Source organism: Aedes albopictus, chromosome 2, assembly GCF_035046485.1.
Source record: "Aedes albopictus strain Foshan chromosome 2, AalbF5, whole genome shotgun sequence".
NCBI lineage: Eukaryota > Metazoa > Arthropoda > Insecta > Diptera > Culicidae > Aedes > Aedes albopictus.
In genome coordinates this window covers 330839605-330900552 of record NC_085137.1, presented here as the reverse complement: position 1 = coordinate 330900552, position 60948 = coordinate 330839605, and the positions used below count along the sequence as shown (strand labels likewise).

Below are 60948 nucleotides of genomic sequence, written 5' to 3'. Positions count from 1 at the left end.
TCATCTCCGATTTTTCGACGACAATGGCACCTGCCACGTCAGCTTGCAGGTCAATGTGGGGAAGAGGAAGGAAGAGATGATGGCGATCGTTTGTATCCACAGCAGACCGAATATGCATCTGCGTCTGCGCAAATTCATGTGGATGTCGGAATGTTGGTGGTTGGCAGACGCGGTTCACATATTGGCGCGTGGGTGTCTGAGCCTGGCGTAAGGTGGAAGATTAGTTTGTTTCTATAGCTAAATACTCTGAAGATAATAATGCGCAACAGTTCGTTTGATTGCATAACTCGTAGGTGTTATCTGATAGGGTATGTGTGCCATCAGTAATCTCATGCTCCCATTTTCATCCTATTCGAAAACAAGCGATTACGGCACCGATTGACTCCGTTCTTTTTGTTTTCATGGGTGCTCACTTCTAACAAAAAATACAAAAATAAGAAACAAAACAAACAGCGCTTCAATCCTTTGTTTTTCGTGGGATGAAAATGGGAGCCACATGCTTAATAAGGGAACCAATACCCTAGATTGACCCTGTGCTATTAGAGTTGGAAGGAAGGGACACGGTTTTTTTTTTAAACCGAGCGATAGATATGCATATGACCATGTGAAAATACATGAGATATATATATGTAGAGAGGAGGGAGGAAGGGGGGAAGTGGTGTTCATTGATTACGAAAAAGATTTCGACCTTCTCAATCACGGAAACATGTGAGAAGCCCTCATGAGCAAGGGTGTCCCTGAGAAAATCATCGGCCTCATTGAAGCACAGTACAGAGCATTTTCGTACAGAGTACTGCACAACGGTGTTTTGCCCGATCCCATCCGAGTCGTTGCTGGAGTGAGGCATAGATGTATACTATCACCGCTACTGTTCCTCATCGTAATCGACGAGATCCTGGTTGGTGCGATTGACCGTGAGCCAAATCGTGGATTGCTGTGGTAACCCATTACCATGGAGCACCTAAATGACTTCAAACTGGCTGATGACGTTGCTCTCCTAGCTCAACGGCGCTCTGATATGCAGAGCAAGCTCGATGATCTTGCCAATCGCTCCTCAACGGCAGGTCTTACTATCAACGTCAACAAGACCAAATCGTTGAATGTAAACGCGGTCAATCCTTCCAGCTTTTCGGTAGCTGAGCAATCAGTGGAGAATGTTCAAAGCTTTCAATATATTGGTAGCCAAATAGCGGCACCAAGATCGACATAGGTGCACGGATCAAGTAGGCGAGGGCTGCTTTTGCGAGTTTAAAAAATGTATGGAAAAACAACCAGATCAGTCAACGCACCAAAATCCGAACTTTTAACTCGAACGTGAAATCTGAACTGCTATACGCCAGTGAAACCTGGTGTGTATCAGCGGAGAACACGCAACGACTGCAGGTCTTCATCAATGGATTCCTGCGGTATATAATTCGTGCATGGTGGCCTCACAATTGGATCTCCAACGTGGAGCTATCCATCGTCGATGCCATCAAAAGCCGATAGCGACAGAAATTCGGGAGCGAAAGTGGAGGTGGGTCGGCCACACTCTACGCAGGGGTGGAAACGAAATCTGCAAACAAGCGTTAGATTGGAACCTAGCAGGACATGGCAACAAAGGCAGACCCAGACGCTCATGGCGGCGCAGCCTCAATAACGAAATCAAGCAAGTCGACAGAAGTCGACACAGGAAAAGGCGATGGCTGGCAATCAGTAAGTAAGTAGGGAGGAAGTATAAAGAAAGGTACATAGTTCAAAGGAAAGGGGATGGGTCAGAGATTGAACCCAGAACCTTCCGCAAACGAATCAGAAGCGATAGCTACTAGACCACCAAGCCCGTCGTTTAAACTCTCGAAAGAAGTCTCGAACTCTTGATGAACTTCCGGAGGGATTTTCTGTAATATTTCCCAAAGAGACTGCTAGAGGAGTTCGAGAAGATATGTGCATGAGAAATAACTGCCAAAAGAACTGCTGGAAGAATTTCGAGTGTATAATTAGCAAACGTTAAAATACACGTAAATACATGTAAATAAAATTTTAAACTGGAAGCCCTATGGAAGTCTCAAACGTACTCCAGAAAGATTTCCTAAGAGATTTTCGACTAGGACTCCTTTAAGCATTTACTAAGAAACTCACAGAGGAATGCCTATAGAATTCTGGAGGAATTCTTAAAGGATAACCTGGATGAATTCTCGCAGGAACTTCTTCAATAATTCCAGATTAATCTTTCGAATGAATTTCTGAAAGAATTTTCGAAGGAACTCCCGAAACAATCCCTACCAAAACCCTGGGATAAGCAAATCCTGAAGGAATTCGCGAAGGAATTCTTGGAAAAATAAATTAAAAAAAAAAAATCGTGAATATAATTCCTTATTGGAGTATCCCACCGGAAACTTGCATGATTTCCAATAGGATGTTTATTCAACATAAATCAGAAAATATTATCAAACCTATATGTTTTCTCGTTAATTATAAACATTTTGAACATTTGTAAACAATATTTTTTTTGAATACCATCGTTGGGGGTAACAATTGGTTAGCGGAGCGATATTGGATCAAAACATTGTCTGAAATATCTCATCAAATATTGCGAATATCGAATCAAAAAAAATATGGTGTCATCCTCGTAGTTCAATTTCAATATTTACACCGTAGCTGAGTTTTGACTGTTTTTGCTTAGATTACTTACTTCCGTGTGCAATTATTCAAATTGCTGCGGTCCTAGATGAACTACATATGGCTATGATGGGAATTTAGTTTCAAGTGCTCCGTCTGATTGGCCATGTCTTTCGTGACTAAAAACAAACACGGTAGGTATGTGCTTCAATAATTTATTAACACTCTATTGAACAATCCAACATCATCTCAACTACCTCTAAGTAAGAGACACTTCAACTGGAAACGAAGGCTCTCTCGGAACGGAACCCATAAGTGTTTTATCAACAAATGCCGGGCTTTCGGACTTGAACTCCTGAAAGTGCAAAAAACAGAACAGAGAAAACACAACATCAGAACGATAAGCCTCGCACCATCAACCGCGGCAAGGTTTCTTCCTGCACTTACTGGGTCTTGCACCGCACCGGTTCGAGCATTCCAGCTTGTACACGTTGTGGTAGGTGGTGTGGTCCGTTCCGCAGACCGGATTGTAGTGGCTCAGCGTCAGGCAGTTGGTCATGCAGATATAAAACTCTCGTGACCTGGATGGCTTCTTGGGTTCCAGTGGTGGACGCGTCGCCCGGATCGTCGTGGGCAGGTCGTTGAAAAAGTCGGTTGTTAGAAAGGTATTCCGCACCGGTTGGATAGTGCTGCTGATAAGTGGTGGCCGGTTCCGGACTGCAAAGAGGTGAAGTTTTGGTCATACGGGTATCGGCGAAAAAGAGTTTTCTGAGATTTTTTTTACCAAATTTCTGACTCGGAGGGAAGTAGGTAGTGAAGGGATTTCGATTCGCTTGCTGTCGTTTCACACGCCGAGCTTCGGCTAAGCTGGTTGATAGCATAAGTGCTGTGAGGGAAAGAAAAAAGGGGTAATTTATTCATTCGAAATTGATAAGATTATTAGATGGGGATATTAATTAGCATAGATTTCGCATTGGTACAATTAATTATTGACTTTCTTTGGGAGACCTTTGAAGGAAAATTACCATAATGTTGGATGACCTTGTTCCGTGTGAGAAGATTTGCGAGACTTATTAATAGACAAACTATGATTTGGAAATTGTTTACCAATGATCGAACGACAGTATACCTCCAAGGTGGTCCGGACATTCGCACGACCCAAAATGAATGAAATGGTGATTCGCCGCGAAGTCATATGGGAAAGAAAAGTGGTCGTATCAATCATCAGAGATATGTTTCAAATACCCAACTGCCTCAACGACACCGGTGGCCACTTTCTTTAGTAAGAGGTTCTTAAGTAAATAATTAGGTCTCCTCAGTTTCATTGGATTGCAGTGGGCGTAATTTGGTTTGAAATTACTTTTTTATATTTGATAAATAATATTTCAAATAAATTTTAAAAGGTGCACTTTGTCGTATGTAGAAATTTCTACGAATAAACGGTTTGAGAGTTATTTATAAAGCTCACGTTATCGGAAAAATAAAAAATAAATGTGCTCTGCGTGGATCTTTGCTCGTTAAGGACAGACTTGTTAGAATCCAAAAATGGCCGCCACAATGGCCGGATTTGGCATCTACTCGCGATTTTGAGCGCACAAATCTCTTCGTGAACAAAACCAACGCACCTGATTTGTGCGTCCGAAGTTCTGATGCACTGTTCAAGCGGGATTTCAAGACGTTTTTCCTTAATCTCGATTTAGAAATGTTTCATGCTTATATTTTCTGTTAGTCATTCCATTCCTGAGATATAAATAGATCTGTCCGTAATGGGATTCTTGGTAAAGAATGCCTCATGTATATGCATAATTTAGTTGCGTAACTCTATTAATAATGTTACCCAACATCAATTTGAGCTAAAGACGATGAATACTTGAGGAGATGTTCAGTGCCATTGAGAGTACGAGTATTCGATCAAGCAGTTCATGATGACCTTGGTTCAATCCACGGGCAAATGGTTGCGCCCGCTATACTGCCGTTCTACGCCCGATTGTCCCATGTTATATGGGAATCCCATATAACATGGGACAATTATGCGTATAACGGCAGTATAACAAGAGTCAAACAAAACAACCGGCTTGAAATTATGAATGAATCAAATGCCACGCCGCCACACCGTTGTCGGTTGCATGCGATCTGGTAGTTTAAACCAAGCGTGACGGCATAGGAATTTCAGCACGCGAGCATTATTAGCAAGTCATCCAAAACCATCTTGTAAAAATGTGTAGGATACGTCATGGCGAGAAGGAACTTGATTGTAAACAATGCTTGATCATCTGAAGGTACACCGTTTTTTCGTCCTCTATCTGATGAAGTTACAAGAGATAACTTTTAAGCTGAGCGTTCTTTGAATTTCTACTTTTAAGAGTGTATAGGCTGAAGCGTAGGTTCCATTGGTGAATCTAATTATGCTCTTCTGAGTATAATTCTCTTGGTTAGATTATATCAGATTAGGTTGTCTAGAGATTAAAGTACGTTTCAAGGATGGAGACTTATACCTACCACAATAAGCTTATAACTTCCTTGTCATTTGATTAATTTTCTTTATTATACCGTGAGACAATCACGAAGATGTTTTATGCCCTAGGAAGTTGTGAAAATGTACAACCCGAAAAGATCTTCGAAAGGAACGATAGATGCGAACCCAGCAATGGTCACGCCGAATAGTTGTGCATTTTTTCCTTTTATATTCTTGATATGCAGTTCGCATGGAGAACCTGATGAGCCTGATAAGCTTCGAGAAGTTAGAACGAGGATTTCCAAAGTGAAAGATTTGAGTCTATTAACACTCAAACGCCGATGCCTCAAAAAAGTTGGAACGCTAATTTCAACCTTCTATATCTCGGCCGTTACAAGTCCGATTTCAAAAATTTTTTTAGCAATGAATTTTTTAGGATCTCTGGATGAGTATACATGTTTTGAAAATTTTCTCTGATCAAAATTCTAATTTCTAGTACTAAAAAACCCGGAGCAAGTCGTTATAAATTTCCTAAGATTTTTATGTTCGAGCAGAACTTTAAATTTATCGCGATGACCACATGATTTTTTGATGGTGAATAGCCCACACGAGTGTAATAAAGCTATCAATGTGATTATAGTGATTATTTATCACTCAAAGCACTGCAATACATTCACAAAACTACGTATAATACAGAGAAAACCATATTATCTTTTGTAACTTTAAATTTGTCGCGATGACCAATGTATTTTTTTATTTTAAAATGTGCGCATATACTTGAGGAAGAAATTCTCAGAACATTGTTGATATTTTTCTCTTCAAAGAACTACAAAAAAATCAGAAAACTACGAATTTTTCAGGAAAAATATACAATTTCGTTATAACTTTAAACTAATCTCGAATTCCCATACATTTTATGATTTTAAAATATTTGCGTATTTATCCAGAACAAGTTTGCAGAACATTATTGATACAAATTTGGCCAAAAAACTACAAAAAATTCAAAAATCTACGATTTTTTTCAGGAAAAATATACAATTTCGTTATAACATCAAACTAATCTCGAATTCCCATACATTTTATGATTTTAAAATATTTGCGTATTTATCCAGAACAAGTATGCAGAACATTATTGATGTAAATCTGGCAAAAGAACTACAAAAATTCAGAAATTTGCGATTTTTTCAGGAAAAATATACAATTTCGTTATAACTTCTAACTAATCTTGAATTCCCATACGTTTTATGATTTTAAAATATTTGCGTATTTATCCAGAACAAGTTTGCAGAACATTATTGATGTAAATCTGACCAAAAAACTACAAAAATTCAGAAAACTACGAATTTTTCAGGAAAAAATACAATTTTGTTATTATTTCAAACTAATCTCGAATTCCCATATATTTTATGATTTTAAAATGTTTGCATATTTATCCAAAACAAGTTTGCAGAACATTATTGATGTAAATCTAGCAGAAAAACTACAAAAATTCAGAAAACTACGAATTTTTCAGGAAAAATATACAATTTCGTTATAACTTCAAACTAATCTCGAATTCCCATACATTTTATGATTTTAAAATATTTGTGTATTTATCCAAAACAAGTTTGCAGAACATTATTGATATAAATTTGGCCAAAGAACTACAAAAAATTCCGAAATTTACGATTTTCTCAGGAAAAATATACAATTTTGTTATAACTTCAAACTAATCTTGAATTCCCATACATTTTATGATTTTAAAATATTTGCGTATTTATCCAGAACAAGTTTGCATAACATTATTGATGTAAATCTGGCAAAAGGAACTACAAAAATTCAGAAATTTGCGATTTTTTCAGGAAAAATATACAATTTTGTTATAACTTCAAACTAATCTTGAATTCCCATACATTTTATGATTTTAAAATATTTGCGTATTTATCCAGAACAAGTTTGCAGAATATTGTTGATGTAAATCTAGCAGAAGAACTACAAAAATTCAGAAAACTACGAATTTTTCAGGAAAAAATACAATTTTGTTATTATTTCAAACTAATCTCGAATTCCCATACATTTTATGATTTTAAAATGTTTGCATATTTATCCAAAACAAGTTTGCAGAACATTATTGATGTAAATCTAGCAGAAGAACTACAAAAATTCAGAAAACTACGAATTTTTCAGGAAAAATATACAATTTCGTTATAACTTCAAACTAATCTCGAATTCCCATACATTTTATGATTTTAAAATATTTGTGTATTTATCCAAAACAAGTTTGCAGAACATTATTGATATAAATTTGGCCAAAGAACTACAAAAAATTCCGAAATTTACGATTTTCTCAGGAAAAATATACAATTTTGTTATAACTTCAAACTAATCTTGAATTCCCATACATTTTATGATTTTAAAATATTTGCGTATTTATCCAGAACAAGTTTGCATAACATTATTGATGTAAATCTGGCAAAAGGAACTACAAAAATTCAGAAATTTGCGATTTTTTCAGGAAAAATATACAATTTTGTTATAACTTCAAACTAATCTTGAATTCCCATACATTTTATGATTTTAAAATATTTGCGTATTTATCCAGAACAAGTTTGCAGAATATTGTTGATGTAAATCTAGCAGAAGAACTACAAAAATTCAGAAAACTACGAATTTTTCAGGAAAAATATACAATTTCGTTATAACTTCAAACTAATCTCGAATTCCCATACATTTTATGATTTTAAAATATTTGCGTATTTATCCAGAACAAGTTTGCATAAGATTATTGATGTAAATCTGGCAAAAGGAACTACAAAAATTCAGAAATTTGCGATTTTTTCAGGAAAAATATTCAATTTTGTTATAACTTCAAACTAATCTTGAATTCCCATACATTTTATGATTTTAAAATATTTGTGTATTTATCCAAACAAGTTTGCAGAACATTATTGATATAAATTTGGCCAAAGAACTACAAAAAATCAGAAATTTACGATTTTTTCAGGAAAAATATACAATTTTGTTATAACTTCAAACTAATCTTGAATTCCCATACATTTTATGATTTTAAAATATTTGCGTATTTATCCAGAACAAGTTTGCAGAACATTAATGATGTAAATCTGGCAAAATAACTACAAAAAATCAGAAATTTGCGAATTTTTCAGGAAAAATATACAATTTTGTTATAACTACAAACTAATCTTGAATTCCCATACATTTTATAGTTTAAAATATTTGCTAATTTATCCAGAACAAGTTTGCAGAACATAATTGATGAAAATCAGGCAGAAGAACTACAAAAATTCAGAAAACTACGAATTTTTCAGGAAAAATATACAATTTTGTTATAACTTTAAACTAATCTTGAATTCCCATACATTTTATGATTTTAAAATATTTGCGTATTTATCCATAACAAGTTTTCAGAAAATTAATGATGTAAATCTGGCAAAAAAAACTACAAAAAATCAGAAATTTGCGATTTTTTTCAGGAAAAATATACAATTTTGTTAAACCTTCAAACTAATCTTGAATTCCCATACATTTTATGGTTTAAAATATTTGCTTATTTATCCAGAACAAGTTTGCAGAACATAATTGATGAAAATCAGGCAGAAGAACTACAAAAATTCAGAAAACTACGAATTTTTCAGGAAAAATATACAATTTTGTTATAATTTCAAACTAATCTCGAATTTCCATACATTTTATGATTTTAAAATATTTGCGTATTTATCCAGAAAAGTTTTCAAGGCATTATTGATGTAAATCTAGCAAAAGAACTACAAAAATTCAGAAAACTACGAATTTTTCAGGAAAAATATACAATTTTGTTATAACTTCAAACTAATCTCGAATTTCCATACATTTTATTATTTTAAAATATTTGCGTATTCATCCAGAACCATGCTGATATAAATCTGGCCAAAAAACTACACAAAATTCAGAAAACTACGATTTTTTTTCACGAAAAATATACAATTTTGTAATAATTTCAAATTAATCTCGAAATCCCATAAATTTTATGATTTTACAATTTTTGCGTATTTATCCAGAACAAGTTTGCAGAACATTATTGATGTAAATCTGACAGAAGAATTTCAAAAATTCAGAAAACTACGATTTTTTTCCAGGAAAAATCTACAATTCAAACTAAATTCAAACTAATCTCGAATTCCCATACATTTTATAATTTTAAAATTTTGTGTTTTTATCCAGAATAAGTTTGCAGAACATTATTGATGTAAATCTGGCAGAAGAACTACGAACATTAAGAAAACTACGAATTTTTCAGGAAAAATATACAATTTCGTTATAAATTCAGAAAACTACTATTTTTATTAGCAGAAATATACATTTTTGATATAACCTCAAATTGATTTCAATTTCTCATATATTTTATGATTTCGAAATATTTTCGTATTTATCCAAAACAAGTTTGAAGAACATTATTGATGTAAATCTGGCAGAAAAACTACAGAAAATTCAGAAAACTACGAATTTTTCAGGAAAAATATTCAATTTTGTTATTACTTCAAATTGTTGTCAAAATCCCATACGTTTTATGATTTTTAAGTAATTGCGTATTTAGGCATAACAAGTTGCACAACATTGCTGATATAATTCTACCCAACAAACTGCAAAAAATTAGAACACTACGATTTTTTCAGGAAAATATACATTTTCGTTATACTTTCAAATTGTTTTCAATATTTCATATATATTTTATTTTAAAATCATAAAATATACAGTAAATCGAGATCAATTTTAAGTTATAACGAAATTTTATATTTTTCCTGAAAAATTCGTAGATTTTTGAATTTTTCGTAGTTCTTAGCAGCTTAACTATCAACAATGTTCTGCAAACTTGTTTTGAATAAATACGCAAAAAATCTAAAATCATAAAATGTATAATAACTTACTTGATACTTGATGGGTTACAACTCGTAGCGGAGATTCTACTCCGAATGAAGTATCCGCCTCCACTGGCCTCGGTCCTGGGCCAATCGCTTCCAGTCGCCCTGAACGTTTAGAGTCCTTAGGTCCTCCTCAACTGCAAAAAGCCAACGTGTGCGCGGCCTCCCATGAAGCCGACGACCCCTTCCTGGTTGTATAATAATTCGAGATCAATTTGAAGTCACAATAAAATTATATATTTTTCCCGAAAAACTCGACGTTTTCTGATTTTGTTGAAGTTTTTTAGTCATATTTATATCAACAATGTTCTGCAAACTTGTTCTGGATACAAACGAAAATATTTAAAATCATTAAATGTCCAAGATTTTGTAATCAAGAAGATGTTATGAAATTCGTAGTTTTCTGATTTTTTGTAGTTCTTTGGCAAGATTTATATCAATGATGATCTGCAAACTTGCTCTGGATAAATTCGCAAACATTTTAAAATAATAAAATGTATGAGAATTTGATATTGATTTGAAGTTATATCAAAATTGTATATTTTTTCTGAAAAAAACATAGTTTTCTGAATTTTCTGTAGTTCTTTGGCCACATTCATATCAATAATATTCTGCAAACTTGTTCTGAATATAAACAAAAATATTTTAAAATCATAAAATGTCTAAGATTTTGAGACCAATAAGATGTTGTAACAAAATTGTATATATTTCCTGATAAAATCGTAAATTTCTGAATTTTTTGTAGTTCCTTGGCCAAATTTATATCAATAATGTTCTGGAAATTTGTTCTGGATAAAAACACAAATATTTTAAAATCATAAAATCTATGAGAATTTGAGATTAGTTTGAAGTTATAACAAAATTGTATATTTTTCCTGAAAAATTCGTAGTTTTCTAATTTTTTGTAGCTCTTTAGCCAGATTTACATCAATAATATTCTGCAAACTTGTTCTGGATAAATACGCAAATATTTAAAAATCATAAAATGTATGGGAATTCGAGATTAGTTTAAAGTTATAACAAAATTGCATATTTTTCCTGATAAAATCGTAAATTTCTGAATTTTTGTAGTTCTTTGGCCAAATTCATATCAATAATGTTGTGCAAATTAATTCTGGATAAATACACAAACATATTTTAAAATCATAAAATGTATGAGAATTCAAGATTAGATTGAAGTTATTACCAAATTAAATATTTTTCCTGAAAAAATCGTAGTTTTCTGAATTTTTGTAGTTCTTTTGCCAGATTTACATCAATAATGTTCTGCAAACTTGTTCTGGATAAATACGCAAACATTTTAAAATCATAAAATGTATGGGAATTCAAGATTAGTTTTGAAGTTATAACAAAAATGTATATTTTAACTGAAAAAATCGTAAATTTATGATTTTTTTGTAGTTCTTTAACCAAATTTATATCAATAATGTTCTGCAAACTTGTTCTGGATAAATACGCAAATATTTTAAAATCATAAAATGTATAAGAATTCGAGATTAGTTTGAAGTTATAACAAAATTGTATATTTTTTCTGAAAAAATCGTAGTTTTCTGAATTTTTTGTAGTTGTTTAGCCAGATTTGTATCAATAATGTTCTGCAAACTTGTTCTGGATTAATACGCAAATATTTTAAAATCATAAAATGTATGGGAATTCGAGATTAGTTTGAAGTTATAACGAAATTGTATATTTTTCCTGAAAAATTCGTAGTTTTCTGAATTTTTTGTAGTTTATTGAAAAGAAAAATATCAACAATGTTCTGAGAATTTCTTCCTCAAGTATATGCGCACATTTTAAAATAAAAAAATACATTGGTCATCGCGACAAATTTAAAGTTACAGAAGATAATATGGTTTTCTCTGTATTATACGTAGTTTTGTGAATATATTGCAGTGCTTTGAGTGATAAATAATCACTATAATCACATTGATAGCTTTATTACACTCGTGTGGGCTATTCACCATCAAAAAATCATGTGGTCATCGCGATAAATTTAAAGTTCTGCTCGAACATAAAAATCTAAGGAAATTTATAACGACTTGCTCCGGGTTTTTTAGTACTAGAAATTAGAATTTTGATCAGAGAAAATTTTCAAAACATGTATACTCATCCGGAGATCCTAAAAAATTCATTGCTAAAAAAATTTTTGAAATCGGACTTGTAACGGCCGAGATATAGAAGGTTGAAATTAGCGTTCCAACTTTTTTCGAGGCATAGACGTTCGTGTAAGTGAAAAATAGCATCGACGCAGGAGTGTTAATAATCGATGAGCTAAAATGCCATTAAGGGGGCGTCCATAAATGACGTAGCTTTTTTTGAGCGATTTTTAATACCCCCCTCCCCCCTCGTAGCATTTCGTCACAAATTCAGACACCCCCCTCTATAAATGACGTAGCTTGTTAAACACCCCCCCCCCCCCCCCACAACAACATTTTCATGTAAAAAAAAAACTCGAACTTAGCTCTGATTTCAATTTTAACTTGTATGCTAACAGAATATTATGAAAAAACAACAATAGCAAGAAACATTGCCGACTGCCAGGTTCAGATCGCCGACATCACGACCATAGGTGCAACCAGTGGAGATTATCATCAAAGCTAATTACTCAATAAACCACCCATCATTCTGCTACCATATTAGCCTAGAAGCTCTTCTGAAGATATTAGTTTGTTCACTAATAAATCTATTAAGAATATCAAATTGATTTCATTTGAATAAAATTCACCACGACATTCGAAGGACCTTGCAGGAGTTTCTTCTAAAATTACAGTAGTTCATTTTGGAATTCCTAGAGAAGTTTATTTTGGGATTCCCATTTTTGAAAATGTCTCCCTTTTTAATTCCTCCAGCACTTCCTTCTGGGATTTCAGCACTTCCTTCTTTTTGGTATTCCGATAGAAAATTCCTCCTTATTGTATTCCTTCAGGGGTTCCTTCAAAGATCCCTCCAGTAATCCATTCCGGAGTTCCTTCTTAGATTCCTCCAAAAGCTCCTTCTGAGATTTCACCAGGAGTTTTTTTTTTCAAAGGGTTTTCTAAAAGTTTATTCATGGTTTCCTTCAGGAAGTCTTTCAAGGTTTTTTCTCCTCTCTTCCACCAGCAGTTTCTTTAGACATCTGTACAGGGATTTTAACCAGAATTTCTTTTGAGATTACATCCTAGGGGCAAGACAGATACAGCGAGAGTAACTCTGTTATCGAAGTGTTGCTCAGAATTCCTCTGGATTGCTCTGGATCACTCTGGTTTTCCAGAAGTGTTGTCTGATACCAGTGAAAAGCAGTCTTGCCTGATTTCCCGCTTCGTAGAGACGTTTCTGAATGGATTCGATCAAAAAGAGTTACTCAGGATTGCTCAGAGTTGCTCCGGATTTCACAGTGTCTTGCCCCTAGATTCCATCAGAACTTCTTTCTGTGTTTCCAAAAAAAAGTTCCTTTCGGGATTCCTCCAGGAGTTCCTTCTTGGCTTCCTTCAGGAATTCACTCAGATATACATTCCAAGATCTCGGTAGGTAACCCCTCCGGTATTCTTTCAAAACCCTCCCAGGATTTACTTCTGTGATTCTTCCAGGTGTTCCTTTTTGGATTCCTTCAGGAATTCTTTCCCGGATTCTTCTGGGATTCCTCGAAGACTTCCTTCTAGGATTTATCCAGGATTTTTTTCACGGGACTCCTTCAGTAACTTTTTCCAGCATCCCTCCATCCACTCCATCCAGGATATTTTAGAATTCTGCGTGGAATCCCTTTACGGATTCCTCCCATAGTTGCTTCTGGAAATCCTCCAGGATATTTTTTCTTAGATTTTACCAGGAGTTATATCCAAATAATTTACCGTGATTCCCCAAAAGTTATTTTCGGGATTGCTTCAGAAATTCCTTACGGGATTCTTTCAATTATTTCTTCCGTGCTTTCTTCGGAAATTAAACCAGGAGTTCCTTCTGACAATCTACAAATATCTCCATCTAAGATTCTTCCAGAAGTTTATTCAAGGTTTCTCCGAAAGCTTCATCTAAATTGCTCCAGGTACTCCTCACGGAATTTCTTTTGAAATTTCTCTATTTTCTTTCATGATTGTTCCAGGAGTTCCTTCTGAAATTCTTCTGGAAGTTCCTTTAAGGATTCCTCCTGAAATTCCTCTAGATCCTTTTGAAATGTTTTCAGAAGTTTTTTTTTTCTGAGATTCCCAGTAGGAATTCCTGTGGAAATGTTATCCTTCTCCTGTTTGGGAAACCTATGAAGAACACAATGAGAAATTCCTTACAAAGTTGCTAGAGGAGTTCCTTAAGAAATTGTTGGATAAATTCTTCGAAAAAGTCCTGTAGAAACTATATAAGGAACCCTTGGAATCTTGCCGTAATGCCTAAAGCTTAGAAAAATTTTCCTTTGTAACCTTAGCGGCGTGCAGTGCCCTCTATATCAAGCAGCAAACTATTGGTCTTGAGATGCATTTCAGCGAAATTGATTTTTTGTCTGCAAACACAATAGGGTATCGCGCCACTTGGGCGGTGGCTTCTATATTCGTCTGTTTTCCACTATAACTCAGTCAATTTTGAATCAATTGACTTGAAATGTTGTACACGGGTAGATACTATACCTATCTCACCACATTCCAAAAGTTGTGTCAAATGGTTTAAATTTGACTGAGTTATAGTGGAAAACAGACGAATATATAAGCCACCGCCCAAGTGGCGCGATTCCCTATATTATTCTTTACGCAGGATTTCAAAACCACTTTCTCAGATACAGTTGTTGCGTCCGATAGCTGCATGTCTTATGAAATGAAGCCGGCATTTATTTCCATTATTTGTTATTTACAATAATGTGAATGGAAAAAAACGTGATTTTTTTTATTTACTGGATAATAATACTTAATGCAAGTAGAAAGTTTATTAATTATGAAAAAAATTTCTATAGGGCTAGTAGAAGCTACGTAGCATATCACAAACCCCTACCCCCCTATCGTCACACTTCGTCACAAAATCACAAACACCCCCCTCCCCCAAAAAAAGCTACGTCATTTATGGACGACCCCTAAGATGACGAGGAAACCAGGATGAATTGGGCAGACAACTGATATGAAGCAGTTAAACAATGGTGCGTCTGAACGTTGACCAAGCGTATCCTTTGGAGTTTACCCTTCCACTAACAACACCCAAATTCCCGTGACACCTAGGCCTGAGAGATCGTAGAGTTGTCTACATTTTTCATAGGTGTCCAAAACTAACCATCGTTTCCCATCCCTCAGCAGTCGCAAGGACGTGGCCAGGATAGTGCTCGACCATTGGAGGATTGCGTCAGTCTTGTCTAAGAGTCAGAGATTAGTCCCAAATCTTTGTGCTTTGGTTCGGACGGGAAGGAGGCAACCCTCATAACAGCGGGCTAGGACTGTACCACCTACGAATTTGTGCGACTCGCCTAACCCTTATGTGGCCGATAGGGTACACGGGTACCCAGCGCCCATTTAAAAAGCACGGTGTAGAAAAAAGCAAAAAGTTTGTCGGACACATATCGTTTTTGTTACATCTATGGATCATTTCCGAACGCTAAACGGCTTGAACTTAAGGACAAGGTATTTGGAGTACATAGCTCAAAATTTCTAGAGCACCGTTTTTTAAAACCGTTGAACGGATTTGGATGAAAATGCATCACGCTAATTGTTCAGTGGTTGTCAACAGCGTGATGCATTTTAATCCAAATCCGTTCAACGGTTCTAAAAAACGGTGCTCTAGAAATTTTGAGCAATGTACTCCAAATACCTTGTCCTTAAAGCTAACTACCGCATCTTATCGACCGTCCATCCCAAACTTTCATGCTCATTTCCATTTATCACAACACAGACCCTCTACAGCACATATCAATTAACCCCATGTACCGTTAATCTCTCGAATCACTGCGAAACCTCGTCGACCTCGTCGAATGGATCATCCCCCTGGCAATGCCCGGGTGCGATCAACTTGCTTCACACCTCAATCGAAAGAGAGATTCCATTTTCATCGGCGAATCACCAATTTCACCTTCGGTGGAGCAAATTAGCCACCAAGCGAAGTGACCGATAGTCACCCGGCTACACACGCTGGGGAATTGGGGGTACAAAGGCAACCTATTTTTTTCTGAATGCTTTACAGTAAAACTTTGTTTTTTAAGCATTACATATAATTATTAATTCCAACAATAATTGAAACCGAAGTTTAGAAAATAATGATTGCAACATGAAATAAGAAGAAGGAAATTTCTTTAAATTCATCATTTCAAGGCGTTCCGGAGTTATCACCATTTCAGTGATCCGGACCAGCGCAGGTAGAACTGGTTGTATATAAAACTGAACCTTTAGGGTAACGGTCGAATTTTGGACTTCTAGAGTTTGAATTTAAGTTAAAATCAAACAGATTGAGAGGATGTTAAACATAATGATGATGTTAGTATGACCGTAGAAGCCTTCACTGCCTGATAAAATTACCCACAAGGCAGAAAATTGGATGAAAATAAGATTTTTTAAGCATCAGTTTTCACTGGTTTGGACACTCCAATGTATGTATGAGGGTATGTATGTATATAACCTGGACACCCGATGTTTAAACCCGCTTGAAAATATTTTCGAAAAATCTACCACCTCAATATGCTGGATCACATCCTAATTACTTGATTGACAAAGGCTGATTAACCCTAAAAGGGATACCTTCATGGCCTCAGTTTCGTCACCTCGCTGAGTGTGTTCCATCAAAGACGAGCTCTGAAAGGCGCCTGGGGTCCAATGGACCCCAAGTATCCCTTTTAGGGTTAAATGAGCTTTGCGAGGTTAATATGCTAGAATGATAAATGTTTTTATTTACATCTGCTGGTTGGCCCAGCACCACAGTCTGATTTCGTTGACATGTTGCAACACTCGCACGGGTGACGAGCCGACAAAAACTATTTCAAAGACAAAATTTGTCTTACTTAATATGATTATATACATTTATTTGTTCAACATCATTAAGATAAAACATAATCAACAATAGTACGCCACAATACTCGGTTTGTGGCTGCTGCTTTCCGTCCTCGGTCGCGCCCAATGCTCGCCAGGTCACACTCCACCTGGTCCGCCCATCGTGCTCTCTGCGCTCCACGCCTTTTTGTGCCAACCGGATCAGTTCCAAACACCAGCTTTGCAGGGTTGTTGTCCGGCATTCTTGCAACATGTCCTGCCCACCGTATCCCTCCGGCGAGCTCATGGTTTATCCTTCTCCGCCACACACCGTTCTCCTGGACACCGCCGAAGATCGTCCTTAGCACGCGTCGCCCGAAAGCTCCGAGTGCTTGCAGGTCCTCCTCGAGCATGGTCCATGTCTCGTGCCCGTAGAGGACCACCGCACCGGTCTTATTAGCGTTTTGTACATGGTGCATTTGGTGCGTGGGTGAATCTTTTTCGACCGCAGTTTCTTCTGGAGCTCGTAGTAGGCCCGACTTCCGCTGATGATACGCCTCCGAATTTCACTACTCACGTTGTTGTCAGTCGTCAGTAAGGATCCGAGGCAGACGAATTCCTCCACCACCTCGAAAGTATCCCCGTCTATCGTAACATTACTACCCAGACGTATCCGGTCGTGTTCGGTTCCGCCTAGCAGCACGTACTTTGTTTTTGAGGAATTCACCACCAGTCCGACCTTTGCTGCTTTGCGTTTCACACCTTCCAGAGCGATGTTGAAGAGTAGGCATGAGAGTTCGTCACCTTGTCGCAGTCCCCGGCGAGATTCGAATGAACTGGATAGTTCACCCGAAACCCTTACGCAGTTTCGCACACCGTCCATCGTTGCTTTTATCAGTCTAGTCAGCTTCCCAGAAAAGCCGTTTTCGTCCATGATTCTGCATAACTCTGCGCGGTCGATACTGTCGTATGCCGCTTTGAAGTCGATGAACAGGTGATGCGTTGGGACCTGCTATTCACGGCATTTCTGGAGGATTTGCCGTATGGTAAAGATCTGGGCCGTTGTCGATCGGCCGTCGATGAAGCCGGCTTGATAACTTCCCACGAACTCATTTGTTTTAGGTGACAGACGACGGAAGATGATCTGGGATAGCACTTTGTAGGCAGCATTCAAAATAGTGATCGCCCTGAAGTTCTCACATTCCAAATGGTCGCCTTTCTTGTGAATGGGGCAGATTACCCCTTCCTTCCACTTCCCCGGTAGCTGTTCGGTTTCCCAGATCCAGACTATCAGCCGATGCAGACAGGTGGCCAACTTCTCTGGGCCCATCTTGATGAGTTCAGCAGCGATACCATCCTTGCCAACTGCTTTGTTGGTTTTGAGCTGATGAGTGGCATCCTTAATCTCCCTCAGCGTGGGAGTTGGTTCATTTTTGTCCTCTGCTGCACTGGCGTCGTTGTTTCCTCCGTTGCCGTGGGCTCCCGTGCCTACGTTCTCCACGTTGTTCAGGTGCTGATCGAAGTGCTGCATCCACCTTTCGATCACCTCACGTCCGTCCGTCAAGAGGCCTCCGTCTTTATCCCTGCATATTTCGGCTCGCGGCACGAAGCCGTTGCGGGATGCGTTGAGCTTCTGATAGAACTTCCGTGTTTCTTGTGAACAGCATAGCAGTTCCATTTATTCACACTCCGCTTCTTCCAGGCGACGCTTTTTCTCCCGAAAGAGGCGGGTCTGCTGTTTCCGCTTCTGTTTGTATCGCTCCACGTTGTCGAGTCACTTGCTGCAGCATTACCGCCTTCGCTGCGTTCTTCTCCTCCAAAACCGTTCTGTCTGCACTCTTCGTCGAACCATTTATTCCGTCGGTTCCGTTCCTCGTACTCGATGGTGCTCACGGCTGCGTCGTTGATGGCTGCTTTCACTGTACTCCAGCAGTCCTCTAGAGGGGCCTCATCCAGCTCGCCCTCGTCTGGCAACGCGGCCTCGAGATTCTGCGCGTATGCTGAGGCGACATCCGGTTGCTTCAGTCGCTCTAGGTTGTACCGTGGCGGTCGTCGGTACCGTACATTGTTGATGACGGGAAGTTTTGGGCGCAGTTTGACCATCACCAGATAGTGGTCGAAGTCGATGTTGGCGCCACGATAGGTCCTGACGTCGATAATGTCGGAGAAGTGTCGTCCGTCAATCAGAACGTGGTCGATTTGAGATTCCGTCTTCTGTGGTGATCTCCAGGTGTAACGATAAGGCAGGCTGTGTTGGAAAAAGGTGCTACGTATTGCCATATTTATGGAGGCGGCGAAATCAATGAGTAGTAGGCCGTTTTCGTTTGTCTGTTGGTGGGCACTGAACTTACCAATCGTCGGTCTGAATTCCTCCTCCTCGCCTACCTGAGCGTTCAATTCTCCTATAATGATCATGACGTCGTGGCTTGGGCAGCGATCGTACTCGCGTTCGAGCTGCGCGTAAAATGCGGAGGACCATAGTGCACAGTTGAGCTTAGAGTCCTTCCCTGGCACTCGGACATAGATCGGCCGCTCCTAACATGGGATCAGACGCTGTTGTGAGCCGCTCCTCCTGGAGAACAGACGTTCAGGTTTGCCGAAGCAAACCCACTCTCCCCCCGCCTTCCCTGTCAGCCTACCTACAACGAAGAATTTTTTTTGAAACTACACCATAGACTTCCATTTTTTTTTCCTCAAATCATGCTTATTTTATTGGAACTTGACCTTTGAAAACACATTTATTTAAAGAGTTCAATTGTGAGACACCTTGGGCTGTAACGGGTTAAAAAAAGTTCCTTAAGGGGCTATCCATAAACCACGTGGTAATTTTTTTGGGACTTTTCAACCCCCCCCCCCCCCCGCGTGGTCATTTGTCCATACAAAAATTTTAATTTGTCCATACAAAATGGTTATTGCCCGAACCCCCCCCTTCCCTCTCATGACCACGTGGTTTATGGACAGCCCCTAAACAGCATTCAGTCTGGGCCCCTGGGTCACACGTGCGCTTCTATCCCCAGCACTTTTTGGCCAGTTACTCTTCCCCCGCGAGCGGTTGATACTGCCCCTCTTCAGAAACCACGGCTTCGAGGTGAAACTTCAACAAATTCCATTGCAGTTTTGCATGCAAACTTTAGAGGCACAACCCAAGCAAAATTTCATAACAACCGGATAACATACTGTGTTATCTGAGATCATAAATAATAAACTAAATTTTTCTCTTAAGTCTGACAAACGGAGCATCAACCCAAGCCGCACTTTTTTTAGCTAGTTTATTTATTTGGGGCTCAATCGAAGCCGCACTTGTTTATCCTTTGCTCACTTGCAAAAAGAGGCAGCTTTTCCAAATCGATCCCACCCGAGCAGAAGGGCATACCTTACAAATACCATGCAAAGAGCAACATGTGCTCTAATACCTAAAATTGTTATTGCTGCGTTATTCTACGAAATGTTATGAGAACATCACAATAACAGTTGGAGGTATTCGAGCAGAGTTTGGTATTGGTGAAGTATTTATTAGTTCAGCAGTGAAAATAACCGAAGAATAAAATTTGCTATTACATCATAAAGTCATCGAACACATGAAACATTTAATAATAAGAAATGTTATTGATTTGTTATTCAATAACTTTGGAATAACAAATACAGCAATTGAAATTTTTGGTATGCATTCATTATTGAAATAACAAGACTTGTTATTTTCTAGGTGTTATTTATACAAAATTTTGGTATTCGTTTTTGTTATTTTGCCTCTTATTACCACCTAATGAAGGGCATATCAAGGTATGGTAGTATTTAAGATAAATACCTTGATATGTTATTCACGTGTTATTTTCTGCTGCTCGGGTAGTTGTTCACGAATTTTCAGGATTTATGCTCTTGAAAACATGTGTAGGGAACCAAGTCGGTCATTGTGGCAGCCATGATTATATTCTCTGAAGTTTCTCCTAAACGGACCCAGGTAATTGGATATCGGCGAACGGCAACTCATGATGGACCCCAAATCGAACTGGAAAAGGAACAACAGCTACATATCAACATCATCGTGCTCAACATTCTACCATATACAGAGTAGACAAACAACACAAAGGCTACCATTTCGATATAGGCAGGGTATTAGTGGCATAAGTAATCTTACGCTCCCAAACTCATCCTATTTGAAAACAAGATATTACGGCACCAATTAAATCCGTTTCTTTTGTTTTAATGAGTTCTCACTTCTAACAATAAAATACAAAAATGAGAAATACAACAAACAACGTTTCTAGCCTTTGGTTGTCCAATAACCTAGCAAAGTGCAATACATCAAGGCACTGTCGATGGCTGTGTACAAAGTGTAAGTGCAACTGTCAATTGCAATCACTCACGTAGTCTCCTAGTGGACATTAAAAATGTTAATAAGGTTGAGCAGTTAAGGATAAATAAGCAATGGGTTTGAACGAAGTACACAATCACAAGATAATCTTAAAAAAATAATTGTTTCCTCATGTGTTCACCATGCTCCCGTTTCCCCATACTAGCACCACACACGGGGTGTATATTAGTATGGGACAAACATTAAATTCTCGCTCCAGTCGACTTTTTTGATTCCTTTTAGGTGCCATATGAACTGTGCAAAATTTCAGTGCAATCGGTGAAACTATAATTTAGCGCAAGCGGTTCAAAGTTTTCATACGATTTACTATGGGAAAAGTTACACTTTCAGATAAAAAATCCTAGAGGTCGCCCCTTGTCTCCTTAATTCAAATCGATCAACGCTTCTTATAGAAATACCATTTATAAAACTTTCCTTCGAAGACCGCAAAACGATTGGATGCTTGTGGAAAAAGTTATTGATTTATTACCGATTAGTAATTCTATGAACGGCTTTGTGTTTTGTTTTATCAGCAGCACTGTAGCTGCTGCCTTGGCTGCTGCTGTTTCTGGGGGTGGTGATGTCTCCCGCCACCCCATGCAACAACGGCAGCAGCAGTGCTGCTGATAAAACAAAACAAAAAGCCGTTCGTTGGATCACAAATCGGTAATAAATCAATAACTTTTTTTCACAAGCTTCCAATTGTTTTGCGGTCTTCGAAGAAAAGTTTCATAAGTGATTTTTATACAAGAAACATTGATCGATTTGAATTAAGAAGACAAAGGGTGACCTCTAGGATTTTTTGTTTGAAAGTGTAACTTTTCCCATAGTAAATTCTATGCAAACTTTGAACCGCTTGCGCTAAATTATAGTTTCACCGATTGCGCTGAAATTTTGTACAGTTCATATGGGACCTAAATGGGATCTAAAAAGTCGACTGGAGCAAGGATTTATTTTTTCCATACAAGCGAGTACCATACTAGTGTATATTTTCCAGTGCACCGTAACCGTCTTGGTTCACGTTCCCCCCTCTGTGTGGGGGGCTAGACGTGTTGGCCATGCTTTCTAGCAGCCAACGGATATGATGTTTTCAGCCGCAAGGCGATGGAATTTTATCCGGCTATGAATAGGCATGGTGGTGTTGCGCCCCTGGCCAAAGATGTGCGCGATCTGCGCTTTTTCTTTCGATTTTCGATGCCAAAAATTGTACACAGCCCGAAAAAAAGGCTGTGGCCGTTGTTGTTGCTGATGGTCTGCAAGCAATGATTATCTGCGCTCATACACTACTATGCGGTGGCAAGCACCACGGAGCCACACCGGCTGTGGTGATAAGGTGAAACTTCAAATCTCATTTCACGCTTCTGTCAAGTGGATCCGATTTGGTCGCTCGGATGAAGAAGAGTTAAAGTGAGAGCGAGAGTTTTATGGTTACGGTGGCTAAAATTGGTATCGTTATCAAACATATGGTTAAAAGATTTGCACCCGGATCAAAATCAGAGTATGATCAATAGTAATCGTCACTGATGAACTTTATTATCTTTGCCATCAACAGTGATTTATGATTCAATGCAGCCACTTACTGAAATATGCTTTCACAAAGTTGATCGAAGAGTTGTTTTATATTGATCGGTTCATTATTTGATCTACTCGTCATAAATATGGGCTCACTAAAAGTATTGCACCAATTGTTAAATAAATATCTGAAAATACTTAGTTGTGGTTTTCTTTGTTAATCTAGAAAATATCTCTAGATACTATAAACTTTGGGATGGACGAAAATACTACAAACGCTTATTATTCAAACACTTGCAAGTCAAAAGTATGGCACTTTAACCCTCGAACGATCGCGTTGTTGTATTTTGTACAACACGCTGAAAAAATATCGCTTTTTATACTCAGCATTAGCGTGGTGCTGACGGCGGTGGCCAAAGGCCAACCGCGCGAGTTAAGGAAGGTTAAATATGTTCTCCTATATATTTTAGGGGTAAAATACTTTTAATGGAGGTCAGTGAATTTTTTTTTGAGAATTTTCAGCCCAAAACTCTAAAATTTATTAGTTTCGAATTTAGTTTTTATTTTTTTTAACTGACTTCTATCCTCAATATTTGTGAAGAAGCCCAAGATAGTCAAATGCTTGTAACTATTTTTTTCGAATTTTCATTTATTTTAGTTTTTTTAAACAAGCAAAAGGAAACGATTTTAAAATGTTTGATTTCGAAAATAGGTTCTAGGTACAAGTTCCAATGAAATTTAAATCTTGTGAATTCATATTAAAAATCAAGTAAGTCTGTCACATTTTGCTTTATCTCACTGAGTCAAATTGGACAGGACATACTAATGTACCTTGCAAAATGTTTGACATCGGTCTACAACACTATTTTAAATCATTTTAATCCCAACCATTTGAGCACCATAAATCACCAACAACGACAACCATGCATTTTATTTACTGCTCCAGTTTGACGTTGTGACATTGATACTAAGGAAATAGACAAGCTAAGTTGCATAATCTTGACTCGCCACCGCAATCATAAAACCACTGTACCGTAGCGTTCGTATAAATCCGGCAAAGCTCGACGCTCGCACCAAACTTGTTTTGTGATAAATACTAATAATCATATCAACCATATTGGCAATCAGGAGTGAACAGTAAAAAAAATGTTATCGAGCTAATCACCGTTTACGAAGAACAAACTACTACTCATCGCCCATTTGTTCTCACCACAATTAAGGATCGATGCACCGGGTTTCTTCACACTCCATTGATTTGAACACTTTGCCGCCTCCGACAAACAGCAACGTCAGTGCCAGTGCTGGCTACCGTATACTAGAGGTGCTGCATGCTTTGGATCACGTTCGCATAGTTGTAATGGTATGCATATGGTATTTAACCATTTTTTCACACACAGTCGCGGGGCAACTTTTGAAATGCGGGGCTGCTTTGGACACTTTTAAATATGGATTCTCCAAATTCTGGTCCATATTATTTTGTACATTCCCGGAGTCTTTCCAATCCTTGGCGATATTATTTTTCGAACTTTCGGCTCGTAGAATTTTCCGTTTTCATTTTTTGATGATTTCACTATGAAATTTCAGAAGCATTTTGTATTATTATTTTATTAATTGTGCTGATAGGACTGTGACTGGAGATTAGAGATTGTTTCGGCTTCGCTTTCGGCACGTTATTTAACCACCGGGTTCGTCGTCTTCTTCAGGGAAAAATTGTGGTTATTTTTATTTTTTGGGAATGATTGTTGTGTTACGGTCTTGAACATCGGTACATGTCATTTGGTCGGTACAATGTTAAGACCGGCTTAGGGACAAAACGTCGAAAGACAAAACGTCGAATGCCAAAACGTCAAATGCCAAAAGGTCGAATGCCAAAACGTTGAAAGGGACAAAATGTCGAAAGAACAAAACGTCGAAAACGTCGAAAACGAGTAATCTAAGCAAATAGTGAGTTCTTTATTCTTTTAAAGGATACTCATTCTTTCACTTGTATCTGCCAACTAGGTCAGAGGGGAGCCTTCCCCTCCCCTGAAACAACACCTCATGGTGGGCATGTTCCTTGACCAGTTCTTCGCGGGTAGAGAATATTCGCACTGTCTTATATAAAAACTCACATCACGTCACGTTAAGTGTAACATTATTTATTCCCAGACTTTTCTTCTCTTACTTCTTTGGAGCCCCTTCTACTGGAACCCAGTGTTGCAATTGAAATAAACGCGAGCCAAAAATGAACTGAGCTTGGATGTGTCATAAAATCTTATGTGAGTCCTGACTAAGGTGCTGCCCTAGGACTTTGTGACGCATCTGCATACATGCGGTGTTGCGCGAAAATATGTGCCACAATGAAGTGGGATATTTTGGCATCGGGCATTATTCTGCAGCGAAATCCGGATTTTCCGGTAATCCACGGTGAACCGAACCGGTTCCCCCTCTCAATTGAGGGTGAGTTTCTGAATCGAATCAGCGCAAGTTTGCTAGAATTGGTGAAAAAATGGTAGAAACATGACCATTTCAGTTTACCAGATACCAGGGTACCATGTTGGCATGTTGGAATTCTGCGGGTGCAGTTCTTGCTCAAGTTGTGTTCACTTTGGAGCTCACGTGCGTTTCAAATTTTGAACTGAACAATGTTCAAATATGTTTGTTCGCAGCGTGCCGTTTTTGAACTTCAACGCAAATTGATCGCGTTCAAATGCAACACTGTGAGTGGCACAATGTCAGTGGCACCTTCCACAAATTTTCAGCATTACGTCATAACTTCCTTCAGGGTGTCTACGATGGCGGCTTCTAGCTATCGTCGGCCGGATCTCTGGCACCTTTAGGGTGACGATGGCGATCATCGGGAGCATTATTCCTTCAAGAGCGCCTGGTTTTGTTAAGGCTGTCCTTCTCCGCAATTCATCCGGTATTCCAGAATATGGTGCTAGCACAACAATGCCAATCATCTTTACACAGCTAGTGGTTTCAACTCGGGTCTGAAGCATCATAGAGTGCAAAATGAGTCACTGACCTTCAGCGCTTGAGCAGTAACCCGAGATAATGAGACGAGTGTGTCCCCCTTAATTAGTTCGTCATCCTGCCATCTTGGTGGATCTACCGTATCGCCACCCCTCTCAGGCTATCAACAGGATTAAATCGATCCACGCAAAATCTCAAAAACAAAAATCCACACTGAACTGAGAACAGTTACACACTTTTCGACGTTTTGTCACCCATTCGTTAAGACCAGCTCGGTACAAAGTGCTTACCATAACTTCCCACGAACTCATTTCTTTTAGGTGACAGGCGACGGAAGATGATCTGGGATAGCACTTTGTACCGAGCAGAAGGGAATACCAACAGCATAATAAAATGTGTTATTTTGGCCAAATAACTGAGTAGCGCAAAGAGTTATTTTCATGTTATTAACATAACATACCATGTTATAAACTTGTCTGTCATAAGTGGCAAAATAACAAAAATCATAACAAAAAAATGTTCCTGTTTATTTAAATAACAGGTTTTGTTAGTTTCATAACAACTTAATAACAGTGGTGCTCCGGTTTTTCTGTGAATTTTGAAAATCAAAAATGAAGCTGAAAATGCATTTCTTTTGGAACATTTTTGTTAACATTGCCCTTCAAGAATTTCTAGTTGTCGCGGGTGATTTGTTCGTTTCTGTATCGAATGCAGTCAATGCATTGCGGAGGATATTGAAAAGTTGAGTGTAAACGATCTGGAGAAGACCACAGACTGGAAGACGAAGCTGTAAGCAGCAACGAAAATTATAGGAGACGTGAGCAAGCAATCCGACGGAACGGAGAATTGAAGCGCTTTGGTGTAGAGAACGAATAGTCCAGCATGGACAATGCCATCGAGAAAAGCGGCATCGCAGATCGATTGGACTGCTCGAAATTTGTCTGTAATTGACTGATCTTCATACAGACGATTGCCGTAGGAATGGGAAGATAGCAAGGCGTGAGCGCGATCATCCGACGAGACGGATATTGGTGAGACCTTTCCGATTAGTTATTTGTCTATTATGTCCATACAAACTTTGACTATACGCTGTTTCTACCATCCTACCATCTATTGGAAGCCGTTTCAGTCCTGGACGCTTTCAAAGTTGATGATAAGATTTATCATAATGCTTGCAAGGACTTGGCCAGGTGTGTGGAGATGAGTGGGTCTATGTACTTGTAGAGAGTAGCGAAATCTGCAATAGCAATGGATATACTCATCTTTGCAACTCCATCCATGATTTGTGCAAGTATTCGTGCTATGCTATGCTATGCTATGCCTCATAACAACTTAATAACAGTGAATTTATACAATGTTTCAATAACAAATTTTGAAATTAAAAAGTTGTTGATAACAATATGGATGCAAAATGAGTTATAATATCAGAATAATAACAAGGTAGGTATGTAATCCCTAAGATCGAGCCATTTCAGAGGAAAAAAATGAATTTCTGTTGGTTCCATTTTGAAAATAATAAGTAATAAACAGCCATGACTAAGCCCTTAACCCACAATAACGCATAAACCAGTCATTCAAAGAGAATGGCACGCTTCCAGTCTTCCTGGCCCAACGGCCTTGAGATAATTTCAAAATTAATTTTGTTTATGTGTTATGGTGGATCATGGTTGTTCACCTTTTTATTTCCAAAATAGAATCAACAGAAATTCAACATTTTTTCCACTAAAATGGAACGAAATAAATAGAAATAAAAATTACAAGTAATTCTTAGTTCCGTGTAAAAAGTTCAGCTTAATCGATTCATAGACACCGAAGATGTGGCTCATAGACTCCAAACATGGCTTTTTGAATGGAAATCAGCAAATGTTAACTTTTTCATTTCTTTTGCTGTACATCTCGCATGGTGTAGTTGTGATTGCAAAACTTTATTGTTGTGCTATTGATGATTCAATAATTGTTCTACAACAAAACATCTTATCAAAATGTTATTTAAAGACAATATACCAATAGCAAGATCATAATAAAATAATATTGCCCAACAAAACCTGGAAAAGTTATGCCGGCATTCAAAATGGTGATCCCTCTGAAGTTTTTACATTTCAAATGGTCGTCTTTCGAGTGAACGGGACAGACAATCTTTCGGGAGTTGGATCATTTCCATCCTCTGCTGCGCTAGCGTAGCCATTTTCTCCGTCATCGTGGTCTTCCGTGCATACATTCTCCACGCCATTCACGCCGCTGCTTCCACCTTTCGATCCCACCCTGCATATTTTGGTCCACGCCACGAAGCCGTTACGGTATGCATTGAGCTTCTGATAGAACTTCCATGTTTCTTGCAGCTATACCGCCCGTGCTGCGTTCTTCTCCTCCAACATCGCTCTGCACTCCTCGTTGAACAATTCGCTTGGTCTACTCCTTTGCACGTACCCGATGGTGCATTCTGCTGCGTCGTTGATGGCTGCTTTTACTGTAGTCCAACAGTCCTATAGAGGCACATAGACTTCGCCCTCGTCTGGCAACGCTGATTCGAGGCTCTGCGCGTATGCTGAGGAAACATCCGGTTGCTGCTATCACTCTAGGTTGTACCCGTGGCGATCACCAGTATCGCACATTATTTATGACGGCAAAGTTTGGACGCAGTTTGACCATCACCAGATATTGGTTGGAGTCGATGTTGGCGACACGATTGGTCCTGTCATCGATAATGTCGTTGAAGTGCCGTCCGTCAATCAAAACGTGGTCGATTTGCGATTCTGTCTGCTGTGGTGATCTCCAGATTTAACGATAAGGGAGACAAGTGTTGGAAAAGGGTGCTACGTAAGGCCATGTTCTTGGTGGTGGCGAAATGAGTCGTGAACCGTTTTCAATCATCGGTCTGAATTCATCCTCCTAGCCTACCTGAGCATTTAGGTCGCCTATGATGATCTCGACGTCGTGGCTCGGGCAACTTTCGTACTAGCGTTCCAGCTGCGCGTAGAATGCGTCATTGTGTTTCCGAAGTGTGGGCTGTGTACTTGGCCGTGTTGCTGAAGTTGAAGATCGGCCCTTGATCATCAACCTGCACATTCTTTCGTTGATCGGCCACCAACCGATCACGCGCATTTGTATATCGCCCATGACGATGTTCCCACCTCACATGTGTTGCTGCAACTCTGGTAGATGGTATGATCATCTCTAAACGTTCGCACCGTGAAACCTGTCCAATACACCTTCTGCATCGCTACGATACCAAACCCGCGGTCCTTCAGTAGGTTGGCGAGTATGCGGGTGCTCCCAATGAAGTTGAGAGATCGGCAGTTACACGTACCGAGTTTCCAATCGCAACTCCTTTTTGATCGTTGGGGTCGTTGCCATTGGTCTCGGTTCTTTTTGGCTCGACGTTCGCATTGGAACTTGGCCTGCCTCTCTTCAACTTAGTGTTCTTAGAGCACTTCTACAGTCATTAACTGGAGGGCTTTATTTGCCTGTCATTGCATGAATTTGTACGCTGTGTGGCAAGTACAATGATACACTATGCCCAGGGAGTCGAGGAAATTGTCCCGACCGCAACGGTAATCGAACCCGCCGTCTCCAAATTGGCGATCCATAGCCTTAACCACTAGGCTAACTGGAGACCCCTGGTTTGTATTATTCTGTTGCTGATTTTCAGTTTGAATGATTTTTCACGTCTGGCTCGTAGGACCGTACACCAATCTCCTACTTTCCAGAGGACCATAGTGCACAGTTCAGCTTAGAATCCTTTCTTGGTACTCAGAATTTGATCAGCTGCCCCTAACATGACGCTTTTGTGAGCCGCTCCTCATGCTGAACATACGCTCAGGTTTGCAAAAGTAATCCCCCCTTCCCTGTTCGCCTACGACCAAAGTTTCCACCGCGGTTGGTTACCCAATCTTCCCTAAGGGTGCCCGTAGCCCGGCCGATGCCACGCGGAGGAAGGAATAGCAGTTACTGGACAGAGGATAGTGATCTCAATGGGGTTTACATAGCGCGAATTACCAAGTCTTTACCGTGCCACATGAAGAAGAGATCATCTCTTTATATCCCTTTCGTGACGAACCAGCACAATTGTGCTGTTGAGCGGTAACAGCTTTGCATATTTGTTTCGTCTGTTTATTCTTATTCTTTGTTTTATGTGATGTAAACTGTTTCGATGCCCGCTTTCTCCAGCAACAGCTAATCAATTTTGCAGAATGGTGCGCTACAAACCGGATGAAAGTAATCCCCAACAAGTGTGCTATTATAACTTTCTCGAAGAAAAATGATTCTTTGCAGTTCAATTACGATCTCTTCGGCATTTCCATTTAAAGGACTAATTGCATTAAGGATCTAAGCGTGTAGCTGGATAGTGAGTTGTCTTTTCAGCAGCACATATCGTATGCTGTCGGAAAGGCGTCCAGAAACCTCGGCTTCCTGTTCTGTGTCGGGAAAGAATTCACCGACATCTATTGCCTGAAGCAGTTGTATTGCTCTCTGGTGCGCTCAACTTTAGAGTATTGTTCGCCGGTATGGAATCCTTACTACTGTAACGGAGTGGATAGAATTGAAGCTGTACAACGAAGGTTCCTCCGTTTCGCTCTCCGACGCCTTCCATGGAGAGATCCGTTTCGTCTACCCAGTTACGAGAGTCGTTGTCAACTCATTCATTTGGACAGTTTTGCGATTCGTCGGAATGTGGCCCGAGCTCTGTTCATCTCAGATGTGTTAACATCAAGGATCGATTGCCCGATTTTGCTGACCAATATCCAACAGCATGTGCAAAGTAGAGCTCTACGAAACCACCGGTTTTTGGAAATTCCTGTCCGTCGCACGAACTATGCCGCTTTTGGATCCCTTGGTGGCCTTCTTAGACTTTTTAATAGGGTTGCTGATGGTTTCGACTTTCACCTGTCAAGGGCAGTACTTAGTAATAATTTTAAATTGATTTTATGTAGATCCAATATCATTAGGGCATAAGTTAGCCTGTTGATAGCGAAAACAAATAAACAAATAATTCAGCCATTACTTATACTTGTATGTGTGCAAACAAACTTTTGTTTTCATTGCCTGTGACTCTCTCGTTGCCGTGAAGTTTTCGTGAAATGTATTTCGAAATGAATATTAACCCTTATGTGGCCGACAGGGTACCCGGGAAACCGAGCGCCTATTTAAAAAGCACAGTGTAGAAAAAAGCAAAAAGTGTGTCGGACACATAACGGTTTAAAAAGCCAAAGTTCTACCCAAACAGCATCAAATTATGCAAATACATAATAAGAATTTGTGAACGACAACTAATGTTTAGTTAGCCCTATTGAGCTCATGATGACCCAGACAGATTACGCTGAGCGTACGCAGCGTGGTGAGCATCAGCTCATTCCAAAGAAGGTTAAATGCCAGATGACATACACTTTTCGGGGAAACGGTACATTCGGGGAAACATTTTTCGGGAGAACATTTTTCGGGAAAACATTTTTCGAGAAAACAAACTTTCGGGGAACTGGTTTTCGGGGAAATGTCGTACAATCTGAAAAAGTTTTATTGGGTTTCTTATGAATGTTTCGACTTCTTTGATAATTCGCAAATTCACAGAATTATCATTTCTCAGCTACATTTCACAGTGATCAAACTTATTTCGTTGACTTGTTGCGCATCAGTCGACCTTGCCATGAACTCAAGCAAACGTGTACCTCTCAGCCACTGCGGAGTGCGAAGTCGTGTGCGAAATTCTACTGTGATCAGTGAAGAGAATTGTCAGATAAAAGAGGCACAAAACAAGCAACAAAGAAGACGCGGCGATTAATCTTTATCCCAACTGGTAACAGATACTGACATGATCTCGAAAATTTTGGTTGCAGACAAAACGGAAGCTGAATTTGTTGCGTACTTATCAACTTGTGAATAATCAATTATTACCAACCCAAAATCAAAACTTTTTGATGGTACATCTTCAGCAGCGTTGCAGTGTTTACCGACTCGAAGTTACCGCTCGAAAATCTCTAAACTCGAGGTGTACGATCTTTGTCCTATTCTGTTCAAGTTAGGGAAAACCTATGTTGCATTGGGTGGAATGCCGCAACAAATTCAGGTTGCGAAATTGTCGTTATTGTTGCGCGATGGTTGAATTTTGATTCACTGACTGTGATGATAATGAATTTGGGATGGGTAGTCAAACTAGAAATTTGAAGACAAAGAGTAGTTCTTTCAAATGAGGAAAAATGTTTCGTTGGGAAATCTTAGAGCTCTTGAGAGCCAAAGTTGAGCCATTTATATGGAGATCTCAGTTTTTTTGCGCTCCGTCCCGAAAAGGATATAACAATTCAGTGGCATTCGTGGAACCGCGAAAAACTCGCGAACGAAACGTCCAATTTGGGTCTCCTTTATTTTGCTCTGTTAGTTTTCACCCAAAGAAGGTTAATGAGGCAAGAAACAAGAAAAAAAGAGAATTTTTGATAAAACGATTTTTTTATACATTTCCAACAGAGACTTGGACTTGGTTAGAGACTTGATACATCAAACAACGCTGGCAAGACAAAGTTTCCCGGGAACAACTACCTAGTTTTTCATAAAATCTTAAAAGTTGCTAGAAAATAAATTGGGGTGGAAGCAGGCTCAGTAGTACTTCTCAAGATCAACATAATTTTGGATCATGCTCTACAAGCTACGAAAAAGTTACTCAGAAATGAGTATGACTCACATAAATCTGATTCCAACTCAAATGAATGTGTGGAACCTTAAACACTCTTTGTTAACATTTCTTAACAAAACCATAAAAAAAATCCAATTCCATTTGTCCAAACTATCACTGAACTCGGAAGCTCAATGTGTGGATAGCATTTGTGTAATGTAGCAATTAATGATGGAACACGCGGTTAGAAACTCAGAGTTGGAAACCGATCAAATTGAAAATCTCAGAAATGCATAAGAGGAAAAAACATAAATAAAAAAGAAAAAAAAAAGAGGATAAAAAATTAGTATAAAATGAATAAAACAGAAATATTCATTATTGTCTTTTCAACCTAACTATTGCATACTAGTGATCATCTATTACGTAACGTAGTGGCGTGGCTTAGTAAGGAGGACAAAGAAACTATGCTTCTCATTAATTAACATTTTTCGAACGATATGTATTATGAAGCTAGGTACATAGTGGGAAAATGCAACATCAAAGCACGCCAGAGTCCCACCAGGTTCCACAATAAGCTATACTCACCCAGTACTACTACGGCAGCGAAATCGATTTGTCTCATCTTGTTTGATATGCTGTTACCAACACAAAAAGGCGCGAAGAAATGCTCTCGCCGTGCTTTACACTTTTCACGTGCTTGGTGCTATATCCACCTGTTGTTGGGTGAAAACTTGCAGTGCGCGCCGCTTCGTAGACGCCTCTCCTTGGTGTGCCTAAGGGTGTTCCGCACTCTCACTTTTTCACCACACCAACCACGCTGACTCCCAAACACCACCCTCCCGTTTCAAAAATGGTAATAAAGGTTTCGAAATCACCGAATCGCGTCCACCACTAGCGAAGGACCAACGTAAACTAATCTTAATCCGTTCCGTACGTGGCCAAGAAGCTTAGCTTCCTTCCTAGCTTCCTAATGATCGCGTTATGACGTATTGGTATCAAATCGACAACAAGCTCGGTACGTCAGATGTATACAGTAGCGTGCTGATGATGACTGGTCAGACGGAATGATTGAGCAATGACGACGACGAACTACGCGAACGCAGCAACAACGGCGCTGAATACTGCTGAACTGGTTAATTGATCTTGTAAAGTTCGAATGAGATCTCCTAACGCGCGCAAAGCCCAGTCAGCTATCGAGACGTCTGCGTGCCTCTCAATACCACCACGCTTCACCACCAACAACAACGGTTGGTGTTGTTCTGAGACGTAGACGCCGTGCGCTGCCGCCGCCCGGTACACGCGCCTTCGACTTCTGAATGGCGTGGCTTATGAGCTTAGATTATACCAACTCTTGGAAGAGATTTACATGGATCCAATGCTTTAGCCACCCGCTGAGGATGCATGAACAGGAAGTTCTTGACGGGTTTCTGATTAAACCTTACAATGCAGTCGATGACCAAATAGAAGTGTTGCCAGTTTTGCAGATGAGAAGGCCGTCATATTTGTATGATTTTTATCTTCTATCTTCTATCTTCTATCTTCTATCTTCTATCTTCTATCTTCTATCTTCTATCTTCTATCTTCTATCTTCTATCTTCTATCTTCTATCTTCTATCTTCTATCTTCTATCTTCTATCTTCTATCTTCTATCTTCTATCTTCTATCTTCTATCTTCTATCTTCTATCTTCTATCTTCTATCTTCTATCTTCTATCTTCTATCTTCTATCTTCTATCTTCTATCTTCTATCTTCTATCTTCTATCTTCTATCTTCTATCTTCTATCTTCTATCTTCTATCTTCTATCTTCTATCTTCTATCTTCTATCTTCTATCTTCTATCTTCTATCTTCTATCTTCTATCTTCTATCTTCTATCTTCTATCTTCTATCTTCTATCTTCTATCTTCTATCTTCTATCTTCTATCTTCTATCTTCTATCTTCTATCTTCTATCTTCTATCTTCTATCTTCTATCTTCTATCTTCTATCTTCTATCTTCTACCTTCTATCTTCTATCTTCTATCTTCTATCTTCTATCTTCTATCTTCTATCTTCTATCTTCTATCTTCTATCTTCTATCTTCTATCTTCTATCTTCTATCTTCTATCTTCTATCTTCTAGCTTTTGAATTTGTTTTAATTCTCCAGAATTAGTTTTGATATATTTTTTTAAATTTAAACAACACTGCCATCACTGCTATTGCACGTTTATCGCCATGCAAATTGGTGTGCAATGACTTTTTTTAGCTCATTCAACGGAGATCCCGCAGTTCGAAACATTGACACTGATTTGAAAGAGCCTCAATAGCGAACGCACTGTGAGAAACGTACACAGAACCAGGTAGGCAGAAAATGGCCGTAAAATTTTTTGGAATCTATAGACAAACTAACCAATAACATCAACAATTTTCTTTTTCATTTTGTTTATATTTTTGTTTTTTTGTGCCTTTTTCATAGAGATCAGAGAGAATTAGAGTTCGTTTCAAAAATTGAATAAGGCAGCATCTATTTTTTACGTAATACAAAAACCGAACTTTATGGACCCACCTTCCCCCTTCGTAACTATTTTTGTTTGAAAATTCTATTTTTTTTTGTATGGATCGTAACGCTCAGCCGTACTCCCCCTCTCTGTAGAGCGTTACGTAATTTGTGGATGGCGCCTAAAGGAATTGTGTATGGAGTACAAAGCTTCTACTCTGGAGTCACAATGAAAACTTTATAGAAACACTTTATTCTATTGTTTTTAAACTAGTTAGTAGATTGATATAAAAAAATTCTCTGAAATTTTTGTTGTTTTTGAGAAGAACCTTCATATTCGTTGTTCTTAAAAATTAAAAATATTTTAAAATATGAGAGCCAAATTGTGATTTTCCTGAAAGTAAAGTTTTGTCGTCTTTTTCCGGTAAAGACAGCTAAGAATAGTTGAACAAAAGATATTTGAATTTCTGGTCTCCCAAATGCCCATGGTGCTGCTGTTGAACCACTTCGCCACCTCTTATGCTCTGTTATGGCTCTTTTTTACCGCCTCATACCGCGCCACCACTCGCTGACTAGGGGCGACCAGCCGAGGCGTGGATCGTTAATCGTTTGGTATCGTTTTGATTCGCTCCGCGTGGTAACTGACCAACCTCTCTAGGACGGATTTGTCGAGCCGGGTGGATTAATTCACCCGCCAGGAACTGACGATGTCTTTGAACTTGCGATTACCGATGCGCATGCTAGGGCGTACGATTTTTTGATAATGGTAAGTTTCCAGTTCCCAAGTAGAGCGCTCAAGTAAAATTCCTCCTTTTTCCGTAAGTAATTTTGACATTTGTTTAACCGACAGCATTTTTACGAAACGATGCTGTAAGAAGGATGTGAAGAATAGGACACTGCATACGGCGGTTGATAGATAAATTGTTCGTTGTTCGTGTGGCGTTTCGTGGCCTTGTTGTTTACGATTTGGACTTAGAGAAATTTCGCTCGTTTCCTCAGGAAATGTGATTGAAATTTAAATTTAATTTTTGCGCGCGTATGGGGAAATTCCAGATAGTGAGATTTCAACGGAGTTCCAAGGGAAATGCTTATGAGAGACATTGCGCTGAGATTCTGAGGGAACTTTTAATGGTATTACAGCGAGAACTATGGTTGGATACTAATTATAAATTCTGCAATATTGGAGTTCAGACTACGGTGGGAGGAATTCTGCTGGGACTCTGACGGTTACCTTGTGGAATTTGAGACGAAATACGAGGTAGGACAAAGCTTCACGGGGAATTTAATGAAGATCCACGAAAGATTCTTTGTGATGAATCTTTTGGCATTCCGTACGAAGGTTTTTCTTTGGGGTTTCGCAGAAAGTCCTCTTGAAATTCCTCCAGATGTTCCACCGAAAAATCCACCAGAAGTTCGCACGGGATTCTCATAAAATGTTTCTGAGATTTTCATTGGAAGTTCTACAAAAAATCCCTCCGTGAGTTCCTTCTAATTCAGGATTTATTTATTTGTTTGTTTTTTATTTTGGGATCTTCTAGGAGTTCCTTCAGGGTTTTCTCCAGAGGTGTTTTCTAAGATTCTACCAGGAGCTTTTTCGAACTTTTCTACAATAATTTCATCCGGGATTTCTTAAGTATTTTTTTTTCGGGGCTCACTCAGATATTTATTCGGAGATTCCCGCAGGAATTCCATTAGGGACCATTTCAAGAGTTTCTTCTAGGATTTCCACAGGAATTAATTCTTAGATTCGTCCTGGAGTTCTTTCAGTGATTCTTCCAGGAGTTCTTTCTAAGAAACAACTTTTTGAGATTCCTCTAGGTTTTTTCTGGACGTTTCTTATGTAAATCCTCAAAGAATTCTTTTTGTAATTTCTCTATCTTCTTCCGGGATTCCTCCAGGAACTCCTTCTAGATTTCCTCTAGGAGTAAACTTATGGGTTTCTCTCATAGCTTCTTCTGGTATTTCTCAAGGATTTTCTTCTAAGATTACACCAGGGGTGGCATCAGGGACCTCTCCAGAAATTTTACCCGGGGTGTCTTCCGGAATTTTTTAAAAGTTCTTTTCGGATTTTTTTCAGAACTTCCAGACTCCTGGAAAATAAGTCAAGGTTCTTCCAGGAGTTCCTTCTAAGATTTGTCCAATAATTCATCCAGGATATCCTTCCGGGATACTTCTACTGAGATTCCTTGCAGATTACATATTCTGGAATTCATTCTAGAAGTTCCTTAAAATTTGCTCATGGAAATACTCCAGAAGTTTTTTTTATTCTTTATGGAAGTACTCCAAGACTTGCTCTTGAGTTCCTTATAAAATTCCTATAGTTTCTTCCCAGATAAAAATCTGAAGACATTCCAAAAGGTTCTGGAGAAATCCTAAAAAAAATCGTGAAGGAATCCCTGAAAGAACTTCTAGAATAATTTCATAGGAATCATCTGGAGGAATCTCGGAAGGAATTTCTAGAGAATTCCATGAAGGAATCTCTGAAGGAATCCCGTATGGAGTTACAGGAGTAATCCTAGAGAGAACTCCTGGAAGTTCTGAACAAATCCTAAACAAATTGCTGGAAGAATCTCTAAGGAAACTTCCCATGGTATCCCAGAAAGAACTCCTGGAGCAATCCTGAATTAATTTCTAGAGAGATCTAGGAAGGAATTTCTGGAGGAATCCCAAGCAGAAATTCTGAGGGAATCTCAGAGCAATTCTCGTAGGGATCTCGGAACGAATTCCTGGAATTCAGAAAGATTTCCTAATAAAATGGCAAATGACTAATTTTTTACCAGGAATAGTGTATTACGTAAAGCTAATACCATACAAATTTCATTTAAATCGGTTGAATATTGGTGGAGATATCGTTGAAACAAGAAATTTGCCATTTGAGAAGTTTGAGCAAACGAACGTTTTTAAAAATATCACTTCTTCACCGTTATAGCTCTAGAACCAAAAATACTGAACCGATTTCAATCAAGACTGTTCTGTATGTAAAGTATACATGTAGAAATATTGTGTAAAAATTTCATTCAATTTGATCTAGCCGCAATAAAGTTTTAGCCGCTTATGTGGCACAAAGTCACAATAAGCAAAAATGTTTTTTTTTTTTGTATCATGACATTCAAACAGTTATAACTTAAAAAGTTTTCAAGCAATTTGGCCAAGAACAGTTTTTATAATGGTTTTACAGTTTCAAATGTAAATAAAAATCGGAACAGTCATGACAGTTGTACAAACAAAATAGTACACACGGAATAAAATGATTAAAAAGTACCTAAAATATGCCTTGAAGCGATTTGAGTTTTGAATACTAGAAAAACGTATTGAACCGATTTTGAGATTTTTTTATCAGTTTATTGATACTCTGTAAAGAGCTTCGAGTCAAATTTTCAGACGTCTTTACGAGTTACATCAAAATTATAACTTACACAATTTTTAAAACGGGTGAAAAAAATTGCTAAAATCTTATTTTATGATATTAACAATATCTGCGCCAATATCAAACTGAATTTGTTGCCATTGTTATGGTATTAGCTACACATTATATATTATTCCTGGTCAAAAAAATATTTGATTTTGTGAACGCAATCAAAAGCTATACATTATTTTCTGTGTCCAAATTTCATCGAATACAGTCTTTACTTCCCAGGTTCTAGTGCACCATAGAACATTCAACAAACGAAATGAAATGATTATGATGCAACAGTTTTAGGAATCATTGTCTCCTTATCAGCTAAACTCAAATGCTATTTACTTTTTTTCAACACTCGAACTATTTATGAACAATTCATTTTTGGGGTGTCTTTATAAATTTTTAAACTACGTAACGGCAAATTATTCAACCTCAAGAAATTCAATTTCGTGTTCAGATGCAGCCATGCAGAGGGACGACGGAGTACACATTTTAGAGCGACACGGCTAAATACTAATGCACACTGTGAACGCGCAGGCGCGAAAGAAGAAACACAAAGAAACAGAAATGTCCCTTTTACTCACGGAATAATACATCGTCATATTATTCCGTACGGAAAAACAACAACATGACTGACAGCATCGCATGACAGTGCCATCTGTTGGCAAATAGCTTTCTGGCTGCGAATTACTTATCAACTGCGAACGCTTAAGTAATTTTGATTGCAAAAGTTTTACGTGAGCATTACTTGTCCTATCCTTTTACACAGTACTTATCAGGTGGAAACTAGCCATAAAGCTGTTTGAGGTCAGTTATTTGCATCAGCATAGTATAGTAAGCAAGGCAGCTGATATCTGATACCAGATTGAGGAAGATGATTTGGTTAATAGTGTACATTGTACACATTCCGTTCCGTATGGACGAAATGTTGATATGCTGATAATATTAGATCCTAAGGAGAGATAAAAATTGAACGGCTCCATCTCAACGTTAGCATTCCATGGCGAAGCAATAGTAACACGATGTGCAATACACAGCTAAATACCTTTGAACGTACATGACTACCCTGTCCCATTATGATGAAGAAATCAGTTGCTACAAAATCAAATATCTTGCTGTATACCCATATTATAGACGCTATTCATCAAATCAGTGAACGATCAGACCAAGCGGTTGGAAAGTTCAGCAGGACTCCAATCAAAATATTTGATTTGGAATAATTACGGTTACAGATCTATCTTTGTCGGAATAACAAAAGATTCTTTTATTCAGAGTAAGCACAAAGAAGTCTATGTACCAACACATGAGCGTAAACCATTTCAAAGTGGAAACGTTGATGTCTGCGGTGCTCGATTTGCCAAAATGTAAAAGTTCCACGAAGCAGCTTTGGTGAATGGAAGTTGTTTTTATGGGGTGGTCACTGTAATTGCTGACCAAGCCCACGTTTACCCCCGGTCCAGGTAATCGAGTTTCGCACGGAATCAACAAATTCAATCTTTCTTGCTTTTATGATTTAAGATCTTTCGTGTTATCAATACAAGTTTAATCAATATACTTCTACATCTAAATCCATAAATTATTGAAAGATCATTGCCCCCGTTGCTCATAAGGGAGAGCTCATGTACAGCCTGATTGGTACCGGAAAGTATCAACAAACCCATTCCAGCAGATACCTAGAAGCAGTATCACATTTATCGTCTACCTTCTAACTCGGTGAAATAGCTGAGAGGCACGGGACATGCCTCACAATCAACGGAGCACTGTACGAATCCATACCAATATATTACTTTATATATGATTCATTTATCGATCCGGTTCTAGCGATTGCTAGACCCATTTTCAAGCTGCGGCGGCCAATTTGATGCGTTGGAAGGATATAATTTGTACATCTCTTTTAAGACGCGACTGATGTGCAGCGGAAATGATGTGATATTACACGTTTTTTTTTTTGCTGTGTAGTCACTGAAGTCAGTGCCAGTATTGTCTCCAGGGTTGTGCACTCGTTTTGACCATCACTTCATACGACAAACACAGTCCATCAAAACATATTCGATTCACGCAAAAGCCACTCAAGCCAACCCTCGTTCAATGCAGAGTCAACCACATCCAGCAGCAGCGATCGTCTCTTGTTTTCGAACCACACGATGAAACACCGAAGCGAGTTTATGTTCTACACTGAACCAAAACTTCATCCTTTCAATGACTGAAAACTAATATGCTCGCGCCCTTTAACGACAGGCAGTCGAAAATCGGATGACGATCAGACGCTTCGATTTAAAACTGGATGACTCACGCATATGATTGTGTGCTTGTATGCGTATGCTTGTCATTCGATTAAGGTAAGAGTTACGAATTGAAAATCAGCTGACGATCATGTCGCGTTCGAATGCAATCCACTTGTAAAGCTAATGAAAAAATATTGCTTTATGAATGTTGTATTTTTTATTCTTAATAGTAAAAAAAATGGTGTATGATATTTTGAAATAAAAAAAGAGAAAAAGGAGCCGTACAGTAGGTTTAGTTTTTTTTATTAATACATTATTAGGCCTTTTATATTGAAGACGCGAGACTTCAATAATAAAATAAAATAAAATAACAATAAAAAATGTTTTGCACTAATTAATCCAGGGCGAGGTTCAGGAAATCGCTGACCATCGTTTGCAGTGCGCTGAATCTAGGGAGTTCCGTTCAGTTGCCATTTTGGACAAGGCAATGACAATTGGGATGGCGAATCTTCACTGCAGCTATGTCGCCTAAAATATGCACAAATTGATATTTTGACTCGCTAAGTATTCGCAAAGATTCATTGTAATTAATAATGTTTTTCCTTACCTTCACTGAAACTGCAAATTAAAAACTTCCTCAAAAATTTTGCAATTATGATTTGAGCTTCTCAAATTACGCACTTTCTACTTTGGTTACTACTAACAATGGCTGCCGAAACTCGATCAGCAACAAGCTTGATCCGCGCACGCGGGGTGTGTGTAACAACATCCGATTACCAACGGGAGATGCTTATGTGAACTGACTGATATGCGTTGTGGGGCACGCATGATGCAATCATCATTCAGTTCGAAGAGGATTCTCGTTCGATTTGTTCTCACTTGTTTTCCGAATGATGGTTCATCCGGGAAGCGTCGTGATTGAGAGATGGCATTCAATTCGTAATCATTCGATTTCGTCGTGACTTGTCATTCAGTTGCAGCAATCATTCGAATACGGGTGAATCCTATTTCGGATTGTTGGGAATGATGTTGCATTCGTTTGAAGGATGAAGCTTTCCTTCAGTGTACGCCTTGCATTCTATTCATAGGACTTGCTATGTTTGTGTTTGTTGCGCCATGCAATTCTACTTAATAAATTGACCTTCATCCTGGCTTTTTCATATGAGAGTCACCCAGCAGTGAGTGACATAGCTCTACGTCGGAACGACTGTTAAGAAACGTTCGGCTGCACAGGAGATTTGCTGAGGAAGAGCGAGGCCGCGGCAGCCACCGTATCAATGCGTTCCTCTCGAATGTGTTCGTTAGCAACATAGAGACGATCGACCGTAGCGTTGATGGAGGGAGAAGGGCAACGTTGATGTTACGGCTTTTTTGTGTTATGATGGTGATAATGCACAAGACTGATTGTGTCCATGGCTTTGCGTCTCAAGTCTCACACTCTGGGAAGAGTCCGCAAATCGTCTTCCACTCGTCGACCCAGCTAGCTCACTATGTGTTCTTATACACTCAGCGAAAAAAACTAGCGAAATTCATCAAAATACCTTATGAAAATTTGCTATAACTAATTCTTATGGATGACATAAGAATACCTTATGAAAATTGATCGTGCTTGCTATGACAAATTTCATAAGATAGACTTATGAAAAGAACAAAAAAATCTTAAAATGATGCAGACTGGATTCGATCCATGAACCTCGGGATCACCGAGCCCGTGTTTTATCCACACGGCTACCGACGCTTGAGAATTCCTTGATGCTAAACATGAATAAAATCCAAGCCGTGAGACGATTTTACGTCATAGAGTGGCCTTATAAAATTCATCCGAATCATTATGAATTATTTAAACGCCGTTTCATAAGTTGGGCCTTATGGAAATCTTAAGGTTATTTGGCTGAGTGATAGCATTCCGAATTTCGCGGAGTGGGTGATGGTTGGTTCTCTCAGCAGCTGATGCAGCTCGTGATTCATTCGCCTTCTTCAAGTCCCGTCTGCCACCTTCACTCCGATGCAGATGATACGCAACACCTTCTGTAGCGGCGAGGGTGGATGTCGTTTCGGACTTCTATGAGCAAACCCGATTCTTTGCTGTGGTTAGCTTTAAGGTTAAAAATTCAATTTAATCAATTTTAGTACAGTCCAATTACAATTAACAATACTTACATCATTAGTCTAATCAATAATCCACCGATCTGCTACAACAAATATTTCCATAATTTCTTCCGTATTTGTCCTGCAAGTTTATATGTTTAGTTAATAAGTTCAATCTAGTGTACATTAGGATACTTACAATAAAGGAAATTTATAAAAAATAATCTTCCCCTACTTCAATGGTTGGTATATCATTTGCTCTCTTCTGTGGACGAGCTGTTTTGTTTATCTCATGTGTCATTGCTACGGACCAGCTACCTAACAGGCCCTCTGGTAATATTGTTCGGTTGATGCAAGACTACTCGATCCGGGTTGCCAACATGCCCCCGACCGTATTGCCTCAAGAGTCCTTGAGCTGTACCTCTTTGTTTTGCAACCCTCTGTATTGCGCACTTGATCGTTGGCCTTAACATGGCAGTCGCAGCAGCCTGAATTACGTGTCAGCATATTAACTCTCCGTGAAACTTGCTGGTTTCGTTCATCACGACTGTGCTGTCCGAAAGACGAATCCCTGCTCTCTCTGTCAGCTTTGAAACAATTTCCGGTTTGGTCGACGGTGATTTGTTCATCAAGCGATTCGTGTGTGGGAACACACGATACACTTCCTGTTTCAGAAACTCGCTGTTGCCCACCTGCTACCACGGCATCATTACCATACAGAACCCATCCTAACCGGGTTTTTGCGGCAATTGGTTCATCTTCATTACCTTCGCGTATCTTAAGCATCGTTTTTAATCTTGCATTGTCCAACCCTATCAGAATACCGGGAACCGCTCCTTCGTAGCTTACGATAGGGAGGCCCTTCAGATGCGGATATGCGTTCTCAAGTTTCTCGTAACAGATAGACTGCTTCGGTAGTGCTAAACCATCAACAGTTTGCACTCCGCGCAGTTTAAACTGCGTGCCAGAAATCGTACTGGAGATGTCCAGCTCGAGGTGCTGGGAATCCTGTTCTGTACGCATGACACCGTTAGTCCACTGTATACATAATGGAGTTGTTGGCCCATTCACTCCCAACCGCTGAACCAATGATCTTTCAATTAATGTTGAATCGGAGCCGCTGTCTAGGAAACTACACCAGAAATTGGTTCTTCTTGCTCTGCATCAGTTCGCGGATCTCCAGGATGTAATAACCTGTGATGGCGCTGTTGACAACCATCAACGCCACAGTTAGAAGCTTTACACGGCCATTTACCATGAAAAGACAGACAGCATTTGCAGAGATGAACTTCTTGAACAATCTTCCATTTGTCTTTTAACGCTTTGGACCTCAGAAACCTGCAATCCACTGGTTTGTGTCCGGAGGTCTGACAAACTGCACAAAGACGTTCATTGACATCTGAACTCGAAGCTACTGAAGTATTGATTAAGGCTGAATCATCACAATCTCTCATTGCTTCAGACACAGTGTACATTAGGATACTTACAATAAAGGAAATTTATAAAAAATATCAACTATTTTAGGCAACAACTACGATCGTGACGTGCTACTTTCAGTAAAAATGAAATGGCAAACTCACGTGTCATGCCTCGAGCATGTGTGCTTGTCAACAACGCAATCGTTGCTACACTCATCTCTGAACTAACTACCAGAGATGTATGTGCTATCACAATAGATGTATCTGTTGGAAACCTCAACAGGAAATACGTTTATTGTTCGGTTTATTTACCGCATGATGAACCATCCCCTACGGATGCTTTCAAGCAAGTCATTGCATACTGCACTTCAAAAGGCCTTCCGCTAATTGTTGGTAGTGATGCTAATGCTCACCATATAATCTGGGGCAGCTCAGACATCAATTTGAGAGGCTCCAGTTTGATGGAATACTTAAGTAGTACAGATCTTGGATTACTTAACATAGGCAACCGCCCAACCTTCATGGTATCTGGTAGAGAGGAAGTGTTAGACATAACACTTTGCTCTAGCAGAATTAGTCATGAGCTGACCAATTGGCATGTGTCAGATGAAGAATCTTTATCTGACCATCGTTACATCTTGTTTGAACATGTGAATGTTACTTCGCAAACTTTGCGTTTCAGGAATCCCCGGTCAACCAACTGGGATCTCTTTACCGATTTGGTTGCAGCCAAATTTCATGGATACTCACCATCAATTGACACTCCAAGTGATTTAGATGATGCCGTTGATACTACAACGGCCTTCATCATGGAAGCTTTTGAAGAAGCCTGCCCTCTGCGGTCTGTGAAGACCACGAGAGGAACCCCTTGGTGGAACTCTGATCTGGCGAAGCTCAGGAAACAATGTAGAAAGAGTTGGAACAGACGACGTTCGGCTGGATCGGAGGCTTTCAGGCCGGCTCGCAAGGCCTACCAGAAAGCTCTTCGGTCTGCTGAACGATCCGGCTGGAAAAACCTTTGTACAAATGTTTCCAGTCTGAGTGAAGCCAGTCGATTGAACAAAATCCTTGCAAAATCTAAGGATTTTCAAGTGAACGAACTTCGTTTGCCAAATGGTGATTTCACTTCCTCTGATGAGGAAGTTTTAGAATGTTTATTCAGTACACACTTCCCCGGATGTGTGGATATTACATCTTCGGATGAACCTGATGTCTTTTCTTGTATTTATGATTCTTTAGCTTCGGCTCGGAGTATCATAACTTTAGAATCGATTGAATGGGCACTTAATAGCTTTGCTCCTTTCAAATCTCCTGGGGCAGATGGGATTTATCCTATTTTGCTTCAGAAGGGATTTGATCATTTCAAACATGTTTTGAAACAGCTACTTGTTTGCAGTTTTGCTACAGGGTATATTCCCAAATCCTGGCGGGATATTACTGTGAAGTTTATTCCGAAACTGGGTCGCGCGTCGTATGAAGAAGCAAAGAGCTTCAGACCTATCAGTTTGACCTCTTTTCTTCTGAAATGCTTAGAACGCATAGTCGATCATCACATCCGTGATGTTCATCTGGCCAATGTGCCTCTTCATGTGAACCAACATGCTTACCAATCTGGAAAGTCCACTGTGACTCTTTTACACAAAGTTGTTTACGATATCGAGAAGGCATTCGCTCAAAAGCATCGAGGGTGCCTTTGACAACGTGCCTTTCGATGCCATATTGGAAGCCGCACGGGGTCATGGTATATCTCCAATGATTTCCAATTGGATTCACCAAATGCTCAAAAACCGACATCTCTTCTCGACATTGCGTCAAGCGGCGATTAGGAAATTGAGTGTTTGTGGATGCCCCCAAGGGGGAGTTTTATCACCACTTTTATGGAATCTCGTAGCAGATACGCTGTTGAGGCAACTCAATAATAGCGGTTTTTCTACTTATGGTTTTGCCGACGACTACCTATCATTGTTAGTCGGTATGTGCATCAGCACCCTTTTCGACCTGATGCAAAACGCTCTTCAGGTAGTTGAGGGTTGGTGTCGCCAATATGGCCTTTCGGTAAATCCGAGTAAAACATCTATTGTTCTTTTCACGGAAAAGCGAAACCGTAATGGTGTTCGAACTTTACGTCTCTTTGATTCTGAAATCAATGTGACTGAACAGGTAAAGTACGTTGGAGTCATTCTTGATTCCAAGCTTTCCTGGACACCTCATGTTGAGTTCAGAATCAAGAAAGCTTGTATGGCCTTCGGGCAATGCCGGCGAACCTTTGGTACAACTTGGGGTCTAAAACCCAAGTATATCAAATGGATCTACACAACTGTTGTTCGGCCAATATTGGCCTATGGATGCCTTGTGTGGTGGCAAAAGGGCGAAGTGAGAACGGTCCAATCAAAGTTAGGCCATCTCCAAAGGATGTGCTTAATGGCGATGTCTGGAGCGTTCTGTTCAACTCCTACGGCAGCTCTCGAAGTTCTCTTTGACGTTGCCCCACTACACATTCATCTCAAACAAGAAGCACTTTCTTGCACTTACCGCCTATGGGTACTCGGTTTACTAGAGGAAACTCCTGTGAACCGCAGTTTAACACACACCTCGTTGTTTCCACTTTTGGTGAATTGGGACAAAGTTGTCCTTGCTCCAAGTGATCTTACAATTGCTTGTAATTTTCCATATAGGACATTTTCCACGAAATTCCCTTCCAGGGAAGAGTGGACATCTGGTTATCTGGAGAGAAGTATTTCAGACGGCATCGTATGTTACACTGATGGCTCCCTTCTCGAAGGTCGAGCAGGTGCTGGTGTTTATTCTCGTGAGCTAAGACTGTATCAGTCTTATTCACTTGGCAGACACTGCACCGTTTTTCAGGCCGAAATCTTTGTTCTTATGTGTGCAGTGCAATCAGCACTTCAGCAGCACGTAATGGGCAAAGTAATATACTTCTGTTCAGATAGCCAGGCTGCTATTAAAGCACTTGCTTCGGCCAACTCCAGGTCGAAGATAGTTATCGCTTGTCGAACTCAAATTGAGGAGCTGAATTCAGCAAACGCTGTTCACCTTGTATGGGTACCTGGCCATTCTTCCATCGCTGGAAATGAATTGGCTGATGAGTTAGCTCGCACTGGAGCATCACATGACTTCATTGGCCCTGAGCCAGCTATTCCGGTATCCAAGTGTTGGGTGAAGCTTCGGATTGACACGTGGGCTGCCACTCAGCACAAACAATACTGGAATAGTTTGGAGTCATGTCGTCAAACAAAATTGTATTGTACTGAGCCATCTCTAGGGGTGGCAAAGTATCTAACAAATCTGTCAAAGCAAAATTGCAGCATGCTGGTCAAAGCATTGACTGGCCACTGCCGACTCAGTTATCACATGGCGAATATTCAGCAAGCTGATTAATTTGCATGTGATAGCTGTGAATCCGATTATGGAACTTCGTATCATTTAATATGTAACTGTTCAGTTTTTGCGCAATTGCGTTTCCGAGTACTCGGGAAACACTTATTAAGTGAAACTGACTTCAGAAACCTGAATCTTCAGGACGTTCTGTTGTTCTTGACCCGCTGTGGTAAAGAGCTATAGGCTCTCTTTACGCTTTATGCATTATCACAGTGCCCTTTTCAGGGCGCTGTTCGAACCCATTGTGGCACGCTTATGCGTTATTACAGTGTCCTTTTCAGGACGCTATGTGAACCCATTGTGGTACGCTTTTGCGAGTATGACGATCCTATTCCCTTACCTGTCCTTTCCCATGTCCTATCCTTTTTCCTTCCCTTCTCCGTCAGGTAAATGATGAATAGGCTCGTGTTCATGGCGATGGCACAAATTTCCCGAATGGAGGAGAACGTGCCTCTAGAGCCGACCTACTGATACCTGATACCTGATACGATCGTGACTTGCATGATTAGTTTACATTTCTTCTTCTTCCCCTACTTCAATGGTTGGTATATCATTTGCTCTCTTCTGTGGACGAGCTGTTTTGTTTATCTCATGTGTCCAGGCTTGTATACATTCGACACTTTTCACTATCTTCGTTTCGTTGCCGCGGTCGGGTGTCAGCTTGCTTTGTTTCATTCGAGCGCGACCGCTGCCTCTTACACACAACACGAGCGGTAGAACGAAGATCAATAAACAAAAAAGTGGATCAAATCATCGTCGTCTGTCACGGTGACATTTGTCTAAATTTCAGCTTTTCGCAAGATTGATTAAGATTGGTATAATATTAGTTTATTCGTGTGTGATAAATCGATACGACACATACATTTATGCAAAACAGCTCTCTTTATGGGAAAGACAGGAATAACAAAAACCGAACCATCTCCCGAAGACGCAATCGTGGTCAAGCGCATTCATTCGGCATTTTTGTTCCGGACAGTTGTTTGATCGCTTGTGTTGCGAATGTTGGAGACAAAGGCAGCCGAATATCGACAAAAAGATGTCAAAGACTGTGACCGCTAACAAGACTGCATGTGCCATTGCTACGGACCAGCTACCTAACAGGCCCTATGGTAATATTGTTCGGTTGATGCAAGACTACTCGATCCGGGTTGCCAACACCTTCCTTTCGAAAACTCAAAGGGCGCGTTGATCATCTGCACGTAGAGTACATGTTTCGTGAACTACCGGTCTAAGTAACCAACGTTTGGTAGATGGCGCAGACAGACGTTCTAGCTCGAACAAATTTATTCAAATTTTCTATGTAAATTTTCACTAGCGACACCTAGGCAACCGATTGCCACAGTGCAGTCGCGGGCAGTTGACAGTTTGAGAAACCACGTGCTTCCAGCCGCTTACCTACCACCCAATTCACCAACCACCGAAAAATAAAATCAAAACAAACACTGTCAAAATCATTCCTACATTTGCGTCACATTCACAAAGATTTCCCAATGCGAGTGAAGTTCATCCAAATGCAGTTTTATTCAAGTTAATCTATGTAAAATAAAAGTAATAATGTGTAAAATATTTTACAAGAGTCCTGCGCTGATTTGTGCAAAAGATTTTAGACATTAAATAAAAGTCATTTACTCTGCACAAATTATGTGGAAACATTATTAGCGTGCAACACGTGCGGTCTTTTCCCGCCATCCGGCTGGAAGACGACAGTGGTGACAGTTGTTGGTCGCAACGCACATGTGAGGCAGAATAGAGTTAATAAACTATAGAGGAAGAATGTCGCTGGCGTCGCTGCCGAAACATCTCTTGCTGGCGGAGATAGGCCGGGCTATAAGTGTCAAAGCAAAAAAGTATGCAGTTTGACATATAGATACCCGACATGTTTGCGAGCGAGAACAAAGGGAACAGCAGCGACATTCGTCCTCTATAGTTTAATAACTCTATTTGAGGCAGCGACTGAATATGAACGTCGCTAACGCCATCTGTTCGCTGATTGCCACTTGGCAATTTGTGGCGGCCATGTTTTTTACACAAGCTGCTGAGTCAAACTCGAACGTCTGTCTGCGTAATAGAGTTATTAAACTATAGAGGACGAATGTCGCTGCTGTTCCCTTTGTTCTCGCTCGCAAACATGTCGGGTATCTATATGTCAAACTGCATACTTTTTTGCTTTGACACTTATAGCCCGGCCTATCTCCGCCAGCAAGAGATGTTTCGGCAGCGACGCCAGCGACATTCTTCCTCTATAGTTTATTAACTCTATTGTCTGCGTAGATGGTAAACTTCGTGTAGCGAAGAACTTCGTTCGATAGTAGGGTATGGCGGAGTCCAAAGTTAACTCGATTTCCTGCCACAATGCGTCTCTGAATTTCTCTGCCGGTATTGTTGTCGGCACGGCGGTCACCAGTGAGCCCAAGAACACGAATTCTTCAACCACCTCGATTTCATCACCGTCGTCGTCTGAAGGCATTTTAGGAAGTTTCAGAGCATTTTAGAGACCCCTTCACAATATCTTTTGAATCCCCCTGAAATACCATTTCATTTAAAGGTGTTCTTGAAACTCCCTGATACGACCCTGACCAAAAATGCCTCGAAACGCCCCTAAAACCTCCGTAATCCCATTGAAAGGCCCTTGAAAGCATCATAATCCATTTGAAATGCCTCTTAAGCCCATTTGGACGCTTTCAATAGGGTTCCTGCCAGTGTTGGTAAAAACTCAAATTCTCAAATCTCGTGGTTGAGTTGTTTCACGCGCGATTCTAGACTCGCCAAACTCACCGCCGAAAAAATCATGCATGAGTTGACTCGTGATTTCACTCATTGCTTTATTTCTTGGTTTTGTTATTATTTACATCGAAGCTTTTAGGTTTGCATGATAGAACAAAAGCATATTTAACGTACAACACCATTGAATGTCGTTCAAATTGATTTGAATTCGTTTTACAAGCAAACGAGATTTCGGCGCTTGACTCGTGAGAGCGAGATTTTGCATGAAAAACTCGCGCGTGAGAAAACGATTCAGAGTCGCGCGCGAGTTTGCTCACGCAGGAGCGGTTCATGAGTGTGATTTGAGTGTGAGTTTATCAACACTGGTTCCTGCAACGTCCCTGAAATGCTATTAAACGCTCCCTGAAACCTCTAGGAACACCCTTAAAATGTTCCTAAAATACCCTGAAATCTCTTAAATGACTCTAAAATACCTTGAAACGCCCTTTAAAGGCTCCTGAGATCCCTAGAATTGCCCTAAAGCCCCTAGAAACGTCCCTTGATACTATTGAAATTCTCCTGAATTCACCTGAAACAACCCCTTAAAACGCCCGCCCCTGAAGGGGGTTAGAACCCCCTTTTTTGGGATCTTTGGAAACTTTCTGGAAACCCCCTTAGCCCCTCCACAAATGCAAGGCTTGTTCTCGCGAACTATTTACATTCCGTCGTTGAAGCCCAAATTTCTCTCTTTTTATGCCTGTTTTTAATTTACTCGAAGAGATGGCTTTCCAGTCTTGACAAAAATAAAAATACTGCTATTTTATCTTGTCTTGTTGGACAAGATAAAATAGCAGTATTTTTATTTTTGTCAAGACTGGAAAGCCATCTCTTCGAGTATCAACCATACAGTCGAAATACGTTTAGCATGTTTTTAATTTATGCAGTCCCAACCATGTGCATAAAGCGAAGTTCCAGTGTACTCAACTAATGACTTTAATTCAATTTGCACCTATAGGGGTGGTCGTGTTCCTATAGTGCACAGTGGTTCCATTTGTTCAGGGAAGCGGTCATAAATCATTTTCTTCGTTTTTTAAAGGGCAGAATCATTATAAGTGCCCAGAAATAGCATGTTATGACTAAAAAAGGATATTCCAGTTCATTTTCATGATCATCACTTGAAAAATATGAACTTTGAAAATTTTTATTTATGATAAATGAAAATATCATTTAAAAAAACTTTTATTTTGCACATAAATCAGTAGTCAAATATTTTTAATTATTATGAAGAATGGGTCGAATTCTGAGGAATTTCTGTTAAGTATTGCACGTGAAAACATGTATAGCACGATTGTATCATAATAGATTCTTGTGAATAGAATCAGTATTAGCATTATAATTGTTATTTTATTAGTAGGTTCGATTTATACTGCAATAAAATAAATATATGAAACTGAATATTTTTTTTTTCAGAAATAAGGTAGTTTGCATTGTCGAAACACAGAAAAAGTCATCACATATCGAATTAGTATGTATAGCTACAGTACCTAATGCCCAAAAGCGATAATTCTGAAACAATAGTAACAATAGTGCAATTACAGAATCAATTACTTCTGAAATTATTTCAAACAAATATTCAGGATTAATTCACAAAACGTACGTAAAAGAAAAATTTTCAACCATTCAAATATTGCTTTACACAGTTATATGTCATATAATTCATGGGATTGCGTTTTTCACAATAAAAAATATTCAAGTATCTGTCCAGACGTATTTGTATCTTACAGTTGCATTGCAACTGCTATCCAGTAATATAGTACATGGAGTTTTAATCATGTTAGAGCTATTCCAATAAAAGAAATATATACAAATACCCCTCGTCATTGCAATTCAATCAGCGCCTGCTATTTTAAAAGAAATCAATTTGTATACTAAGATTTAACCACAGACAAACAGACGTAACACTCTTCAAAACGGATTGGCACATGCATTTAACGATCAATTCAAATTTCATTTGATTTGCGCGATCGTTCCACCAAATGCGCAAGTGTTCGTTCGCTTTGACGTTTGCCAGTGTACACGTTGCTGAATGATGCAAACGAAAATTACAGGCAATATGTGTAGTGGTGTGCGTGTCAGCAAAACGTCAAATCGAAATCCATCATGGCTGTCAGTGTCGCGCGCGGTTCTACCAACAGGTGGCAGTGTGCTCATGAAAATGACACCGGGCAAAATTTTTGGATGAATTTCCTCTAAGAGTTACGTCTGTTTGTCTGTGATTTAACGTTAATGAATTTATCAAATATTCCGATATGGGATGGGAATCCGAGGAGAAAATACGTTCTTTTAGTAAATATTACCAAAAGAGCGTATTTACTCCTTCTTCTTCCAGCACTACAATATTAGGTACTGAATGGATTTTGAGGAAAATTTTTAAATGTTGGCAGCAAATGCAAAACTTCTTATCAAATTCGACAATTACAAAGGTAAGTTTTGACGAGGCCAAATAAGAATGGTTGTTATGCAACTATTTAGGCATGAATACCTCAATACCTCCAGAAGTGTATTTTTTGTTCATAATTTAAAAAAAACATTTTCAAAGATTGTTTTCAACTAAAATATCCCTCAATTATTGTAAAAAGCTTTGAAATATCTCCTGTAAAAATTTCAGTCATTTTGGTACGCATTTCAGACAATTAAAGAAAAACTAGTTTATATATAATTTTGTAGTTATTTTAATACATATTTTTTTTATAAAAATAACGGGTAACTTCCAATACATCCTGCAAGCTTGTATGCAGATATTTGCAGCTACAACCTTCACAGATTGATTCTCCTACTCAAATCTGATCATTTGCTGGCGGACGATTGATTAAATGTGGTTAAGAACATGTTTGAAATGTTACATGAATTTTTATTATGTATATATTCTATTGGTAAAATTATGTGCCTATTACTCACATCCCCATTGGTCCAAAAACATCCAGATCCGGTTTTTAGCGCTACGAATTGGAAGATAAACATCTATTCTGATTCTCTGCGTTGAAAATCTACTTGCTTTTGTTATACGAAGACGCGGAGTACAACTCAAAAGTCATGTGATTTTTCAACAAATTTAAAGAATGTAAAATTGCATAACAATAGCCACGCTCTCATGCAAAATATGCAACAGAAACTTACATAAAAATAGATTTTCTGCATTCTTGGGAACATTATTGATTTATAAAAATTATACAAACTCATAAATTAGACAATCAATTTTTCGATTTTTGGCCTATGGAGGTACCACTGTGTAGTGGTAAGCAGGCTTGTCCACACTGAGCGCATGAAAATTCTGCTCTTTGGATTTACACCATCAAGCACATCATAAATTAGAAATGTTTTCATCTTATCAGTTAGAAGGATGTTGAAATATTCTAAATGTCATTTCGAACTGTCAAAAAACCGCACCGCAGAGGCACACGGAGCGCGCAAAGAGATTTTCACCCGGGAGAAAACACTCCAGTGAATTTCACTTTGAACGGCCCGTGTGGCGCTGCGGTGCGGTTTTTTGACAGTTCGAAATGGCATTTAGAATATTTCAACATTCTTCTGTCTGATTAGTTGAAAGATTTCTAATTTATGATGTGCTTGATGGTGTAAATCCAAAGAGCAGAATTTTCATGCGCTCAGTGCGGACAAGCCTGGTGGTGAGAGGCCCGTGCACAGAAGTGGCGCCAAGGGAGGGGTTTTCTCAATTTTGGCAAAAGGCGGAGGGGTGCCTACTGTATGAAGCGTCGGTAAACTGTCATTGAACTTTCATTTCGCATTATCGCTAACATTATAGCTTTTTTACTTTTCTGGTCGCGTCATACGATAGATTCGCAAGATACCGTTCCATAGAATATGCCAATGAATGACTTTGAGTCTAGTCACGATAAATTTTCTGCCATCGGAATAAGCTCCAGCACGTAAATAAATGTACACACACATGGTGGATACGAAACGAACGTGAGAATACAACCACTTTTCTCCACGCTACTAAAGCCGCCGATGAAGCCACTACCTTACTGGATGAGGAATAAAAAGACAATAGATAAACCTCCCACCCCTGGACTCTCCAAGGAAAAGTTCAACCCCTCCCACGACTGACGCGATGGTAGAAAATGGCCATGGTAGCCACGAGGACGAACCGATGCTTGTTGGGATTTTCCAATTTTCGTATTCAACAGATGTTGTTTGATTATTGCCTCTAAAAATGTCTGACAGAAATCCAATTCTCAACTTGCTTTTGTTTTGACGTGCCGGCAGTCCAGTGGCATTGTCGGTCCTGTTGTGTGGCACTGACTGTCGTCCAGACTGTGGATGGCAACAACTCACCTGACTTCTAGCAACAACCAACCGACACTGCCAATGGGGATGGCACGAACCAGATCGAGACTAAACTATACAAACGGTGGTGTTGTAGACGATCCAATAGGAAAACCCTTGGGGTGCCATCAGTCTTCATTGGCTGTGCAACTGGTCCAGCCAACACGATGAGCAGCTTTATCCCACAACAAGCCGGATACCCATCGTGTTCAAACAGATTTAATGAAAAAGGCTTACGCTAATCGTTGGTGTTGAAACAGCTTCCCTACTGCGAAATCAGACGAAACTTAGTTAAAAAGACGAAATAGAGAAAAGGTTTTGTCATAGTCCAGCAGAGAAAATTATACTCTAGGAAAACAGTTGGAAAAATGGAAATAGTCTGCGTAACTTATTCGTTGCACAGAGTAGACTAATTACTAATTCAATAATGCTCTTCAGGTACATGGTTGTGCAGCACAGCTGCTTTTTAGAATATTCATTCAAATAAAAGTCTTACTATGACAGGCACAAATTGGGATTTTGTCAAAACAAAACAGAAATTGCACCATTTAAACACGACGTCCACCAGTAAAGTCGCAAAATGTTCTACGCTACAACGGAAATCGCAATCGCACACGATATCCCCACAAGATACCCCTTACGCTAGTGGGCATTATTATTCATTCTACCCTATTTTTTTCTAATCTGGTAAATTGATAGACGCCAGTATCGTGCTGCCACGCTTTAGAAATTCAACCGATATCTCAACCATTCCAACAGTATAAAGCTGCAACGCGCGGATGTTCAGCCGTCCTGAGGGTGACGTTTCGATTCTCGGTCGGTCTAGGAATTTTTCGTAATGAATATGTCCTTGACTTCCTTGGATACGATGTACACATGCAAAATGATCATTGACAGAGGAAGCTAATAATCAGTTAATAACTGTGGAAATGCTCATAGAGCAATAAGTTAAGATGCAGTTTTTTTTTCAGTGGGGGCGTTACGTCAAAAACAAGAAGAAAAGATGAATTTCATACGATGAACAGCACTTCGGCAACATAATATTAACTTTTTTTTCTCTGGGATCACTCCCAGAGCTTGGGTAGCATTTACATTGTTATTAACGTTGAAGCATTCGTCATTGAAATCATCGTCATCATCAAACATTTGAAAGCAGTTTTCTCGTTTTAATCAAACGTTTTTGTAACGAAAATGGATTCACTGTGTTCCATATGAGGAATAGAATACAGTGAATACATTTTCGTGGTCGTTGTTTTGATTTACAGCGAAAAAACTGCTTTTTTATTTCCGAAAAGTGATGACAGATGCTTGAGCCTTAAGCTGGAAAAGTGAATATAAATTGTAACATTATACGCTGCTGGTGGTGGCAACAGAAATGAGAGTAAGTTCAGTTCAGTACCCCACAGAATCATGCCGAATCGAACGTGGAGCAAGTGTAGCCAACAATAATGCAAGAGATTTTGTGAGAATAGGTAGATAGAGGGGATGATGGGAACAAGCTGACTGGTTGACTGACGTTCATTGGGGGTGCTGATCCTTACACTTACATGTTTGTGCTCGCTCCGCAAATTAGTTTGAATCTTCTGCTGGATCGGGTGGGAACTGGAAACACCTAAACACCATTGTGCTATCTGATGATACTCTGCGTGCGTCTTTCATCGTTTTAAATGATAAATAGATAATTTGTATAACTATTAGTACACAGGGTCAAATATTCGTCCAAAAAGAAACCAATGCTCAAACATCTTGTTTGACTCTATTCGAATTAGTGTCATACTGATGTTGTTTCTTGAGTTCTTTCCTTGTCAAATATTTGACCCTGTGTATTACAGGCCTTGGGCATTCAAAGTGGTAACAGAAACTAAACAATATATCCGTGACACTTCAGCAGAAATATTGGTGCAAAAAGGTCATCTGCCATGAGGCATTTAATGATGTCATTCAAAAATGTCGTCCATCATTTTTTGGGATTTTTTTTTATCTGTATTAACGAGATTTTTAGCCCTAGCCTAGCCTAGTTCATCTCGAGATCCAAGCTATACTTCCCTTCCGAAGGAAGAACTCACATTTTATGAGTTTGTCGGGAGTGGGATTCGATCCCAGGTCCTCGGCGTGATAGTCAAGTGTTCTAACCATCACACCAGGTCCGCTCCACATTTTTGGCTTTTAAGACCCCCCTCCCCCTCCTCCTTCTGACACGTTGTTACGTAAGCTCAATACATGGAGTGTCTCATTTTTTACAGATCTCCTCCCCCTAAACAATGGTCGTCATATTTGCAAACACATAGCTAATAATAAATCATCAGAAAACATGAATTACAAGCAAGAAAACTCGGAAATTGCCAATTTTTATTGGGAAATTCGTGGGTTTGCTGCATTGCTTCTGGAAGGATGTTTTATGCAAACCGGCTCCAGAGGCACGTTCTCCTATTCTTTATTACTTACCTTACCGGTCAGACTAAGGCCTGAGGAAGAGTCGCTCCCATTCTACTCGGTCCATGGCTGTGTGATCTATCCAACTAGCTCGCTTCGCACCACGTCTTCATGTACTGATTTGATGACTCTCGAAAACCATTTTAGTCGGTTTGCTACCCGACATCCTGATGACGTAACCCGCCCACCGTAGCCTCCCGATTTTCGCGATTCATGGTTCATTCGCCTTTTCCAAGTCCCATCTTCCATCTGCAATCCGCCGTAGATGGTACGCACACCTTCCGTTCGAAAACTCCAAGGATGCGTTGGTCCTCTCCACGTAGGGTCCATGCTTCGTGCCCATGTAGGACTACCGGTCTATTCAGCGTTTTGTAGATAGTTAACTTCGTGTTACGGCGAACTTTATTCGATCATAGAGTTCTGCGGAGTCCAAAGTTAGCACGATTTCCTGCCACAATGCGCCTCTGAATTTCTCTGCTGGTGTCGTTGCCGGCGGTCACCAGTGAGCCCAAGTACACCTATTCTTCAACCGCCTCGATTTTATCACTGTCGATATAAATTCGGGTGCGGTGATTCCTCCCTGGAGCCCTTTGCCATCATCTACATTGTCTTCGACACATTAATGACTAATCCGATTCGTTCGGCTTTACTCTTCAGACAGATGTACGTTTCCGCCATCGTCTCAAATTGTCTAGCTATAATATCTTATATCATCAGCGAAACCAAGCAGTAGAACGGATTCGTGAAAATCGTACCACTCGTACCCAGCTCTCCTAATTATACCCACTAAATCAATGTTGAACAGCAAGCACGAAAGACTATCACCTTGCCATAACCCACTGCGAGATTCGAAGGGACTCGAGATTGTCCCTGATACTCGAACTACGCACATCACTCGATCCATCGTCGCCTTGATCAATTGTATCAGTTTAACCGGAAATCCGTATTCGTGCATAAACTGTCATAGCTGTTCTCGATCGATTGTATCATACTCTGATTTAAAATCGATGAACAAGTTATGTGTGGGCACGTTATATTCGTGGCATTTCTGCAACATCTGGCGGATGGCGAACATCTGCTACGTTGTCCAGACACGAATGCCACATAAGTGGTAAAGTGTCTTTAATAAATATTAATAATAATAATCTGCTACGTTGTAGCGCGTTCACCTATGAATCCAGCCTGATATTGCCCCACGAACTTTCTTGCAATCGGTGATAGACGGCGGCATAAATTTGAGAGAGTATCTTGTAGGCAGCGCTCAGTAGTGTGATCGCGCTGTAGTTCCCGCAATCCAACTTGTCGATCTTTTTGTAGATGGCACACACGATATCTTCCATCCATTCCTCTGGTATTCCTTCCTTTTCTCAAATCTTAGTAATGACCCAGTGTATTGCTGTCACCAGTGCTTCTCCACCGTATTTAGGAAGCTCGCTTGGTAGTTGATCTGCTTCAGCGGCTTTGTTGTTTTTCAAACGACCAACCTCCTCAATCTCTTGTAGGTTGGGGGCTGGAAATCTTTCGTCTTGCGCACGTACTCCTAGATCACGCCACTTTCGGTGCTTGCAACGCACAGTGGTACCACCATAGGCCAAAAATCGAAAAATTGATTGTCTAATTTATGAATTTGTATAATTTTTATAAATCAATTATGTTCCCAAGAACGCAGAAAATCCATTTTTATGTATGTTTCTGATGCATATTTTGCATGAGAGCATGGGTACTGTTATGCAATTTCACATTCTTAAAATTAGTCGAAAAATCACATGACTTTTGAGTTGTACTCCGCGTCTTCGTATAACAAAACCAAGTAGATTTTCAATTGGTTTTCAACGCAGAAAATCAGAATAGATGTTTATCTTCCAATTCGAAGCGCTAAAACTGAATCTGAACGTTTTTGAACCAATGGGGATGTGAGTAAGAGGCACATAGTTTTACCAATAGAAAATATACATAATAAAAATTCATGTAACATTTCAAACATGTTCTTAACCACATTTAATCAATCGTCCGCCACCAAATGATCAGATTTGAGTAGGAGAATCAATCTGTGAAGGTTGTAGCTGCAAATATTTGCATACAAGCTTGCAGGATGTATTGGAAGTTACCCGTTATTTTTATAAAAAAAAAATATGTATTAAAATAACTACAAAATTATATATATACTAGTATTTCTGTAATTGTCTGAAATGCGTATCAAAATGACTGAAATTTTTACAGGAGATATTTCAAAGATTTTACAATAATTAAGGGATATTTTATTTGAAAACAATCTTTGAAAATGTTTTTTTTAATTATGAACAAAAAATACACTTCTGGAGGTATTGAGGTATTCATACCTCAATAGTTGCATAACAACCATTCTTATTTGGCCTCGTCAAAACTTACCTCTATAAATGTCGAAATTGATAAGAAGTTTTGCATTTGCTGCCAACATTTAAAAAAATTCCTCAAAATCTATTCAGTACCTAAAACTGTAGTGCTGGAAGAAGGAGTAAATGCGATCTTTTAGTAAAATTTACTAAAAGAGCGTATTTACTCCTCATATTCCCTTCCCAAATCGGAATATTTGATAAATTCATTAACGTTAAATCTTAGTGTACAAATTGATTTCTTTTAAAATAGCAGGCGCCGATTAAATTGCAATGACGAGGGGTATTTGTATATATTTATTTTGTTGGGTTAGAGCTATACATGATTAAAATTCCACGTACTATATTACTGGATAGCAGTTGCAATGCAATTGTAAGAAACATATACGACTGGACAAATACTTGAATCTTTTTTATTGTGCAAAACGCAGGCCCATGAATTATATGACATATAACTGTATAAAGCAATATTTTTATGGGTGAAAAATTTCCTTTTGCGTACGTTTTGTGATTTAATTCTGAATATTTGTTTGAAATAATTTCAGAAGTAATTGATTCTGTAATTGCACTATTATTACTATTGTTTCAAAATTTTCGCTTTTGGGCATTAGGTACTGTAGTTATACATACTAATTCGATATGTGATGATTTTTTTCTGTGTTTCGACAATGCAAACTACCTTATTTCTGAAAAAATATTCAGTTTCATATATTTATTTTATTGCAGTAGAAATAGAACTTACTAATAAAATCATAATTATAATGCTAATACTGATTCTATTCACAAGAATCTATTATGATACAGTCGTGCTATACATGTTTTAACGTGCAATACTTAGCAGAAATTCCTCAAAATTCGACCCAATCTTCATAATAATTAAAAATATTTGATTACTGATTTCTGTGCAAAATAAAGGTTTTTAATGATATTTTCATTTATCATAAATAAAAATGTTCAAAGTTCATATTTTTCAAGTGATGATTATGAAAATGAACTGGAATATCCTTTTTTAGTCATAACATGCTATTTCTGGTCACTTATAATGATTCTGCCCTTCAAAAAACGAAGAAAATGATTTATGACCGCTTCCCTGAACAAATGGAACCACTGTGGTGCGGCTCAAACAGTGTCAGTTCTGGCATCCAGCGGCTAAGAAACGCTTCACCACGTCCAGCTAGATCCAAGGTGGTAGCCCCATCAGCGTGGTCGTCCCAGTGTTGGTTGGGACATTAAACAAGGGCACGATGGCCCTCCGGCGAGACAGGAGTGTTGACGTAGGCCCAATAAGCTACCCGTAAAAATTCCCATTGCGAATAACATGGGAGAAAAAACTACTCAATACAATCGGCAAAGACCCACGCGACGAAATAAGGACTACGATTGGAAACTTGGAACATGGAATTGCAAGTCACTAGGTTTCGCAGGATGTGACTGGATAATGCACGATAATGTACATCCCGCAACTTCGACATCGTGGCGTTGCAGGAACTTTGTTGGACTGGACAGAAAGTGTGGAAAAGCGGGCATCGAGTGGCTACCTTCTACCAAAGCTGTGGCACCACCAATGAACTGGGAACAGGATTTATAGTTTTGGGCAAGATGCGACAACGTGTGATCAGGTGGCAGCCGATCAACGCAAGGATGTGCATGTTAAGAGTTAAGGGCCGTTTCTTCAACTACAGCATCATCAACGTGCACTGCCCACACGAAGGGAGACCTGATGACGAGAAAGAAGCGTTCTACGCGCAGTTAGAGCAAACATACGATGGTTGCTCGCCGCGTGACGTGAAAACCGTTGTCGGCGACATGAACGCGCAGG

The 60948-nt window shown here is 39.3% G+C and overlaps 1 protein-coding gene and 1 long non-coding RNA gene across 3 annotated transcripts; both read right to left on the bottom strand.

Moving 5' to 3' along the window:
* Nucleotides 1-2805: 2805 nt before the first annotated feature.
* LOC109426379 (uncharacterized) lies at nucleotides 2806-33351 on the bottom strand. Of its 2 annotated transcripts, none has more exons than XM_019701865.3 (4): nucleotides 32855-33351; nucleotides 3383-3484; nucleotides 3046-3315; nucleotides 2806-2953 (listed from the first exon to the last, which is right to left on the bottom strand). In XM_019701865.3, exons 1-4 carry the CDS (start codon nucleotides 32889-32891, stop codon nucleotides 2922-2924), a joined length of 441 nt encoding a protein of 146 aa, XP_019557410.3. In that variant the 5' UTR covers nucleotides 32892-33351; the 3' UTR covers nucleotides 2806-2921. The 2 variants fall into 2 exon arrangements, with proteins under 2 accessions (XP_019557410.3, XP_062704853.1); XM_062848869.1 differs by having other exon boundaries at nucleotides 32983-33351.
* A 7300-nt stretch (nucleotides 33352-40651) lies between these two features.
* LOC109429447 (uncharacterized) lies at nucleotides 40652-41428 on the bottom strand. Its single transcript, XR_002134745.3, has 2 exons — nucleotides 40977-41428; nucleotides 40652-40897 (listed from the first exon to the last, which is right to left on the bottom strand). It is a non-coding gene; the product is annotated as an uncharacterized LOC109429447 (long non-coding RNA).
* Between the last annotated feature and the right edge of the window lie 19520 nt (nucleotides 41429-60948).

Bases quoted from the DNA above. Each gene is read 5' to 3' on its own strand.
- LOC109426379 (XM_019701865.3), bottom strand. From the start codon at position 32,891: ATGAGACAAATCGATTTCGCTGCCGTAGTAGTACTGG. The intron at 3,316-3,382 runs GTAAAAAAAATC...ACCTCTTTGCAG, and splicing joins CCCTCCGAGTCAGAAATTTG to TCCGGAACCGGCCACCACTT. The intron at 2,954-3,045 runs GTAAGTGCAGGA...TTGCACTTTCAG, and splicing joins CCGGTGCGGTGCAAGACCCA to GAGTTCAAGTCCGAAAGCCC.